This window comes from Populus alba, chromosome 4, assembly GCF_005239225.2.
Source record: "Populus alba chromosome 4, ASM523922v2, whole genome shotgun sequence".
NCBI classification, from domain to species: Eukaryota; Viridiplantae; Streptophyta; class Magnoliopsida; order Malpighiales; family Salicaceae; genus Populus; species Populus alba.
The window spans coordinates 14,380,315-14,452,403 of record NC_133287.1 but is presented as its reverse complement, the minus strand read 5'-3'; the positions used below and the strand labels follow the sequence as shown (position 1 = coordinate 14,452,403).

General features: G+C 32.1%; 6 protein-coding genes across 6 annotated transcripts in view; 2 read left to right on the top strand and 4 right to left on the bottom strand.

Moving 5' to 3' along the window:
- The window catches only part of LOC118050819 (3-oxoacyl-[acyl-carrier-protein] synthase I, chloroplastic), a 5,112-nt gene extending 643 nt beyond the window's left edge, over nucleotides 1–4,469 (bottom strand). The window contains exons 1-5 of the mRNA XM_035061298.2: nucleotides 3,881–4,469; nucleotides 3,024–3,455; nucleotides 2,622–2,795; nucleotides 162–275; nucleotides 1–51 (exon numbers count right to left, since the gene is read on the bottom strand). The exon at nucleotides 1–51 is cut by the window's left edge and continues 51 nt beyond it. Of these exons, the coding sequence (XP_034917189.1) occupies nucleotides 1–51; nucleotides 162–275; nucleotides 2,622–2,795; nucleotides 3,024–3,455; nucleotides 3,881–4,339 (1,230 nt within the window). The 5' untranslated portion in view covers nucleotides 4,340–4,469. The remainder of the gene's footprint in view (nucleotides 52–161; nucleotides 276–2,621; nucleotides 2,796–3,023; nucleotides 3,456–3,880) is intronic.
- Nucleotides 4,470–9,035: 4,566 nt separating this feature from the next.
- Nucleotides 9,036–11,932, top strand: LOC118050860 (high mobility group B protein 14). Its single transcript, XM_035061339.2, has 6 exons — nucleotides 9,036–9,235; nucleotides 9,519–9,689; nucleotides 10,668–10,725; nucleotides 10,840–10,884; nucleotides 11,441–11,521; nucleotides 11,641–11,932. Exons 1-6 carry the CDS (start codon nucleotides 9,141–9,143, stop codon nucleotides 11,689–11,691), a joined length of 501 nt encoding a protein of 166 aa, XP_034917230.1. The 5' UTR covers nucleotides 9,036–9,140; the 3' UTR covers nucleotides 11,692–11,932.
- A 3,216-nt stretch (nucleotides 11,933–15,148) lies between these two features.
- LOC118050821 (cation/H(+) antiporter 15) lies at nucleotides 15,149–18,120 on the top strand. The gene is made up of 3 exons (XM_035061300.1): nucleotides 15,149–15,376; nucleotides 15,603–16,601; nucleotides 16,780–18,120. Exons 1-3 carry the CDS (start codon nucleotides 15,149–15,151, stop codon nucleotides 18,118–18,120), a joined length of 2,568 nt encoding a protein of 855 aa, XP_034917191.1.
- A 5,749-nt stretch (nucleotides 18,121–23,869) lies between these two features.
- LOC118050841 (uncharacterized) lies at nucleotides 23,870–24,392 on the bottom strand. Its single transcript, XM_035061316.2, has one exon. The coding sequence runs from the start codon at nucleotides 24,303–24,305 to the stop codon at nucleotides 24,054–24,056; it is 252 nt and encodes an 83-aa protein (XP_034917207.1). The 5' UTR covers nucleotides 24,306–24,392; the 3' UTR covers nucleotides 23,870–24,053.
- A 15,154-nt stretch (nucleotides 24,393–39,546) lies between these two features.
- On the bottom strand, nucleotides 39,547–40,083 carry LOC118050864 (agamous-like MADS-box protein AGL29). Its single transcript, XM_035061341.1, has one exon. It carries the CDS (start codon nucleotides 40,081–40,083, stop codon nucleotides 39,547–39,549), a length of 537 nt encoding a protein of 178 aa, XP_034917232.1.
- A 3,942-nt stretch (nucleotides 40,084–44,025) lies between these two features.
- Nucleotides 44,026–44,619, bottom strand: LOC118050820 (agamous-like MADS-box protein AGL62). The gene has a single exon (XM_035061299.1). It carries the CDS (start codon nucleotides 44,617–44,619, stop codon nucleotides 44,026–44,028), a length of 594 nt encoding a protein of 197 aa, XP_034917190.1.
- Nucleotides 44,620–72,089: the final 27,470 nt, after the last annotated feature.

Genomic DNA, 72,089 nt, shown 5'->3' with positions numbered 1-72,089 from the left:
TGCAATTGCTTCCAAACCTCCAGCAGCACCGAGGCAATGTCCAATCATAGACTGAAACAAAATGAACAAGCATACAACGTCAACCATCCACTGGAAGAAAACACCATTATAGGCTTCTCCATTCAAAACAATCAAACTTCAAATAGAGGAAGGGAGATTACCTTCGTTGCATTGATTTTGATCCCTGAAGTGTCCTTGAATACCTTCTTTATAGCATTTATCTCAGCAAGGTCGCCAGCAATAGTGGAAGTTGCATGTGCATTTATGTAGTTAACCTGAAAAATTAACGCCCTAGATTAATTTGCTAACAATAGCATCAACCGAAACAACAGCCTTCTTATATTAAAGAACAAAACTTATGATGGCATTAAATAACCCCATTTAAAGACTAAACAAATATATGCTTTCCAGCTATTCAGGACCCCATGAAAAGAAAATTCCAACTCTTCTTTCCTGATTTATGCTTTCAGAACAAAGCAGATTTAGTATGAAATAAATTTACTAAAAGAAACATTTTGCATTATTTTGGTGTGATTTGCCAATTCATTTGCAAAATGATTGAACTTTAAATCATCCAAGTAAATATCCCTAGCTTTTGTCTCGGATTCTAAAGAATTAATATATTGAATTCAACAACAGATTTTTACCATGCATTCACATATTGAAGAAGTACAGAAGAAGGGAAAGATTCCAAACTCAGTGCATGAACTTGAGTTTTATCAACGAGTACCTTATCTCTAATTCTTCTCTAGGTGTCTCAACTATCAAACCATGTCCAATTAAGGCCTAATTTAGAGAGATAATCACACTTTCATCATCCTTCTACTTTTTCATCATTTCCATTTGAATCTTTATACTTCAATTTGTGTTATTTGAGTATTTAAACAACTTAAAAAATCTTAAATTAATTAATTGTTCCACAAATACCCTCACGAAGAATATTCAAATCCATCATCATGTCAATGATCAAAAGGGCATTTGTAGAGGAAAGTGCTAAATTAGAAAACTTTATACAATTTAAAAGCTCAAATAGAAAAAACTAAAATTAAAAAAAAATCAAATAGAAATCTTAAAAAGTTAAAGAACCAAAGTGGCAATATCCCTAAATCACATGTATATTTAATTCCCATTCCTGCTAATGTGAATGACAACATTAAGATGGTAACTTAAAACTAATAGCCATGTAACCTTAGGAGGGGGGGAGGGGGGGGCGCTTCTATCTTCTCCTATGAACTCACAGCTTTCCTCCATTTACATCAGTTGGAACTCCTAATTTCCCTCACATATAAAACCAAACAAATGCAGAAAAAAAGAATTCAAATCTAAAGCTTGAGCTTCACCATCATTTTCCCCTTATCAACTGACAGCATTTCAAAATCTTCGTGGACATCCAAACACCAAAAAGGCCAATTATAAACTGAAGGATAAATTCAAATATAAACAAGTCCCAAGCAGGGTTCCACTTAGGTAGTCATAACCTAACCCTGTCATTGCAATCAAACTAATTTTCTTTTATCTTAATAGCCTTTTACATGTATCAATATGAATTAATAAAATCACAAATGATCAGCAAAAGAAATTCAGAACCAACTACAACACTTTACACACACACAAACTCCAATATCCTTACCCATTGGCGGGGTTTCAACAATTTGAAATGAAACCTCATCCTGAAACGTTTTCCAAAGTGTGCATAGGAAATTACAAAGATAATAAGACATTCTCTTGTGGGCGGGTGCTCCATACAGGAGCACTCAGAAAAGTAGAGAAACAGATATTTAGATTTGAAATTATTTTTAAACAATCCATATCTCAGAGAGAAGAGAGGCATGAGAAACCAACAGAAATCTTGTGTTCTTTTTTCTTCTTCTTTTTTTTTGGTCTAATTGAAGTGGCTAAAATGGCATTTGGTATTGAGGTAGTTTACATGGATGGAACATCAACTACCATGTTCGCAACCACATTTAGGAATGATGGCTGAATGGCACCTAGTTAATGGACGTACAATTTAAAGCATACAGGATGCAATTTTAGGAGTCGTCATATACTACATTGAGCAAACAATAAGTTACTTTGATATAAAAATTACAAGTCCATGTATTAAGGTTGCATTTTTCCTAAAGAATAAAAGTGAGAGTAGCTCCACCACCACAACAAGAAGTTTTGAGATTGACTCTCCACCCCAACCAGCGTCATGCCAACAACAACTAAGAGCCAAATGTGTCCCTGGTAATTGCCTGTGAACATGGAATGGGGGGACTACACTCAACAACTAAGTGGATCTGCAGAGAACTCGAGACTTGTGTATAACTTCTACAAGGAGCTCCTATACTTTGACATTATTGTTTTTAATATTAAAAGAATGTATCTTGGCACTATTTTTTTCACTATGGTGTGCATTGATGCACATCCCATACATAACAAAAGTTACAGATGATGGACTTCTAGAGATAGCAGGCATGTGTATTAAATTAATGTCAGAGGGAACGATTATGCAGTAGTTTAAAAATCACACTGCTAAAATGTAAGACAGCTGCGATATATTCCACCAGAGTACTACCACTACAAAAGAAGAAAAAGAACGCAAAATTAGGATGGTCATCAGAAACAAAGGGAGATACCTCCTCAGGCGACACACCGGCATCTTCAAGACTTCTCTCAATGCATGAAGATACCCCAAGACCATCAGCTCTTGGATCAGTCATGTGATAAGCATCACAGTTAACAGCACCTCCCAAGTACTCAGCAATGATTGGTGCACCTCGTCTCATTGCATGTTCCAAGCTCTCCATTACCTGCCAAACCATACACTCCGTTCATATAACATCTAGATTCCAACTCATAGTGCAATATCTTATTAAATTATGATCATTCAAGTAGAACTCAATTCCATCATTTATGACATGCCGATGCAATGTCAAAAAAAGATATAGTTGACAGGAGAAAAAAATGAGGAAAATAGATGAAGAAGCTTAAAATCTATAGATAATCCATCCTTAGCACAGAAATAGACACGAGCTTACCAGCACTCCTGCACCTTCACCCATAACAAAACCATCTCGGTCTTTGTCCCATGGCCTAGATGCGGTTTTTGGATCATCATTTCTTTGTGATAAGGCCCTGCATGCAACAAAACCTCCCAAACCAATAGGGATAATAGCAGCTTCTGTTCCACCAGCAATCATCATATCTGCCTCACCTCGGCGAATGTGATTGGCAGCAGCATAGAAGCAATAGTTAGAAGTAGCACAAGCAGTTGAAATCGAGTAATTTGGACCCATGAAACCAAGTTCAATTGCAAGCAAGGCAGAACCCATGTTTGTTATAGCATAAGGAATAAAAAATGGGGTAATTTTTCTGTGCCCTTTCTCAATTAAAGATTGAACACCATCAGAAAAGACTGTAAGACCACCCATTCCTGTACCAACAAGCACCCCAGCTTTCTCCTTGTCAATCTGCAAAACATACATTACAACAACAAGCAAGTATGCGGCTTGAGCAAAGGAAAGTTCATATACTTTCTTCAATACCAATGAAACAAACAAACAACGAGCCAAATACCAAATCCAACCTGGCCCGACAAACCATTCAATTCAAAATTACTTAAAAATGTTTTTTCTCTAAAAAAAAAAAAAACAGCATAATGAAGCATTCAAGATTAAATGATTTGGTCCAGCATCCTCACCATTTTCGTGCTTATTATATCAAAATACCAGCTACAATAAATAGAAACAAAATTGCCCCGTGCAAGTTCACTTTTTCTTGAAATTAACAATAAAAACAACCATCAGATCCAAAATAACAAGCAAAATAACAAACCAAGAAAACCCAGAAATAGAAGCATAAAAAAGATTCAAACTAAAAAAAAAATGAAAGAAACCTTAGAAAGATTATCCCCTCCAAGACCCGCATCTTCAAGAGCCTTCTTGCCAGCGACAATGCAATACCTCAAACAATCATCAAGCCTCCTATCATTCTTTCCATCAATATAACCTTGTGCACTAAACCCCCGGATCTGCCCACCGAACCGGGTTGGAAACTTGGAAGCATCAAAGCGGTCAATGGTCCCAATCCCACTTTCACCTGCAAGCAATTTATCATAATATGCATCGACTTCATTACCAAAGACAGAGACCAATCCCATTCCGGTTATAACAATCCTCTTCTTAGGGTCTTTCTCTCGTTTAGGAGCCGAAACGGTGGAATTACTAGTTGATGAGGAGGAGGATGCTTTGATAAATGAGAGTCTTTGAGTTGGGGATTTAGTTGCACTGTGGGGTTTTTGGTGAAGTGGGTTTAAGGGAGATGAACGGAGAGACGTAGATTGCAAGGCTTGCATGGCTGTGTGTGGAGTTTCTGAGAGAGCGATGATAACGATGGTGATAACGATGGTGTATGTTCGTAGCGGGGAAGGAGTGAATGAGGGGAGTTGCAAATTTGCTTGCTCATTAAAACCAGCGGGGTTAGGTTGGTTGCTTCATATATTTTTGTTCAAACATTAAAAAATGTTAAGATAATGTAAATATTCTTAAAAAAAAAAAAATCTTAGTTACCGGTTAATTACTTGAATGAGATGAATAAGTTTGCTTAATATAATAATATTATTAAAAAAAATATTGAACAATAAATAAATAAATAATCAGCAATAATTCAATGTGAAAAATAAATTCTTGTTAATATTATGAAATCATAACCTTATAATATTATTAAAATGTCTCAATGATTTTATTTGTTAACAAAATAAAAAATAAATGAGAACGAGATAATTATAAAAAAAATGAAAAAAAATATCAAATAACATATTAAATAAGGAAATAAAAAAGAACATAATTTAAAAAAAATTGACCCAAGTTTGCCCAAACTAGCACACCAAATTTATAACTTAATGTGGAACCAACATAACCTTGTGGAAAGCATATTGAATAAAATTATTAAAGCTCAATTCTCAAATCAACCTAATATCAAAAGGGCAAAATTAAAAAATAAAACAATGAAAAAAAAAGACTTGAGTCAACCCTATTGAACCTGTTATATCTATGACTCGAGGCATGATATCAGGATAACTTCATAAAAAAAAATTAAAAAAAATAAAAAATATCAATTTTGAATAAACACAATATTGATGAATGAAATTAAAAAAAAAAAACTAAGTTAAAAAAAAAACCTAAAAAGAATAAAAGCCAACCCAATCTAATCTTCAAAGCTCAAATCATGAATCATGAGGTTGGATTACAACAACAAAAAAAAAATTTGAAAAAAAATAATAATATCAAATTTTCAACCAACCAAGATAATTATGGATAATTATTTTTTTAAATCAACAAAAAAGGGATCAAAAAGAAAAAAAATAGATTTAAAAAGAATGAAGATCAAATTTGACACAAAAAATAAAATAAAATCATGAGGGATGAAATTGAAAAATAATTCTAATCAAGAAAAGAATAAGTAAAAAATTTAAACAACAATCAAAAGAATGAGAATCAAACTCGATATAAAAGTTAAAAGTCAAGGATTCAACAAAAGATTCAAGATCAAAGGCATTGAAATTAAAACAATATGGAACTAATTTAATTCAATAAACAAATAACCAAGTTTCTCTGTTTTTTTTTTTTTTTTTTGCAATGCATAACATGTTTTTTTGAAGAGGGGAAAGGAAAAAAATGAGGGGAGGGGGGATGTGCCATCGACGCTCAACCATTGCATGTCTTGTGGCACGTGTCTGACCATCATGATGAGGGTGGTGAGGTGCCTCAAATGCCACCCTAAAAAGCAGTGTTTGGAGTTTTCACAACGTTGTACGTACTGCTAGTCAAGTTTTATTTTAATTATACTTTATCCACATACAAAGACTCAATTACCCCTAGCCAATTACAAAAAACAATTTGACTAAAATGATGAAAATGTCCTAGAATCCAAAGCCAAATAAGTTTTATTCCACGGGACATTTAAATAATTGCACCGTGCAAAAAAAATCTGAAGAGTTAAAAAAACACCTTGATCTATTTTAATTTTTTTTTTCCTTTAAGGGTAATTTAGTAACAACAATATGCAACAAAAATTTTAAAACACCGATTAACCCCGTTAAATTCTGTAATGATAAATGGATCTTATAGAAAAAGATCATCTTACCCTCAAAATCAAGTTAACTAAGTTTGTCCTCAAAGGGTAAAATAATAATTTTATTATGTGGATTCACAATATATGAGTGTGTAATGAAAGACCGAGTCCTTTCAGCTTCTTCTTCTTCTTCTTCTTTTTTTAAATTATAATAAAGTAAAAAGTGGAAAGAGGCTACTCTATTTCTTATCAATGCCATGTTTTTTCTTCTTTTAAGTTGAGTGAGCTCACCCAAATTAGAATCTCACCAGCCTTAATGTCTGTGTTTTGCCATGGGGTTAGACTATTTTTTGTGGAAAAAAAAATGATGTTTAGATTTGTGAGAGTATTTTTTTTAAAAATAAAAATATGTGACTCGAGTTATAGACCTAACTAGGTTAAATAAGCTCACTTTATTTTAATTAGATGAAAAAAATAGAAAACAATAATAGATGGATAAGATTTAAAATAAAAATAATTTGGGGGGGGTGATATGTTTTCAAAAGGGGATAAATGATGTATCTTAATTCATAGCCCATTAAATCTAGAAGAATAAAATGGGATAAAAAAAGACATAAAAAATCAGTCTTGATCAACCCGAGTTAGCATGACAAACATGTAATTCCAGTAATCAAAACTAAGATAACCCGCGATATCTCGTCAAATCCGTGGCTCAGGTCATGAGATCGGAATAACCCGATAAAAAAATAAAGAGAATTATAAATTCCTTTTTAAAAAATATGTTAACTTTTCAAATAAATGACCTAGGTAATTTAACTGAAGCATCTTATATGAAAAAAAAAAATTATAAAGTTCAATTCTCAATCAATCAAATATTAAAGAATGAAATTGAAAAAAAAATTATACAAAAGGATGTAAAAAATACCAACTAAAATTGAAATACAAAATAAATTTTATCTTTGATTGAATGATGATATTTAAAAGAAAAATAATCAAGCAAAGGACCCAAAAAAATCAATAGAATGAGGATCAAGATTGATATAAAAAATAAAAACAAAATTTTGATTGAAGGGTGAAATTGAAAAGAATAATAACTTTTATAAAAAAGGTTAAGAAAAAAAATTAGAAATCAAAATAATAAGGAGCAAATCGGAAAACACAATACCATTAATTTAGATTGAAGGATGAAATTGAAAACCAATAAAAGTTTTACAAAAAGACCAAGAAAAAAAATAGAAATCAAAAGAATAAGAACTAAATTAAAAAAAAATAATATTTTGATATATTGGGATTGAAGGATGAAATTAATAACAAAATGAAACTTCTACAAAAGGGTTAAGAATAAAAACTAGAAATCAAAATAATAAGAATTAAAATTTAAATATGTAAAACAAAAAGGATCAAGATGTAGTTTTCAAGAGAAGAAAGAGAAAACAAAAATGAGAATGTTTTAATTAAAGAGATATATTTTTTATTTTTATTTCAAATCATTTAATTACTTTTTATATTTATTCTAAATGCTTTTAGTTTTTATTAACTAAACAACATAGCCTGATAAGCTATATTTTTAAGGAAATATTTATTCTAAGAAATCACGTGCAGCTCACATGATTGCTATTTTTCTAAGAAAAAAACCCACATTCAAGGAATATATTAAGGAACTCAATTGCTTTTCAAGGATACAAACCGCTGAGAGGGAAAACTATGTTAAAAAAGGGTGGCTATTCGGCAACAACCACTTTCATCAAAGAGAAAACAAAAATATTTTTTAGGGTAAAGTAACTAATAAGGTTTTGGATTTAGTTTTTAGTGATTATAAATTGAAGTTTTTTTAGAGTTATTAAAACTTTATATAATTATTAATTTTAAAAATTATAAAATTAATTAAGATACGTACAAATAAATTCAAATATTTAAATTAATAATAATAAACAAAAAAACATATGAAGAGATTGATGTTGCGCGTTTGTGTCATCATATGCTTTTATAATCGTGGACAAGTTAAAGCCATTAGAGTTTCGTTGACTTTTAATGTTGCTTTAGTTTATTATAAGTTTAAAGGCTGTTTGGCACTGCGGTGCAACATGCTTTTTACAAAATTTTAATTTTTTTTTTTGTTAAAATTAAAGTGCGGTTTGTACTTTCTAGATCGTTTTGATGTGCTGATATCAAAAATGATTTTTAAAAAATGAAAAAAATATTATTGACATACTTTTCGGCACGAAAAGCTATTTAAAAAGCAACCGCTACCACACTCCCGAATACCCTCTAAGTCATTAAAGTGTTGTGATTTAGAACTTTTTGTTTTGGATTAGTTTTAAGTTATATGTGATTGCTTACATCCTTGGATTCATTATGGGAGTTTCATGTGACAAAGAAGAGGGAAAAAGTTTGGGGAATTTATGGTTTTTTCTCTTGAAAATATACCATTTTTTTAACAGCTTTGATTGGTGAGCTAAAACTAACTTAAGTATTTGATTGGCCATTCAAATACACAACGTTGCTGTTCTTTTTTAAAAAATTATTTTTTTATTTTAATTATTTTTTTAATTTTTATGTATTGATATAAAAAATAAATTTTAAAAAATAAAAAAATATTATTTTGATACATTTTAAAACAAAAAACACTATAAAAAACAATCACTACAATAATATCAAACACTATCTTATTGTGTGTTTAATATTATGGTATAAAATACTTTTAAAAAATATTTTTTACTTGAAAATATATTAATATATATTTTTTATATATTTTTAAATAAAAATTATTAAAAAACACTAAAAAAATATTAATATTAATTTTATATTTTTTTAAAGTTTTCTAACACAATTCCAAACACAAACAAATAAGATAAAAAAAAAAAAAAAATAGGTCGGGGACAAGTCGAGACCGCCACAGTAGGTTGGGGACTTTTGCAAGGTTTGCCCGAAATAAAGGGGAAAATCTGGACGAAAACGCAGCGTTTTCATCTACTGAAAGAACGACCAAGTCGTCAAAATAAAAAAAAACCCAAACCTAAAAGAAAGCGAGCATGACGAGAAAGGGCAAGAAAGGAACAGAACCCTGAAAAGAAACGAAGAAAATGGCAAAGAAAGCTTCAAAATCCAAGAAATGTCACTCTTCTTCTTCTTCTTCTTCCTTAGCTTCCTCGACCTCTTCTAAAAGAGTTTCTAAAGAGTAAAACCCACTTTCTCACCTCTCTCTCTCACTGTTTATTTTTTCTCTTTTCTTTTGCATCATTGCTTTGCTTTTACATGTTCTTTGTTTTGTTGCTAATAAAACCCTTGAACTTTTTTATTTAATTTATTGTGGTTTTTGTTGTTTTGGGTCTCTTTTTTCGGAAGCACACTCCTTCCGTGAACAATATATGTATTTATGTTTTACTGTGTCAATGGAGTTATTTGCTTGTTGTAATATTGATGTTTTGTTTTTCCCCCCCCGCTTTTCTTCCTCTTTCTAGGGGAAAAATGGTGTTGAGGATAAGGTCCAATGAGATCACAAAGAGGTCTACACGGCAACAGAGAGTGGTTAGGAGTGAGAACGAGAGGAGACCAAAGTCGAAGACCAAGAAAAAAAAGAAATTCGATGCCAAAAAGCCCAAGAAACCTCCAACTGCTTTCTTTTACTTCTTGTAAGTGAGCCTTTATTTATTAATAATTCTTAACGTTTTTGTTATTTTTCTTGTCATCATCTTTTTAATTAGGCATGGTTAGGAGCTGGCTGCTCAGCAACTATATGAGAATCCTAAAATGTTGGTTGAAGCTGGTTGCCAACATTATTGGAATGAGTTAATTGATGAAAATTTTATTTTATTTTTCTTTTTTGGTAGGATTTTGCTTGGTTCTCTTGATGCTTGTGGTTGTTACAACCCCATCTTTTAGTAGGCTCACAGGCTATGGGGCTATTTCCAAGTCTTTTATTGCGTGGAAAATGAAAGATGCAATTAGACACCAAAATGTTAATGTCTGAATAAGCTCTTGTCTTCTGTTTCATTCTTGCAATTTGAATGGGAGTAATTTTAGATTCAGTACAGATATGGATTACAATAAATTGAATCATATTAACAAGAGGAGATAAGGAACACACATGCCCATATTTGCTTGGTTTTTTATTTCTTCTCCAGTCGGTTACCGCTTAAACTTACTGCTAATATGTGGACTTTCATAGTGATGCTCTTTTGTGTCAATATGTTTAACCATAAGGGTAAATTCCATGCAGAGTGATCCAAGTAACTATGAACATAAGTCCATGATGTTGCTTGTAAATTTATTACTTCATTGTTTTTAGTCTTGCCCAAGCTGGACAGATATTTCAGCAGTATTAATTAATACCAATCCTGCCACTTTGATCTTTGGATTTCATCTCACGTCCATGTGAAATCCTGGAGGTTAATTTGTTATTGTTCACTTTACATCCTATTATTATTACTACTATTTTGGTTTTTAAAGCATGAAAGTCACGTTTTATTTTAAAGTTATGGAAAATGTTCTGTGTTGCCCACTTGAACTTGTTTCTATAAACTTTATAGGATTTGTCTTTGATCTATCTTAAAAATGCCAAAAATTTTCATGTTCCCCCTGGTAATTGAATTTTACTTTGATTCCTAAAGAGAGGATTTCCGCAAGGAATTCCAAGAGCAGAATCCAGATGTCAAGTCAATGCGTGAGGTACATATATATGCTATATAGCTAGTAAATTCAATTGCCTCTCCCTCCCTCCCTCCCGCTTTCTCTGATTAGTAATTAGCATGAAAATGAACTGCATAATCTTTTCCTTTTCAGGTTGGCAAGGCATGTGGAGAAAAGTGGAAAACAATGACCTATGAGGTTTGTTCATCATAGTTCATAGCTTTCCTTCAAGTCCCAGTTTGTAAAAAAAAATGCCTCATTCCATATACAGATAGATTAGCTTCTCAGTAGGAACTATCTTTTGATGTGAATTTTGTGGGTGCTAAGAACTGCTGGTTTATGACATTGACGTTTTGGTACCATTAGTGTCTTGGAAAAATTAAAGTATTGCTGGTTTCATTCAGTGGTTTATTGGTGCTGCTGACCACAACTCCTTTGCATCTTAACATGCTTTTGATGAAATGAAAAACATTTGTATAATCTGAAAACTTCACTTTGATGCATGTCTGCCCACTGTTGTCCTCGTTCCTCTGATCTTCTGTGTACTGCATTCTTCTCTCATTTATCCTAACATCACTCGGAATTAACTCTATGTTCTTTCGTTTCAACTCTGATCCAAATCCAGCTATCAAACCTGAACTTCATCTACAGCATAATCTGATTTTATTCCTAGTTAAAATCTTCAAATATAGAAGATTCATATGAAAATTGGACATCAGAATCACCTTCTAACTTTCTTCCCTACCCGTGACAGGAAAAGGTTAAATATTATGATATAGCCACAGAAAAGAGAGCGGAGTTTGATAGAGTCATGTCAGAATATATCAAGAGAAAGGTGAACTCGTTATTATTTCCTCTGAAATTGCGGAGCTGTTTATTAAATTTAATACCCATTTGTGTTTCAAATGTAATGTGTTTTCATATGGTTTTCCTAAAACAAGTATTTTATTGCAGGAAAGCGGTGAAGATGAAGACCCTGAGGACGCCTCTGAGTTGGATGAGTAGAGTTTAAGGTTGTGTTTGAAAACAGTTGTTTCACTAGGAATACATGAGGGAAGAAATGTATATCTACTTTCAAACCACTTCTGTGTTCTCCTTTCGTCTGAAATTGTCCATTTGTTTATCATTCTCGTGTAAATTACGACCTGGCAATTGCATCTAGGTGATCACAACGCGGATTAGACAGCTGGATCATTATGCATTACTTTGGTCTTTATTGTTTATATGCAAATTTTCTTCCAACCTATATCTACTCCATCTTAAAAGTTAGTTGAAGGGGATATCAAACCCGAGATATTGTTCACATGTCTGTATGATTTATGATGACAGAGGATAGTTCAACCCTTGTGAAGATTGGGCTCATCCAAGCCCAAGCTATTAGATTTTGTTTATCTTTATTATTGGCTTCAATTTGTTATTTTGGTAGATTTTTACTAGTTAATGGGTTTTAAGCTCAAATTTGATTATAATTAGGGTTTTTTTTATTTATATGTAATTTTGTTGATATTAGGGAGAGTTTTGATAAATTAAATAAAATTTGCAAGGTTGCAGACGACTTTTACTCCTACTTTTTCTTTGGCTTCATCTTCTTGCCTTCTTCTTTTATATTTTAATAGGCTTTAAATCACCTTTTGTTCCGCAACAGTAACATCTTTTGTTCTGGATATTTTAATCAAGTTTGTAGTCATAAAATCGTCTTGAACGTTTTAGCAACAACTAAATAGATTGGACAAAAAATGTACCGTTGAATAGAGGATCTTACAGAAGTCTGCAGAGAGGTCAGCACTGAGGGCTTTCTCATCTTTTGATTGCTAGAAGCAATGCCATGTTTTCCCCTCAATTTGATTGGTTGCTCGGCTAGAAAGTAGACTGGGAAGGTGTTCTAAGGTTACTGTTTCTAGAGTCTTAAATCATCTTAGGATGGCACCCTTGCCAATCTGCAGGGGAGGCAATATTGATCACAATAGCAGCTGCTCGCATCACCGGTTCAGGCTATCCAAATTTCAAGGAATTATTGCAAAAACCCGGTCTGACCCAACCAGACCAGACCACGCACATTGGTTGAGTCGCGCGTGGACTGCATTGTTATAAGCAATTGGTTAGATGGGTAAGCTCCACCTTTGCTTATTTTGCAGTGTTCTGGGGCCATGATGATCAATTAACACTTGAAAAATGGGTTTAACAAAGAAAAAACACTTAAAGAATGGCTTGGACGTGGCTATGCTTGAAAAAATTATGCGACATTAATGAACATGCGAGATTTCTACAGTATTTATTATATCTTACCATTATATTTTAATTACTGTTCAATCTTTTCATGGTTGTTAAATAGTGTTATAGGTTTTTCCCTTGAATGTTAACAGTTATTTTATTGCATTTATTAATATTTTTTCCTTCAATCACATACAAGATATAAAAGATAATGAGATACTATCTTCGTATTTTTTTAAATATTGTTTTTGATATCATGATAGATTTTTATTTAAAAAACAATGCTTAAAATAAAATAAATACTTCTGTTCAAGCAACCAAGAGATACATTAGTAAAGAAATGGAGTTTAGGTTGAAGAATTTTTTCTTTATAGTTTTATTTGTTGTATTTCATATAAATATCTATTTTTAATTTATAATTGTTTAATTAAATAAAAAATTAATTTCAAAAAACAAGTTATTAAACATGACAAGCGCTATGACCTAGGTCACGAGGTGAAGAATTAACCCGGTTTGACTCGTGTCCTTCCAATACTTTGTTACAATTTTTTTTATAAAAAAAATTAAATCCACATTGTTTTTATTCAGTAATACAAGCATGTATTTGAGTTTCATCAATATTTGCTACCATCCTACAATTCTGAATGGATACATGCATTTTGTCAGTTCAATGAGTTTTGCAGTATTGAAGAGTTTGTCTTAGTCTAGTCTAAGGTTTAACTCAAGAAACCAGATAGACCTACTTGGAGTATCTAATGGTTAAAAACATCAGATTATGCTCCTTCAATAGTTTAATTTTTTCTATTTCATTATCCAAGCTAATTTCTTTGCACTTTCATCCTCAAAAGTTATTTTGATATTTTTTATGTTATGGTTTTTTTTTTTTTTTTGCTTTGCATGCTATCACATATGCCAAGCTTCTAAGAATATTCTCATAATAAATTAAAAATCAATATTATTAAGTAAAACTTTATGTTAATATTGAAAAAATTAAATGAATAAGGATCAAAATTAACACAAAAAACACCCTTTCATTTTCATTGTTATAAAGGTGTGGAAAACTTCAATTTGGTTCCTAAAATCTTAATTTATTCATATTTGATTCATATTTTTTTTTTTTTAGGATTTTATGTTTTGATTCTAAACTTTGTTTTTATTATGTTTTAGTCATTAAATGTTGAGAGAAGGTAGAGAAAATCATTGAAAAATGAGGAGGGGAGATAATTAAGTTTTAGCTGGCCACATTCTTGCTGTAAGAAAAGATCAATCCCGGAATCACTAAGTTCATCTTAGATAGGATTTCACTTGAAACATGCTGAAAAATAAAAAAGTGTACTTGTGAAGTTTTTTTTTTTTTTTTTTAATTATTGTGCTTGGTATTTATTTTTTATACTCAATTAGAGGTTGTTATAGAGTTAAAAATGTGTTTATTGAGATTTCTAGGATGTTTTTGAGGTATTTTAAAGGAAAAATATGTTAAAATTTTTCCATCAATTAATGATATATTGTCTACCTCAAGTAGATGACAAGTCATTCATTTTGTTAAAAAAATAATAACTAGTGGTTTTCTTTTGAAAAAAAAATATAACAAAACTAGGTACTATATATATATTTTTTAATATTTTGATTATTTTCATTAATATCCCCTCTCATTTTATTTTTAAGATTTTTTGTTTATTTTTTTTTTATAAATAGTAATTAATCTTTTTGATTATTTTTATAATTTAATAATATCTCTAAGAGATTATTATAATTTTGTTTTCTATTGAGTTTTAGATTAATCATTTGTATATGCCTGATACATTTATAACAATGAAAATTATGTATTTAATGATCAAATTTAACCTGTAAGATAAATAAAATTAAACATTTAAATGAAAATAATATTGAGTAAGAAAATAGAATCAATTTGTGGAATGACGGCATTGACAGGATCCTTGCACTAATTATAAGACGATGACAGAGTTGGCATCCCAGAAATAGGGATGCAGCTGAGTTGAACAGCGATGACATGACGAGGTAATTTTCAACAGAATCCAACAATATCACTGACAGAAAATTATAACCTCAAAAAAAGGAGCTAAAAGCTACCTCAGATACACGGGACTACCAACGATTTCTTACTTGTCCATGACGACTTTGTCAAAACTTATCCGTCTCTTTAATTTCTTCTTCTTTAGATAGTTTCCTTCGTCCCTGGCTCAATCATTTGCCTATCAGAAACAAAGAATAATTTATCTAGGAAAGCTAAATGGATCTCAATGAACTGCAAAATTTTTATCATGTACGCAATGCATCAAATAAGCCTTGTTTTGTCGTGAATATCACTGCTGAACATGGAATCTGGCAATCCGAAAATCCCTTGACTCAATCCCTTCCTCTTTTGGCAATGCAACTCGCCGCCACCATCTTCGTCACTCGTGCTGTTTATTACCTCCTGAGACCTTTGGCCGTTCCTCGAATCGTCACAGATTTTCTGGTAAGCAACACACACACACACGACATTAATCGCTAATGCAACTTTATCCTCTACCATTCTTAATTTTCAAACAGTTCCATGCATGAACATTGAAAATTATATCTGGATCGAGTGAACTTGGGAAATGGAAACTGTTCAGAACATGCATCTCAAGATGGATTATAGCTAGGTATTGAATTTCAAACTTATATATCGATCCCTCATGCGGTATAATTATGTATTGTAGGGTGGTGTGCTGATGGGGCCAAGCGCGTTGAGCCTGTTCCCTAAGTTTCGCGATATGTTCCCTTTGAGAAGCATCGTGACAGTTGAAACAGTAGCATACTGGGCATTGTGTTGCCACTTGTTTTTGATTGGTTTAGAGTTTGACATGTCTGTAATTGAAAATTTAACACGAACAAGCAAGAAGGCGATCCATATTGCCATTGCAGGAGTCCTCATTCCTTTCATTATGGGAATTGGCCTTTTCTTCTTCATGAATCAAGTCCCCGGAGGAGAATATAATCCAACCGGATGCGTCTACATCGGTTTGTCACTGGCAGTCACAGGCTACCCTATTGTTGCTCGAGTTTTAAATGATGTCAAGCTACTCCACTCGGATATTGGAAGAATGGCCATGTCGGCTTCTCTTGTCACTGACTTGATTTCTTGGATTCTTGTTATTATCGGGATAGCATTTTCTAACCAAACGAGTGGTGGTGCCTCGGTAGCAGTTCTTTCAACTGTTGGTTTCGCTTTGTTTTGCATTTTCGTAGTCCGCCCGGCTCTGGCCATCATAATCAGCAAAACATCTAAAGAAAACGACTACAGTGAGAATTATCTATGTTTTGTTCTGGTTGCGATTTCTGCATTTGCAGTTGTTACTGATATTCTTGGGACCAACTCCGTTGTTGGAGCTTTTATTTTCGGGTTCATCATGCCGAATAGGATTCTAGCTGCTGCGTTCCTAGACAAATTTGAGGACTTTGTGACGGGGTATTTGTTGCCTCTATTCTTCACGATTTGTGGAATCAGAATAGATATTTGGTCACTTTTTGATAAAAAGGCTCACTTGGCAATAGGGTCGGTGGTTGTGGTACTTTCTTGTTCAGCAAAGATTCTAAGCACTCTCCTTGTTTCTTATTACGAAAACGTGCCAACTAGAGATGGTTTCTCTCTTGGAATAGTTTTGAATACCAAAGGCATCTTGGCAATTTTGATCCTTCAGTTGGGCAATAGCGGAGAAGTAATCTCTCTCTCTCTCTCTCTCTCTCTCTCTCTCTCTCTCTCTCTCTCTCTCACATCCAAGTTTTACATGTTAAGTTACTATCACAAACTTATGCCATGGTTTACAAATGTGGACATTTCATGATCGCTATATTAATAATTGGATCTAATCAATATAAATGCTAATTGTGTTACAGTTCTTGAATAAACGAGATTATACAGTGATGGCGATTGCCATTTTGTTAATGACGGGGGTTGTGGCTCCTGTGACAGCCTCCATTTACCGCCCCGCAAAACATTTATCCAATTACAAGCGAAGGACAATACAGAAAGGAAGACAAGGTGGTGAATTACGAATCCTAGCGTGCTTCCAGAATTTCCGCAATGTATCAGGCATGATTAGCCTCATAGACTCCTCCAATGCTACCAGAGAATCTCCTCTCAATGTCTTCGCACTCCACGTCCTTGAGCTCACTGGCCGTGCCTCTGCTATGCTCATTGTCCACAGCACGGGCGGCAAATCCAGTGGCTACTCTAGACATGGCCGCAAAAACTCCCAATCCGAAAAAATAGTTACTGCACTTGAAACTTACCAGACTCTGAATGACAACGTTAATATCCACGCCCTTACCTCAATGTCCCCACATGCTTCCATGCATGAAGATATTTGCAGTCTTGCTGAGGAAAAACATACAGCTCTTTTGGTCATACCGTTCCACAAGCTACCATCTAAGGACGGGAAATTAGAAGCTGAGGATAACACTTCATTTAGAGGTGTAAACCTCAATGTGTTGGCTAATGCGCCGTGCTCAGTTGGGATTTTTGTTGACAGAGGATTCGGGGTTTCCGATAATGGAGAATCTAGTCTCACCATGCGCCAGATACTCATGTTGTTCGTTGGAGGACCTGATGACCGCGAGGCTCTAGCATATGCATGGAGAATGGGAGGGACAGAAGGGATTAGTTTAACAGTAGTTAGATTTCTTCCAGGAGATCAAGTAGAGGAAATTCAACCAAAAGACCTACTACCAGTTGGCGAGGCACACAAAATGCTAACATCCATTACATATGTCGACAGTAACAGAAAACTAGACGATGAGTATGTGAACGAGTTCAGGCTTAAGACCGCAGGAGAACAATTTGTAAGTTATCAAGAGAGGGTAGTGAACAACGATGAAGAGATAGTCTTAGCATTACAAGAAATGCATCACACATATGACCTCTATGTTGTGGGGAGAGGGGAAGGGATAGTCTCGCCTCTCACAGAAAGCTTGGCAGATTGGTGCGAGTACCCGGAACTGGGCCCTCTTGGGGATTTGCTAATTACATCAAGTTTTGCACAAGGCTCAGTTCTTGTGGTGCAACAATATGTTGGTTCTAAAGATGGGATCAGTATAGCGGATATGTTATCAGCAGACAATTCGACGTCGCATGGAAGCCATCATTTCTCGAGCTGGGAGCACTCATCGCTGGAGGATGGTGGCTTGGAGATGGAGCCATTTGCACACCATAAAGGGAAACAAGATGTAGATGCATAGGGCTTATTAATCAATCAATGATGGTTTCTCTTCTTCTTGTGGCTGTACGTGTCACAATCCAATTGCAGTTTATTTATTATTCAGTTGAAATATGCGTAAAAACGATACACTTAATCATTCATAAATTATCTAGTATTGTAATTCGGGAAAAAGAGCAGTTTAGAAAGGAATTGCTTGTTTGTGTTCATTATATATATATACCGTGTGTGTGTTCCAATGAGATCAAGTCATAGAGAGTTAGCAACGTTTTGCTTTGGAATAAATAGGGGAATTGAATAGTTCTCTTAACTTGTACATGTATAAATATTATTACCAGCTGGTTCTGTATGAAATTAGGAGTATGTTATTTTTATTATTATTTTCCCGGAGGCTTGAGATAAAAAAAAAAAAGAAGAAGCTCTTGAGAAAGATTAGACCTGCAGGAAACTTCCATGATTATTGGAAATGAAAGCACTGTAAATTGAAAAATAAGGAATGAATATGACGCATCCAGTCTTTTTTTATTTTTTTTATTTTATTAATATAGATGTTTGGGTTAGCTTTCGTCTATTTTAATTAATTTTATGGACTATAAAATTAACGACCATATAAATTTTTAATAATTTTAAAATTTATAAAATTTGAATTAGTAATTTCTAAAAAATATCTGGTTAAGTTATACTAAATGTTAATATGTTGTATGTACACTGATACTAAGGTGCTGTCGTCTTTTCATCATTGAAATGATTAATGTTTTGACCACCTCTACCTATAGTCTAATTTCTCTAAATACATAATGAGCGGCAAAGCAGAATGGTTGAACCAACAAATTAAATCTCTTGACCATGTCCATTGTCATTATTAGCTTCTAGATGATAGCTAAAGGCTACTAGTAACAGGGACTTAAATTCAACTAGGAAATTTTGGCATAGGAGATTTTTTTTCTTCCCATTAACACAACAGTCAAAAGTATTTCCCAATCTACGAAGAATAGATAAAAAAAATATTTTCCAGTTTAGCACAACAACATGGCTGTGCATGTATTATACACATGACCTATAAAAACATGCATTTTCACTGTTCCAAATTTCATAGACCTTTTCCCTATTTCTTTTCCCCTCCCCCGACTTCTTTCTTCCCTCCTCCCAATGCCGCCCGAAGCTCAATCCATTTGATCTCTTTCTTTACCGCCAAAAAAACAAAAAAACTACAACTAGAATATTGCATAATATTAAAGAAATATTATATATCGATGAAATCACAGATGATAACTAGTCGTTGAAAAACATATCGTCTATGAATTATATTTTGTTAGTCATTCCACCAGTAATTTAATCATTAATGGATTTATAGATAAAAAAAACATGCCAAATAAAAAATAAATTTGTTGGCATCATTCTGACAATAATTCCATTGATGGGTATGTCATAATATTAATAGAATAGATCGTTGGTAATTCTATCGGTGATCGAATTCATATTACCGATGAACTTAACTCGTTGAAGATTAATATATTGTTTGTGGCAAGTCTTGTAATTTCTCTTGAACTCTGGAACATTTTGAGGGACTTAGTTTGTCGGCAATTCTGTCTGTAATTGTCAGCGGTAAAGTTCTGTAATTTATTTCCAACTCTCTAGAAATTTTTGAGAGACTTATTCCATCGATCATTCTATCTATGATTCAAATTTCATTGGTAATGTTGTCAATATTATATTTAATATTTTTAAAAAATTAAAATAAACAAAACAAAAAAAATTACCAGGTGGGCGACGATGTAGGCTATATGTACCAATGAGTTTTGACAATAGTTCCTCATACAATCGCTTAACTTTGACTATTTTAGATCTAAATTGGACCATCTCAGCATTAAACTGAACCATTTGAGCTTCAACTTGTTCTCATTCAATTGCCAGGATGACTGAAGATTAGGAGTTTGAACCCAATTATGAGAAACCAATGGTTGATACACTATGGCCTGCCATCATATCCTCGATCGTAGTCTTTGAGATACCATAAATTTGATTGTTATCGGGTCCACTTGAGGATCTAGCCTCCTCCAACCATAAATCTGGATCGAGTTTTAGATGGGTTGAAAGATTATCCTCGTATCTCTCCTATAATCGGTTGTTATATGTTTCCTAAAAAAACTAGTCAATAGATTTTAAAAAATAATAACTTAAAAAAATTTAAGAAAAAATAAACCCGAGCCCATTATTCCTAAACTAATCACCACCTTCAATATAAGAAAAAAGCCCCATCATTGTCAAACTCTCTTTATAACAATCCCACTATTAGCCATCAAAGAACCTAAAATCAGAGCCACCAATAACAATTAGCCATTCAACTTTTAGATCACCACTAGCAAGGACAGCCTCCACATAGAAGCTATAACACCCAAACTTTCAATTGAAACTTTTCCAACCATTTTCAGTGCTATCAAACCAAATAACCCATCTCTCTCTCTCTCTCTCTCTCTCTCCATATATATATATATATATATATATATATAAAATAAAAAATGACATCGTCACTCATAAACTCTCTCCTTTGCTATCCACAATTCCATCTCCCCACCCTTTTCCCGATCTTGAACCACCATAAACAACCACCACTAATTGAAAACATCAACTTGTCTTCCTTTTCCATAAAAATACGAAGAATGGCCCTTCGCCTTCCTCTATTTTTTTACACCAGCCATGAGCTCCTTTACCAACCATCACAACCTTACCATCTTCTTTCATTTGAATCCTATCAACCATAAATGTTGTGTCTTTCTTCAATCCTAGAAGCTAGACACTAAGACCCACACAAACCAACCCATCTCCACTAATTTTTCAAGCCAAAATATATTACCCATTAATAGTAACAATGCCAACAATACCCAAGAGACAAGAAGTAGCCAACAATAACTCTCCACCAACCCAGCAACTAGCATCACAAACTTCATTTTTTAACTAACTCGTGGCAGACCCGACAACTCTAGCTTTTGACTTTCTTTTCTCTCTATAAAGCTATAACACCACCGAGACTAACACAAATAGAAGCACAACTCTTTCTTTATATAGTCACCTTACTGTCATTGTGAACTCTTTCCATAACTGCTAGTGCTAATGATAATGTCCATAAAAACTATGCTCGAACAAACAATGACAACAAATCCACCACCGTTGGTCACCACTCAATTTTCAGCACAACCATCACGAGCGCATCCAAACTCGTAGATCGAGAAAGAAACAAAGTTGAAAGAAGAAAGAGAAAACTAGTTAAGAGAGAAGGAAGCCAAAAGTTCAAGTCCTCAAATCTCCTCCCTCCAAAACTAGTGTGCCACACCACTGGTCCAAAAGTGAAGAGGAGGAAAATGAGCTTTAAATCTAGCAGCTCACTATCCTCCTGCAACGGCAACACATGGATACATATGCCATTACTATTTTAGCGATCCTCCAGATTGATTCTATTAGCTTTGAACATGCTAAGCATCTTGAAATGTCAATCTATAAACTCAAATATTTTTTTGTAACAAAATTGCTAAAACATTGTGAAATTTGAGACAATGCTTATTATTATGTATAGTTTTTGGATTGATTGGACATAATTAATTTGGTTTGATGTGTGTTTTTTATTTTGAAATGATATGATTATTTGTGTTTTTTTTTATTATGAGTTTATTTTTTATGTTGTGATTGCTTTTTGGATATTAAATGTTTATGTTTGAGTTTGAGTTGATTCGCTTGAAATAGTATGCGATTTGAATATAATTCGTGAAATTAACAAAATTTGAGGTTTGAATGTTTGTTTTGTTGGATTATTAAGTTGGTGAAATGTGAAAGAATAACTTATTTTGAATTAGTATTTTGCTTGATTTAAAACGTATTTTTGTATTTTTTCGGGACAAGCCCCAAATTGTTTTTAAAATTATGAAAAAAATTAATGATCATTTTAAAATTATTTATGGGTCCCTCACATGTTTTTCTAATAATTTTGTCTAATATCGAGTTGTAAACTTACAATGTAAGATATAAAATCAATATTAAAAATACTAGGTTTTTCTTGAAACTTAAAAAAAAAATTCAAAAGGATTAAAAAGATTTCTCTATTTAAAAAACACAAAAACATGTTTTGTTTTTGTGCATACGATCAAATTTTAAATGTTTTTTAATGCATATTTCTAAGAAACAAAAATTGTGTTCTCATCATATTTTAAAAATGCAAAATGAATATCATAATCAATTTATGATTATCCATTAAAATTTGATCAAAATTTTAAAAATACTTTAAAAATTGATTTGTTTAATTAATATCCGGGGTATGAATTTGACAATGTGATGCATACTCCTGATATAAAATTAAATGAATTAATAACAATAAACCTTATGAATTAGCGGTAGACTTTATTGTTGGAGGGTATAAAATTATATTGTAAAGTATATCCTCAGTTATTAAAGATATAAAATATAAAATAAATACGATACTAAAATTTAAGTTCAAGAACAGTTATGATTTAACTTGATAAGGCAAATACTTCTTCACAAAGAAAGATCTACTTTGAACTTTAGATGAGACTAACATATAAAAACATCATCTAGAAAACAATAAATCAATAATACAATTTACTATAGGTAAAGTATGCTAGGAGTGATGAATCTTCATCTTACATAACTAATACTCTTATCTAAATTTTCACAAACCAACATATTTTTTAATAAATATAGTAATACTAGATGACAACTCTTTCAAATTATAATTTTATAATTAATTCCAAAACACTCTTTAATTTATAAAATAATTCAGCTATTTAACGCCATGCACATTCCGACACAAGCTATGCTTGTTTGGGAAATACTTTTGGCTGTTGTGCTAAAACTCGCTGGCAAAGGGGCTTGGGTCACCTAAAAATTATCATCACTTGGTCTTGAAGCACTCCATTTCTTCTCAGAACTTCCTGTTGACAATTCTGATCCTTCATAGGTGTCTACTGTTGACATTAAGATTATGTCAGGGCAGAATTTTTATTACCTCAAGTTCCTTCCTGGAACTCAATCGGAAAAAAAATTCCCTTCCTGGAACAGTGGTGAGGTCGTAATCAGAAGGATCATGATGTGTCTGAACTCTATAGTTTATTGTGTACCGCAGTCAAATCCCAAGCTGTCTCTTGGCTGTACTTAGTTGGGAAACAAAATTTGCTTCCTTCTCCGGTAAGCAATTACTATTATTTTAAAACAAATTAAGGATGCAAAGTGGACATACCGCCAGATAATTTCTTATCATCTTTGTTCATTCTTTGGTTTATTCTTAAACAATATAATTCATACCAAATCACTCATGGGTGATTAAAATCTTTGCAGGTTTAAATGGTTGCAAAATAAAATAGACTTTGCTGGACAGCAGCAAGAACAATAATTGCAGCATTAAATTCAATACCGACAGGTATATGTGCAAACGTCTTGATTGCCTCTCTAATCGCAAAAGCCTTACCTTGCAAGGCAGAACAGAAACCAAGGGCTCAAATTTAGCTAAAATAAGGCTCAATTTTGCTTTTGGACAAGTCTTCTTCTCTTGTTTCTCTTCACTAACACAAGGAATGCTCAAATAAATAACCCTGTAAAAAGAAAATTTCACTAAAAAATAATAATAATAATAAAAAAAACCTTAACAACAACTGGTCCACATTCCAGAAATCTGTGTCAAATTAGTTTGTCATCTCCAACTCAGAATTCTGACTATATATTCGACTCAATATTACATTCGAGAATTCAATTTAAGCTGTGCCAAATTCCCATCATGAACAACTTGCACTAACAAACGAAAACCGTATAAGTAAATACATACAGTCCCTCCTAATTCTCCCTGTTTTTTTTTTCCTCCAAAGATTTAAGAAACTATACATACCATGAAAAGAAAAAAGAAAACATGGAACAGAAAAGTTTTGAACCAAAATAACATTAAAGAGACTAATGTCAAAAATGGCAGCCACAACAAAGAAAAAAGAAGCACAAGGTAATAACCAAGACAATAGCCTCTAAAACAGAGATGATCTTGAAAAGCAAATCGTCAAGCAAAGAAAGCTGTATGTTAAGCCTTTTCCACTTGAAAGCAGAAACCAAAAACCTCAATCTCCATCTCCAAGATTCCTTCATCTTTAACCTCTTAAAAAGCCACATCTTCCTCTTCTTGCTGCTGCTTCCGCTCCTTCCCATATCCCCTTCCATTCAACTCTCTCTCAAGTATGATTTGTTGATAGGAAGAGGAATGATGGTGGTGGGTTATATGGGATGGGGAGAGGAAAAGTTGGGTTTTTTTTTAATGAAAACGGAACAGAAAGTAGCAGGGGTGTTGTATTCTTTAATGGTAGGGGTGAGCAAAACCGGTTCGGTTCGGTTTTTATCGGACGGTTTTCGGTTTTTCCGGTTTTGGCTCGGTTTGGCTCGGTTTTTTTCCGGTTATTTTTTCGGTTTCGGTTCGGTTCGGTTTTTTTCGGTTTTATAAGCCTAAAACCGATACCGAACCGAACGGTCGGTTTTTTCAAAATTTTAATCGGTTTAATCGGTTTTTTTTTTCAGTTCGGTTTTTTCGGTTATTTTTTTTCGGTTTTTTCGGTTTTTTCGGTTCTCGGTTTTTTTTGCTCACTCCCTATTTAATGGGGTCTGTTGAGGGTAATTTGGTAATATTCCACTGAAGAGTAAAAACTGCTCCGCGTTTTGATTGATTGGATAGGTCAAAACTTATCAAACTCAAATTAAGGTTTTTGGACTCATTATACTTATACCATACTAGCTATTAACAGTTTTCCCCCTCCCCCCGCGCGCTCACACGCGCGCTCGCGCGCGGGGGGAGGCCTGCAAGGAAAATTTTTCTATTCCCTTCCTATAAAATAATGAAAATTTTAATTTTTTTAAATAATTTTTTTTTAATTTGGCCCTTGATTTTTCTTTCTTGCTTTGCCACACATATTACCATAGTGATATATATATGTATATATATTATTTATTAATGTGGGTATCTAGCCCAGCTTGCGTGTACATTAATTAATCTTACGGGTCCTGAAATTAACGATCATATAAATTTCCAGTAACTCTGAGGTTTATGAGACTCGAACTAATGATCTCTATAGAGCAAATTTAAAATCTAATCAGTTGAGCTACACCTCTTAAAATTATCGTAATGATATATTAACATGATGTATTGTTGTAGTGGTCATGTTATCTCTAATTTAGAGGTTTAGTTTTTCTTGTTGAACTAATTTTTGAAGGATAGGGTTAGATGTTTGCATGGAAGAGATGTGTTGAAGTGTTAGAGATAACTGTTTAATCTCACACAACCAACATCTATATCAATGCAATTCAAATCTTTTCTGTCTTGTTTAACATTTTACAAATGGGTAAGGGACAATAATTCTAAGATTCCGTCTCCCATGAGCAATAATAGTATCTTAGTATTTTGTTTTGTTTTTTTTTTTTAAATATTAACAAACAGAAATTTGACCGATCTATGTTTTGCTTTATGTGAAAAAATGTCAGGATACATGCAATGTATTTACGGTAATAAGAATAAGTTCTTTATAATATAAGTTTTTTTTAATAAAGATTCTTCGTTTAAAGAAACTTTATTTTGTCTTCGCAATTTAGCAAGGAGATCAGAAACAAAATGTATATACTAGCTAAGAAAAAGACAGGTGAAATTAAAGGGTGAGTAAAAAAACCGATAAACTGATTAAATCGGAAAAAAACCCGAAAAAAACCGAACCGAAAAAAAAAAATCAAATTAACTGATTAAAAAATCACAAAAATTTCAGTTCGGTTTGGTTTCAGTTTTCAAAGTCTGAAACCGATTGAACCAAACCAGTTTAACCATGCCAGCACTTAAAAAAAAAAAAGCAAGTATAAATATGATGTTTTTTCTAACCCTAAACCTAAAGTAACATTTAGTCACCGCCCCCTTCCCCTTTCTCTGTCTCTCATCATCTTCTCACAACCCCCTTTATTTCTCTTTTTTTTTTTTTTTTCTCTCTGCCTCTTATCTCTCCCGTAGCCCCTCCTTCTTTTCTCTCTATCTCTCATCTCTTTAAGTTCATCCTTCTATCTTATCTTCTTCATCATATTCTTTTCTCTCCCAGTCAAGTGTCAACAAATTCATGAACTTCAATATTTACTTTAATCAAACTACATCACACTGGGCAAATAAAAAAAAAGATGGCTTTTTGATGATTAAGATTCTAACTCCATTTCAAGTTCATCCCTGCATCTTATGGGTTTTTACTTTTTTTTTTTTTTTTATTATTATTATTATGTTATAACTTGCCTTAGTTTGTGGGCATAAATGTTTTTTTGAACAACAAAAACTAAGATTTGCTTGTAGTTTGTGGGGACTGGGCATATCTGTTTTTCTGAACAATATAAACCGAGATTTACTTGTAGTTTGTGGGCATTGGGTACCGAGATTTGCTTTTTGGTTTTACAGGTTTTTGAATAACAAAAATCAAACCGAACTGAACCGAACCAGTCGGTTTGAATTGGTTTTGGTTTGATTTTGATTTTAAATTTTTAAAATTAATAATGTTGGTTTGGTTAATTTTTTTATGTAAAAACCGAACAAAATCGAAAATGATCACTCCTAGGTGAAACTATAAGGTTTTAGAAGATAAAATATATTCGATTCTCTACTTTTTAAACCATTATAAGTGTAGATGATGTACAAGGGACACAATAGACTAAGATGTCTAATTAATTAACAAGATACAAGTAATTTTAAGTTTCAATAATGATGAATCAATGTATTCGATACTAAAACTCATTTACTCAAAAGGCTTATAAATAGAGAGGCTGAGAAAAAAAGGACCATTATAAAAGTTCAACAAAGATCAAAACTCGTTGAAAAGAAGACTGGCAAGTTGCTAGACCCCCCTTCCTTGGGCTTAGCCATACGTTAAGCTCAAACACATGTGGGTTCAGCACGATGTTAGATCCAACTCTTTTAGGGTTGGCCATGTGCCGAGTTTAAACGTTTGTGGGTCTGGTAAGATGACATGTCCAACTCTCTTGGGCCTGGCTACGTGTTAAGTCCAAGTGCTTGTGAGTTTGGCAAGGTGCTAAGTCTTAAGTGTTTATAAGTTTGGTAAGGTGCTAAACCCAACTTCTCTGGGCTCGACTATGCATTAGACCTAAACATTTTTAGACCTAGAGGGACGCTAGGCTCAACATCCCTAGGTATAGGATTGTTCCATATCCTAACATACAATAAGAGAACTTGGGGTTACCATCTCTCTATGTCCTAGTTATGTAAAAAGTCCTTTAAGAGTCGTCTATATGTCAATCAATATTAATGTTGATTATAAGGGTTGATCCTATAGATAATTAATATTACGTATAAAATGATGTAGGTTCATTTTCTATAGGCACATGGTACTCCTACCAACGTTTAATGTTGTGTAAGAATGCACTTACATTAACATTAATGTTGATGTAAGGGACTCCATCCCTACTTGAATATGAATAAGAAAAAGACTTTTGACCCCTTGAATAAAAAGAAGAAATTTCATGGTACAAAGATTGTAAATACTTTCTGAATAACCCATGTAAGAGGTTTATAATCTTCACTATCTTATGATATGTTCTCAACATTCATCATATATGAACTAAGAATGAACATTTTTGTTATTAGAATTTAATGTTCATTTACACTCCTCACTATAAAGTCATTGACTTAACTATCAGAGGGTTCCAAAAATCCCCCTAACAGGGACTGTTTTGTAGGAATCTAGATTTCTACCACCAACCCTCTAAGTCTTTAGTTATGGAGAAGAGAAGATTGACATGAACATGTGATCATCCATTATATAAACACTAAAAAACTCAAGTTCCCTAGCATATTAAATTCTAGAGTATCATCAATTGACATTGTCTATGGGAAACTATTAAAAAAAGCCATCAATTATGCTTTCATAATGAATTTTATACTCCTATAGTTGCTATAAATGATTGATAATCAAGAAACTTTTGGGTTGGGGCATGTTATGGACCTCCTCACGACAGTTGGCACATCTGCCCTCACTTAAGTCATCATAGCATCCCAAGGGCAACACCAAACCACGCCATTCTAGCAGGCCCTAACAAAAAAGGTATCTCTTTGAGGGAAGCTCTTTTTGTCCTAGCCCCATAACTACAGGATGTCATCTATACTAAAAGATAATTGTCTTACCCAAAGGAGACATGGTAAAATGATGTAGAGAACCCTTTAACTGAGTAGCCCATTAGCCCTTCAAAGGATCACTCTCATCGATACGAGACTTTTCAAGAAGCTATTACTCCAAAGATGATCTCTCTAGCTACTACGAGAAAAACACTCAGTTATTGATCTCACCATCCTATGTTAGAGTATTTTAGCTCTCTCAAGCCAGCTAGGCAGAAATTGGGGAGAAGCTTGACTAAGAGATATTTCTATGATATGACATATTGCACCCAAGAGATAAAGGGGTCCCTCTTATCCAAACAGGACTTAAGCACTTATTTCCTCAAGAATTATATCTCCAAAAAGATGACTTTAGACAACTACGATGAACTGGAAAATCCAAGAGAGCACATCCAAAACATACACAACAACCTAGAGTAATCCAAGACAGAGATAGCATGTGCAAGATACTGTCAATGACCTTTAGATGGTCGGCTAGAGCATGATACAACAATTTAGAGCCAGACTCCATCATGGGTTTCAAGGATCTCTATGTGAAACTTGTATTGCATTTCAACATTAACATACCCGCCAAAAAGAGCTTCACATAAATCTATAGCATAACCTAAGTATGAGGAGAAACCACTTGAGCATATCTAAAAAGATTTAACAAAGAGATGCTACAGATGGAAAAAATTGATTAAGCTAGTAGCCTTAGAGGCTTTGATAAATAGAGTAAGAGAATGCTCCCTATGGAGAGACTTATACGCCCTACCTGACAGAAGCCTAATGAGGGTAAAACAGGTCATGAAAAACCACATCTAGGTAGATAAAGCCAGTATTTTATGATACAAACCACCTTATATTTACTAAGAGGTTCAAGAGGTAAAGCCTTCCAAGTGGAGTCATTCCACTCCTAACAAGGAGAATAACTCAAAGCAAAATAAAAAAAAAGGTCGGTGAGAGAACATGTTCATTTCATTAAAAGGAGGCATTCCCTTATATTGAATGTTACTCTCACTAAAGTGTTTATGACTGTTAAAGAGAAGGAATCACGTTTAGTATCTATCCCTTATGACATCATTTCCATATACCCGTACCTTTAGAAAATTTTTTCTTTTCCACAAAGACAAAGGACATGATATTGGAGATTGCTTCACCCTGTGAAATGAAATTGAAAGGTTGATACCTAAGGTATAGTTGAAAAAGTTTATGAAAGGGAATGCCAACATGAACCAAGATAAGGAAGAGCACCATCAACACATCCAAACTCTCACGGAGATCAATATGATCTTAGAAGGGACCTTATCGAGAGGAGACACCTCAACATCAAGAGGAAATATAGGAAGCAAGTCTTTATAGCAACTCGATAATAAAGTCTATGGCATAATCCTATTATTTTCACTCTAGAAGATAGAGAAAGGGGTGACTTATCCTTATGAAAACGCCCTGGTCATCAACATGGTCCTAGCTAACCACAAGGTCCATAGGGTAATAGTGAATGATGGAAGTTCTATCAATATCTTCTCTAGGGATGTGATGACGCTAATAAAAAATCCCTTGATTGTGATCAAAGGGTTAAGGGTACCTGTTAGTTATTTGATTTACGATTGATAAGTAGAGATTCAAAGTATTCTATAGGGCTATGAAGGGTTGTTGAGTTTGGTGGGACTAGTATAAAGGGCACTTGACAACCTTGAATAGATTATTGCGAAGATCTTTAATTAGTAAACAAGCTCCTCTCTTTTTTGAAGTGGAAGATTTTACCAATTATGGATTCCATGCTTGATTGGCTTGTAATTAATTCTATTTTCCTCCATAGATTCATCAGGGAAGGGAAGCGAAGGGAGAATAATCTTTTTGTTTGCTTTTCCTATTTAACCATTTATTTTTTCACATACATTATCCTTTCATAAAATATTTTTCTAGAAGATGATTGTTTTGAAATCCAGTAAATGGTTGAATAACATAATATAAGGTTAAGCCTTGAGGGGTAACTTAACTTATTAGGTTTTGGGTTTGCTCCTCAATGATCACGAGTTCGAGTCTTTTTAAAGCTACTGAAAGCTTACATGGTCGTTAACATCAAGGCTCGTGGAATTAATCAAAATGCATGTAAGCTAGCCCGAATATCCATATTAATAAAAAAATAATTTTTTTTTTTAATAATATAAGGTTGGCTCTGGAGAGAATAATAACATTCAGTTAGTGGTCACGCTGGCTGTAAATGTTTCCAAAATGAATGTATACTATATATTTGGCTAAAAGTTGAAAATAAAAAATAAAATTCAAAGAAATATCAAGATTTTACGGAAACACCATCTGATTTTCATAGACAACATAGACTACAGAAAAATTCAAGTTTTGAGTAAAGTCCATCTTCTAAAATATTATAGTCCAAGACTGTTATACAAAACGTGTTGATCAAAGCGCACACACACACATATGAGATAATGGAGAAGATATGATGAGGTGGCAATCCCTTCTGTCAACAGTTTCAAGAAATAGCTCGACATGTTCCATGACAGCAAGCGCCCAAAAGGCAAAACCATAGATGACATCCAGTCCGGGACCGCGTTAAGGACACCGTGAATTTTTTTTTTTTAAAAATATTTAAAATATTTAATATTTCATCTTAAAATATTAAAAAATATTTTATATGAATATATATTATATATAGTTATTTTACATAAAAAAATTAAAAAAACATTCTATACATGTATGTAATTTATCTATAGTCATCTCATAAAAAAAACTAAGAAAAGGTTATATATATGAAAAAATTCATAAATACTCCATATAAATAGAAGCTATATATATATAAAAAAATTAATAAATATTTCATATAGATATAGATTATAAATATAATAAAGTTAAGAAATATTTTATGGGGATGAATGCTATATAAAAAAAGATAAGGTTAGGTATTTACAAATTAACTTTATATTTTTAAATTTATTAAATAAAAATATATATATATAAAAAATCAAGTCTCACCTAAATTATATCATATCATCCGAGTCTTAGATTGACTCACAAATCATCCAAATTTTACCAGTTAATTACAGCTCAAATTTAAACCATTTAAAACGAGGCAAGGCTTGATATGTATGGTCAAACTACTTCATATTTTGAAGCTCCTTCCGCATGTGGCCTTGTTTGGTCTTTTAAAGCAAGGGACACATATACTTTATAATACTATAACTTTAAAGGTCACAAAAGTTGCAATTTACACTTGGTATCCCAATGCCTCATCATTTCACTCTCCAGCACGCTCCCTCCATTGCCGGAAATTGTGTGTTACTGAGCCCATCATATATAATATTTTTATGATATGGTTTACTTTGGAATCATCTAATTAGTGTCATGCCACCCTTATATGATTATTATACGTTACATTACTTTGGAATCATATTATTCTATATTTTTGTATATTTCTGTAGTCATTAATTATATTATTTCTATTGTGTTTAAATAGAAATAGTAGACTTTGTATAACTTCTATGTTGTTATATATATATATATATATATAACATAAACTTTAGAATTTGCAGATGTATCTTCAATACCTATTATTCTTGAAAAATTATTAATTGAATATGGTTTACTACTTGAGTCTATGATAACTACTAAAAATTAATTTTGAGGAGTGTAACTCAACTAATCAGACTCTAGATTTGCTATTTATAGGTCACCAGTTTGGGTCTTACAAACCTCAAGATCACTGGAGGCTTACATATTCGTTAACTTCATGACCTGTTGGATTAATCGAGGTGCGCGCAAGTTAGCTCGAATATTAACGTTAAAAAAAAAAAAAAAATTAACTACTAAAAATCAATCAATTTGTGATGAAAATTCTGCAACCAAAAAAATTATTAAGTGAACCTGGTTTACTACTTGATTCTATTCATGACCATAACTTGTTAGAAATTGTTTTTCTTTTTGTAATTTTCCATTCATGATTGAATACTCGAAATTCTTCCCTCCTTATTTTTCAAACTTACAACAAACTTTTTTTTGTCTCTGATTTATAATCAATTTACACCTTTCTATAAATACTTTCATCTAGTTCTCTATCTCTTTTCCTATAACATATTTTCTAGCTCTCCTCCTCTCTAACTCTAATTCATTATTTTTTTCTCTAACGCTCACTCAAACACACTCTCTCTTCATCCACCTCTCTCATTCCACCTCATACTTTTTCTCTACCTCTAATTCTAATTCATTTATTTTAGCTTCGACTTATTCTATTTCCTTTTATCTCTTGCATTTTAATCCATTCCTTTCCTCCACACTTTCACTTTAATATATTATCTTTTATTTTACTCTCTTTCACATTCATCTTTCCTATCATTTAATTAGTTCCTCGTAAAAATAAAGTATAAAATTTCTTGTTTTATTATTTAAATCAAAGATGATGATGGTATCAATCTGCAAAAAGAGAAAAAATATTATATTTCTTAACATAAAATAAAACACATTCATGTGTAAGATCAAAATATATTCATATGCAAATTTAAATACGTCCATTGATAAAAGTCAAACGCAAAATCAAACACTACAATATACAAAAATTAAACAATCCAAATAAACAGTCCATATGCAAAAATCAATATATCCATTTGCATAAGTTAAGAGCATCCAAAAAAATTAAACAACCTATACACAAAAATTTAATCTCCTATGCACAAGAAAATTTCATCATATGTGAAATTACTAAAAATAGATTGTCAAAATGGTGACGTGTGAGAATCACTTGTTGGTGTGTTGGTAGGCATTTAGATCGAAGGCCCATATGACTTGCAAGAAAAATAATAAAATAAATCAGGCTCTTTTACATAAAAACAAAAGTAATTTTTGTTTGATTTTTTGATTGATTTCTATTGATTTTAGGGAGAAAGAGGGTTATGATTTGTGTTTGATTCTTGGGTCCATTTTGGATTGATTTCGGTTAGTTAAAGATTGGGTTTTCATGGCTAGAAGAGTGTTTCATGGGGCTATGGGGGGGGGTGTTTGGCTAGAAAATATGGAAATGTGGGGATTGTTTTGGTCTAAAATTGAAGGGAGGGCCCGAGTTTCAACAAGAAAAAAAATAGTGGAGATGTGAGGGACGTTTCAATATGAAATTGAAGAGAGGATAAAAATTATTGGGGTAGATTAAAGGGAAAAAAGGATGGAATATTTGTAATGGATGTTATTTATGATCATTTAGATGATGAAATTTTTTAGCAGTGGTGATGGTGTGTACTATTCAAATATTCAAATCAACATAAAATAATGGTGGACTTTTACAAATCTTAATGTCAAAAACTTTAATTTGAGTAGATGTCTTAGAAAATAATATAAAATTATTTTTGAAATTTCACCTAACAACTTAAACGATCAAATAATCATGAGTTCTAATTTTACAACTTCAATTTGTTTTCTAATTAAAAATTAAATTAACATAAGTTGGTGGTAGGTCATTCTTTGATCAAATGTGTGTGTGTATGCATGTATCAAGTTGTCTCCTTGAACATAACTCTACTGGTAGTTTAGTAGCATACAATATGATGAAAGAGTGAATCAAAAGGATATTTCAAAGGTAACATTCAATTCAAATCTAGATTAATATATAACACGAAAACAATATATATTTTTTAAGCAGACAATTAATTTTTTTTTAATATATTAGAAAACAAAATCTTATACCTAGAGTGACATGATATCAATTAATCATATAAATTTGCAAGTTGTACATAAATCAAGCTTGCAATGTAATAAATCACATCGACATGACCATATTGAAATCAAAATAGTCAACTAGCTTTGAAATGGTCCTAGATATAATAATATCACGATCTTATTTTAATTTCATCCCATGTAAAAAAGGCTAGCCTATTACTACAATCATCATTGACAAATTATTTCTCAAGAGTTTTTTATATAAAAGAAAAAAAATATTATTCAATATGCTTATCATTCCTAACCGCATAATTATTAATAAATGATAGGAAAAAGAATAATTATAAACCCTAAATAATTGTCTCACATGGCATCACAATAACCAAAGTCTTATTTTCTATAGAAAGGGAAAATTATATATATATATATATATATATATATATATATATATTTGCGTTTAGAGAGGAAAAAGATTATATGTTAAAAGAAAGTTGTCACATAGTATTATGCTTACTAGGTAACCTTGACTAATTTATAGATTTTTAAGGTAATGAACTTGTTAAAGTAGAGGAAAAATACTATCATCCTAAAGCATTGTAATTGAGGTAAGCTGCAATGCTATTCTTATCTTCTATTCTTAATATTCTGTTGTACCTAATCTACTAGTATTTTATCTATATGAGTGATAATCAATCTATTGCCATAAGTTAAACCCTGGTTGGTTGGTTGGTTCAAGTTTAACCATTCTAAGATCGGGTTCATCTTTACCCATCTCAATTATTATCTTTTGATAAAAACTAGTGAATTGATATGTTTAAAATTAGTTACTCTTTAATCATGGCCTCTAACTAATAGTCTATCAAGTCATGCTAATAAATAACCAATGACATTATGTTTAGGCTCTTTGAACATAACTCATACCCTAAAACAGCTCCACAAATAATGTTTTATTAAGATTCATCTATCATGTAGTTCCCAATATTCATTTACAATATTTGTTGAATGAATATTGTATGCCATAGTCTTATCCAAATAGTGACCTTTATAAGTTCATCTACTTGGAGGAAGATGTAATGAATTAAAGGTCCTTTGCAAATAAAGTTTTTTAACAATAACCTTTTTGAGATTCATTGTCTTGTAGTGTGCTATTTTAATAATCACCTTTTAATATTCCATTTTATTTAGCTTTTACTTATTCATCTCTAGGCATGCATATATGTGTTTTTTTTTTTATAGGAAAAACCATTACTCCTATTATTTGGTGAATATTGGGTTTAGAGATTCTTAAGCGTATTTTATTACCTAAAAAACAAGAGAAAGGGTGTTGCTCCTTTTAGGGTCTATAAGCTATGGCCCATATAGAGTCCATGTTCCTTGAACACAAAAAGTCAATAACCAATTTTTTTTTTTTTAAAAAAACCCAAGGAAGAGCTATTCCCCTTTAATACCTAAAGTAATGACCCATATAAAGTCTATTTACCATAGATACACAGAGTGAATAACCAAAACAATTTATATATAATTGGAAAACAAAGATTTACTATATTTTTTTGAAAGTTTTAAATATTAGTCCAATGGACCTTTTAGTTGTGGATTAAAAACTAAAGACCCTTGTAAACTTGTTTAAAGATGTAAGATGTATGAGTGAGTGATTTTGATGTTTTTGTTGAAAAACCAAAAGGAATCAACAAAAAATGCCTTGATAGCTTCAAGATTGGGGTCAAAATAGAATGGAATCAAACCATAACAAATGCAAACATGATCAAGGGCATATCAAACATAAGATGAATGCTTGTATGGGTTTTGGCTGAATGTAGTTTTGAAAAAAATATTGGAAAGAAAACTTCTTGCTCCAACTAGACTTAAATACATGGTCTCTTAAAAGATTTAAATTGGTTGGCTTAAGGCTAACTTCTAAAAAAAATATCTTGAGATCGGTAAAATATACATCGTCAATCAACATAAAACAACAAAACATCAATCATAAATGATAAAATAGAAAATAAAAACCAATAAAGAAACCTTTACCAACACCCATAATATTCACATTCTAAGAAATAACAAATAGTTCCAATATGCAACATCTACATCCTCAAATTCTAGTTATACTAAACAACTTATGATAAGTAAGCCGGTGGGCATTATTTAGAAATAAAAATTAGAAACTCAGTCTTTTCTCATATGGCTCACTAGAGGCAATCCTTGTCTTCAACATGTTATCAACATCACAGACAATACACATAAAATACATGTAATGATTTTTCAATCTACATCAATTTCTTATGTCATAATAGTTTAAACAAATCATTAACACACAAAAACTTATAAAACATAAGCACACATCACAAGTTATTTGAACTTGAAAATAGAAGAGAATGAGAAAATAAACATAAATATACCTAAAATAGCAAGGCATAAAGTTGATTAGACTAGGCTGGGTAACTAGAACTCCTAAGGTTGTGGAAGCCTTAACTGAAATCAAAAGGTTTTTACTCCAACACTAAGAACCTAGAAAGAAGATATATAAACCCTCCACCTCTCATTATAGTCTTTAATCGATATAGTTCCTTAAAAAATCACTTCTCTCTATCCCTTGATCTTTTTCTCTTTCTAAGGTTGGCCTATATATAGCTAACAAGTAACCAACTCAATCCCTAGTCTCATAAAAACTAAGCCCTAGGATCAACGGTAGAAAAATCTAGTTGTTTATAGGTTAAAATAAAAATGGTACAAAACCAAAATCTTAGCGGTAAAAATGCAAAGTACACAGACAAACAGAACTCAAGCCAAAGGATATCCTAAAAAAAGACAAGCTACACCCAAGCTAAAAAGGGATGAAACCTAGATCAATTGAGGTGACACCTAAATTAAAAAAAAAATACTTGTGATAAAGCTGGATTCAAGAAAAGACAAGAGGGAGTAGCCGAGTTACAATTTTTTTTGGCTAGGGTTAGTATAAAAGCTCTGAAAGAAGAAAAAGATAAGAAGTGATGTTATAGTTGATCCCAAAATGTGTTTGTGTTTATAATACGATGTACAAGGTATGTTTCAATACGTGTTTGTGTGTGCATGCGAGCAATTAGGTAGGATATTTACAAAAACATTAAAAGGTGTAACTAAATTACTATAGTCATATCCATAAGATGCTATTCACAAAACACTTTTAAATTTATCATTTAAAATTAGATTGTTTTGAAAATTTCACTTCATAATTTTTTTTTTAGATTATATACAAGTCTAATGGATTTTTTTTTTTTTTTTCATTTCAACCTTCAACATCACTTCTATTCAAAGTGGAGCTTTATAATTTTTTTTTTTCCAATTTGGTTTCTATTAATTTATCCTGATTTCATGGCTCAAGCTGTGAGTTTTACAAGTTAATTCAAGTTGGATCAAGTTATCTTTTTAGGATGTTTATTCTAATTGATTTTTTTATGATATCATTTTTCAACACTAATTTGGTTGGAAATTGGGTTTTGTATTTTTTTTTAATTTATTTTTAATAAGGTTATCTCGATCTCATAACCTGGATCATGAGTTTGGCAAGTTGCTTTAGCTTGACTTAGTTTATTTTTTTGGTAATTTTTAATTAATTTTTTTCAATTTCACCCTCTAACAACCCGATATTTTTTTATTTAGCTTTGGTTTTTCAACCTTTAATATTAGGTTGTTTAGGAATTCAACTATATATTATTTTATAGTGTCCTTTTTATAGAGTTATCTATGTCTCATGGATTTAGTTTTTTTCCTCGATTTTAAACTTCAACGTTGAACTTGTTAGAAATGGAAGCTTCAAAATCTTTTTACTTGATTATTATGAAGTTATCATAGTCTTATGACTTAGGTCACGAGTTTAACAAGTTAACCGCAGTTGACTTAGGTTGCTTTTTTTTTTTTAAAAAAAATTTATGCTTCAATATTGGGATTGATTGAAATTTAAGTTTTATAGTTTTTTTTTTATTGCTTTCTATGGGGTTATCTCGATCTCATTACCTGAGTCATGAGTTAGGTAGGTTGACCTGGGTTAACTTACAATGTTTTTTTGTCTTTCTTTTTCAATTTCATCCTTAACAATTGGGTTGGTTAATTAGGAATTAATCTTCATAATTCATTTTTATTTGCTTTAGGATTATTATGGTCTCATAACCCAGGTCACAAATTTGACAAGTTAACTTGATTGATTCAATATGTAATCGTGTCAATATTTAAAAACAAATATAATGTAATATGTCACTATATATATCAATGTTTAAAAATATATAATTTAATATGTATTATATTTTAAGTTAATGATTAATTTTTTTTATTATTAAAAATCACATTCACAATGCTTGAATATTTTTTTATGTAAAAAAAAAATCTAACTCACACCACAACACGAGCCAATATAATCTAGTAAACTCTAAAGTTAGTCATCCTAGGGTTTCCTTTTTAATTTTTCTTCCTTTTTTAAAATTTTTTTTTTAACTTTTTTCTATTATTTTTTTATTTATTTTAAGGGATAAAATTTGGATGATGATAGCAAGATTAAAAGACTCTCGAAAGCAATGATCTCTTGATAAATAATAGAAACAAACATTCTGAGTATTATCAATTTTGTCGCATTTGATGCACTTGTTTTTGTAATATATTTTGGGAATGAAGATATCAAAACATAGTTAAGAAAGGCTTGTGGTGATTTTTGATTATTTTAACAATTAATCAGGTCTTTTCCTTTTACTTCATCATTATATAAAAAATTAATAATTCTCTTTGATCCATATTTTATCATTTTTTTTTCTATATTGGTGCCATAAAATCCACAATAAGATCGAACTTGATTGTCACCATAGAGAAATAAAACCTTTACAAATTCGTTGTAATTGCCAAAGTATATAATTTAGTTTGCTAGGATCACATCAACATACAAGTGCTCTCTTTAAACTCAACCTAAATTTGAAATATTCCTGCATTCATTATGTTTAGTGTTGATTAATGACATTGTTTTTCTTTCGTGGGTAGTGTTGTTAATCTGACAAACAGATTAATGTCATGTAAATTTGATAAAAAATATATAGCAAGGAAAAAAATATTAATACTATGCATAATGGGCCATATCAATATAAAAATAAGAAACAATAAGCGAAAAGATAACTTTTTTTTTCCCCTTAATATTTGAATTTGTTTCATAAAAATAAATATAGGGCATCTTTTTTTTTTTTTTTTTTTAAAAAAAAACTATTGTCATAGTTTTGTTTCTATAATCCTATTCTTTGAGAACTATTTATAACTGCAGTGTCATCTCAATTGTTTTGATTTATTTTTTTATAACACTTATATCTATTTTCTCATTGGTCTTTGCTATTATCCAGGAAAAAAAGGAAATATTTATTTTATCTTGTATTTTCAAGTTTGTAAATGTCATTTTTTGCTGGTATGATTTCATGTCTTGGGCTGCGTATGATATATTTCCTTTAACAATACTAAATAAAGTAATATTGAAAAACAATTAAAAGAAAAGAAAACCAATCACATATTCGCATAACTCTATTTAGGATTTAGGAACATAACCAAACTCTCAAATTACAATTCCTTGAATCTTTAAGAGGAGATGGTGTCAATACTTTTTAAAATTTTAGAAACCTACTGATGTTTCTCTCTACCAGGTTTCTTAGACAGAAGTAGCAGTGAAGAGGACGCCTCCATTTCTGTAACACGCCCTCGCAACTTTTCACGAAGCTCCTCCAGTTCTCCCTTCATCTTCCGAAGTTCATCAAGATTTAGCTCACCAATAAGTTTGGGTTCCGAACCCTTTAATTTCATTGCCTTCTCTAGCAGTTCCCCCCTCTTTCTTTCATAATGAAGTTTCCTGAGAATATCATTGAGTTGACTATTAAGCTTCTCCAATCTGGCCTCCTGTTGAGAATCAACAAGGCTACCAGCCGAAGCTTTTGGTTTCTTATCTTGATTTAGAAACCTCTGAGCCACAAACTCGACATTGGGGTGGCCAAATGAAAATGGTTTCCCCCCGGGAGAGAAGACGATGATGGCGATTTGCACGCCACACAAGGTAGCAAGCTCGTTGGCTTTCTTGAAAACCCCTGTTCGGCGCTTTGAGAAAGTCACTTGCCGAGAGTTGCTATCTTTCACCATCTCCATCTCTATCTTTCGCCTGCCCATTTTTTACTCTTTTCTACTACGAATCTTGCTATAGAGAGATATGAGTTGCTTGTGGTGTGAATGAATATAAATAGTGGAGAACTTAGGCGTGTTGAAAAATGACTTGGACTTGCCTATAAATAGGTTTAGTATTAGTAACATGGGATTTTTTTTCCTTCCAAGAGATTTTTTTCATGGTTTTCTTCTTTCTATTATAGTAATTTCTTAAAAATGATTTCTTATTTTAGCGGCAACTACCATTATGAAGCTTTACCACTTTTGGTTGGCATGTTTTAATTCTTATCCAACCGTATCAGATTTTGAAAATTAAAGAAATTGAACTAATCTTACATAAAAAAAATAATTAGTTCATTTTTATGCTGTATGGTGAAGTTATTATAGATCTCTTTTTTTTTTTTTTTTTCTTTTCTCTCCAAGGAAAATAATATTCATATCATTAAATCATACTGAAATCCATACAAGATATGTCAATAGATTTGTTGTTTCTTTCTCATAATGGTTTATAGTATAATTCTTGATGATAACTTTATTTGGTAATAGGCTCCTATTATGGAATATATATTATATAATTTGTATGATTTATCTTGTAAACAATGTACGTAGATGGTTCAAGTATTATCATATTGCCATATAGTTTCAAATATCAAGAACCTACATGATGTAGTCTTTAGATTGAAGTATAGTTTAATTTTAAAAGATGTTTGGGAAAAAATTGAAAGTTTGAATTTCATTTAAATTGTTAGGAATGAAAAAAGAGAGTCAATAATGTAAAAACAAAAATTAAACATTTAGTTCTATGAAAAAGGAAAAGTGAGCAGAAATTCCAAAATTAATCATTTTTTTTTAATATGAGGACTAATATTTAGTTTTAATAAAGTTATTTATTGTGAGAGAATTCAATTTTCGAGTGGCAAGAACAGGATTTGATGTTTTTAATGAAATTTCATTAAAAATCACGATGCTCAATAATTGTAATGGTATTGGATCCTAGTAATTACCGTAGCAAACTAGATATACGTACCATCAAAATATGGAATGTTGAGACATTTTACTAGTAATTATTATTGCTAAAAAGTTGTTTAGAATTCTTGGAATTTAACTCAATTCTTAGTTTGGAATCTTTTTAAGGAAATTGATTTGAATTCTTAATAGAATTTAATTGCTAAAAAAATGACCAAAAACAATTTAGAGAGGAGACCCTCTTGTATATGCTACGGTAATTCCCATTAAATTGATATTAGAAACAATATTTTAAAAGTACTCTTGAAACCTTATTTTTTGAAGCCCCGGCCGGCAGTCACTTTCCTTCTCTCTCTTTTTTTTCCTGGGAGGAGCAACTTGCAGAAAACATTATCAAATGTGCCGTTGAAGAGTCCATTGTAGCCCTTGCGACAAGCATTTCATTTTTGTTTCACTCACCTTCCAAATTCTTCCATCTTTTCTTCCTTATGGCACATCCCATGTGGGACCTCCACACATGAGATGCAAGAAGCTGCATTTTATGAGTCATTATTACATGATGTATTTGCTGATAGAAAAATCACATTCAACTATACTGTCACAATACTACTTAAGACTTAAGTTAGAATTTTTTTTTTTTCTTATGACTAATGACAATAACAACTTGTTGTTAATCCATGCATTTACATAGGCTATAACCATTGTTAAAAAAAGCTTATTTATTTATTTATTTATTAAATTTGATAGTTGAGTTGAGTTTCATTTAAAAGTATTAATTTTTGTGGTGATGACTTGTTCTCAGCTTTATATTTCACTTTATATTCTCATCATTTATGGTTGTCAAGTGGCTTGGGTTCCAAGATCTTGGTTAGGCTATTAACCCTCTTGGAAACTCTAGTATCATAATAAATATGACAATTGAATTTGGGTTCTATTTAAAAGATCTAATTAAGCATTGCGGTGGGAAGTTCACTCTCAACTATATATATTACTATTCTATTGTTTATTTATTCAATGTGGGAAATGGTCTAACATTCATTACAAATATTACAAGTATTGTCATGAAAGGACATCAAATGATGATATTTGAAAAAAAAAATAGAAGAAAAAAAGTTGTTGCCTAGTATTATAATAATTATGAAACCAAAATAATTCATATGTTCAAAGATCAAGGGTAAGGGGTTGGATATATGAAGAGTACCAGATACAATTACTCAATAGTATCCTATCTAAGATATTTTACATTTCTTACAAGTCAAAACATATATTTTTTGTTGAACTATTTAAGCATGTTGAGTGTTTAAGGGAAAGGATAAGAGGATAAAGTGAAAAAATAAAGGATGTACCCATATATTTTTGAGGTACCTATTATGCATGGATCAAGCATATATGCTTGCAAATGATAATGGTTTATAACTAAGGAAATAATAAACAAGTATCTCAAATAAAATAATAAATGAATAAGATAAATGATTAATGTTTTACAAATATTTGGATTTTTTTTAATAAAAAACTAAAAATAAAAATAGAAACTTGTTCATTTAAGGTGTTAGGAACCTAGCGAAACAAGTACACAACTCAAAAGTGGTGACAGCATGTGAATGCACCATCACTTAATTATCTGTTGGTAAAACCGTCAGTAAAATGCTCTAAGAAATAGAATCTCTCATTTCACAACAGACGAGCTTCTTCTTCTTCTTCTTAGATTTTTTTTAATTAACATACTTTATGAATTTGTTTTTTCTTTTTCTTAACTTCACTTGCAACTGCATTAAGGTAATATTTTTTTTTTTGTGTTTTTTTCATTATATTTGTTTATTTTATTTTATTTTTAAAATTTTAAATTTTTAATAATTGTATGAATGTTGTTGTAAGATTTTTTTTTTTCATATGAGATCAATGTTGTTACTGTTTTATTTTTTTGTGTTATTTATTTGCTGTAAATTTTTTGAATTGATTTTCTTCTTCTTTTTTTCCAAGCAACTCAATTCTGAGTATTATGGAGTATTGATTTATATTAATTTAATTATTTTTGTTAAATAGATTTTTTAAAATATATTTTTAAATAATCATTGATGGAATTACATATGGTATTTTTTTTTATATGACAATTTTTCCAAGGAAAATACTGACGGAATGAAGCGGGAATTATTTTTTTTGGCGCGCATTTTCCTTCTGTAAAACCATCAGTGTTTTAATTTTTTTTACCAACAAAGTTATCGACAAATGATGGAATTACCGATGAATATTATTCCGACGAACATATTCCGCTAGTGAATTAGTTGGTAAAATTTTCACCAACAAAATGGTAATTTCACACCGACGAAAAAATTCTATAGATGAAACTATTATATGTTGTAGTGTTTTAATTAATTTTTTTCATAAAAACAGCAGATGAAATGATCATCATAATAAAACTAAAGGTAACTAAATAGAAAATTTTAAAGGAAAGTATTAGAAATTATCGGTCTCAATAAAACCAAAACCAATCATCACCTTGTCTTCACAGGGATAATACGTATCCATAATTTTTCAACTGTTTTTGGTTTTTTTTTTTCATTTTTGTGACAAAAATATATGTTTGAATAAATTCCATTGGTCAATCACAGTTGTTCATTAATTACTATATGCTCTTTTTTTTTTTTTTTATTACAAAAATGAGATTCGAACTTGAAATATTGTAGAAATAGGAGCAAATTAATTTTGGTACAACTCATTAACATATCTTAAAACATATATAATGAGGTTAATGAAATATATTAAAACATATCACAGTTGTGTCGCGGCCATGAACTTTATGCTTGTTTTTCAAAAGAGAGAGTAGCCATTTTCTTTGTCTTAAACTATTGAGGCAAAAAGAGACATAAAAAGATTAATGGAAAGTTATTTTATGCTCAGAAGCGAACTCTTGAAAGCTAGAATTATTTTATGCCCATAAGCATCCTCAAGAAAAAAATTGAGAAAGAACTAGCCCCATTCGCATTAGAGCTGGCAAAATGGAATATTATTATTAGTTGCATGGCCAGTATGAGCTTGGAAAGATGACGAAGATGCACCTCCATTTCTTCTGAGCTCATTAATTATTTTTTTGTGCAAATTCTTATGAAACTCTTCTAGCATCACACTCATTTGCTTGAGCTCTTGCAGGCTAAGCTCATCAATGGGAGCTTCCCACCAACCTTGGCCTGATTTCCCACTTGTCCCTTCCTTTAGCAGCTTTCCTCGGTCTCTCTCAGCTTCCATCTCACTAAGTAGTTCATTGTGTTGCTGGTTTAGGTCGTTAATTCTCACCTTTCTGTGAGCCTCGACAAGAGGGTGGGTGTTATCATTTGGTGCTATGTTCTGTCCAAGAAAGCGATTTGCAACAGATTCTATGGATGGATGGCCGAAGGAGAAAGCCTTGCCGGCTGGTGAGAGCACTAGCACCGCAACCTCAGCACCGCATAGAGTCACCAACTCGCTTGCCTTTTTGTAGATCCCAGATCGACGTTTCGAGAATGTGATGAGCCTGTCATCTTCGTTTTCTATCCTTTTTATTGCGATCTTTTGCCTGCCTCTGGTTTGCTTGCCTTCCATTAATAAGATAAAAAAAATATAAAAAGTCTTGGAAAAAATAAAAAGAGATATGATGATATTATGATAGTTTTCTTATTGTTGGTATTTGTAAATTTGAGGAGCATTTATAGGAGAAAAAAAATCTCCATTGATTAATTGGTATGGCCATCAAAAAAACCTTTCTAAGTTGGCTTTTTTTTCCATTAAATTATTTTTGGATTGCATCTTAAATCTTTGTTTCATCAGAAAGGAATATTTTGCATCAATCTTGTATCTCACACTATGAATATTATTACTGTTATTTATTTGTCCTGTTTCGTTTTATGATAATCCACCTGACATCGATTGGTCATTGATGCTTTATTCCCACAAATAAAAAATAAATTATTTACTTATATATATATATATATATATATATAATAAGTAAATAATTATATATATATATAATAAGTAAATAATTTATTTTTTATTTGTATACACACACACATGATTACTTTGAATTCATAATAATTTTATTATTATCATCATATCGTAAAAATTAAAAACATTAATATTTTTTAAAAACATTGAATATATAACATATTCAATGTATCACTTGATATTGATACAAACGGTCTCCAAAATGTGATTTTCCCCATTATTTTCTATTGTCTTAACCAAATATAGGAGAAGATTCATGATATATATTCAGGCTAGTTAATTGCATCCAATTAATTACAACTTTCTTTACCTTTTTAAATTCCGTGCAATCAAAGATTAAAAAAAAATGGAAAAAAGAAGTCTTTCCTAATTAAGAAAACGCTTATTCCTTTTACGTTTCAAAACTTCTAATTAAATATTTCTTTCCTTGTGTCCTTCTTATCCCCTCTCTCTTTCAAAATTTCTCCAATGTAGATCAACTTCTCCATGAATTCAATGGCAGATGTCGTAAGAATCTTTTTTTTTTTTTTGAAATCTGAGAAAGAGTTGGAAATCCAAATATAAAAAAATATTGTATGAAATTTAAATTTCTTTAAAGAAACCACCCTAGTAAAAAGACAAGCAACAAAAACAAAAACTCTGAAAAGGAAGGGAACAAATAATCAATTATGATAAAGGTTATTAATTTTGTTTTATTCTGACTAGAATGACCAATATATCTTATATTATTTTTAAAAACAAAATAAGATGGAATAAATTTCATCTTATTTAAGATTATTTTAGAATGTATATATAAAAAATATTATAAGCAGTCTCCAACAAATAAGCCTTCTGCCATCAGAACTCTTCTCTTCCTCTCCCAAATGGACTCTGTTATTGCTGCTACTGATTTCTCCCTCCAAATCGGCATTGCAGACCAGACGGCTGGCCACCCATAAGCTGTTGCCGGTGGTGTCCTTCCACAGCAGCAACCTCTTTCACATGCATGCAAAACACATCAATGATTCTTCTTATCATGTTTTTGTCTCTCCTCTTCATATTATGGGAACACCAACTATAGTTATAGTTACTTTGTCCAACACTCAACAAGTTATTTCATTGAAACTTACGAGCACAAATTATCATTTTTGACAAATGCAGATGAAGTCACATCTTCTTGGTCAAGGTGTTTTTCACTTTCTTGATGGATTCGTGCCATGTCCTCTCTCTCATGTTTCTGACAATTCTACCATTTTCTTTTTGACAATCAACCTTTCTTTTCATCATTGGATGCAACATGATCAACTTATTTTGAGCGGATTACTATCCTCTCTCTCTATGAATGTGTTGCACCTTATGGTCGTTTTTTGTATCTTGCATTATGTTTGGCGCACTCTTGAAAAAGCTATCACATCTCCATCTAACTCTTGCATTATGCATCTCCATAATGCATCGGTTACTATATATATGCAACAAGCAAAATTGTTATTTGACGAATTGGTGTTGTTGGCCCTATTTCTCTTGAAGACTTTAATCTATATGTGTTTCGTGGTCTTCGTGGTAAGTTCAAAGACTTGGTAACTAGCCTTGTAACCAAGGCAAAACTGTTGTCATATGCTGACCTTCACAACCACCTCTTTACCCATGAATTTCTGCATAAGACTTCCCTTCAATCGACGGATGGAAGCTCACCTCTACTGTCGCAGCCACCACTATTGCCAATACCTTATGATCATCTCACCACATCTCAACACAACTCTAATTTTAGTCATAATAGGGGTCGTTCTCGTGGTAACTAGCATCCCAATAGCAACCATTACAATCATTAGAACATTCCTTGCCATATCATATATTGGACATACCACGTTACATTTCTCAAAATGCATTTTTAAATTATCTAATGTTCTTCGTGAGCCTCATATTACCAAACCACTACTTTATGTTCAAAAATTTTGTCGTGATGATAATGTTTATTTTAAATTTCATGCATCTATATTTTATTTCAAGGATCTCATCACCAAGAAAGTGCTCCTTTCCGATCAGAGTAATGATGGTCTATATGTCCTATTTGAGTCTTCTGCCACGTCAATCTTTAAGCCTATTAGTCTCCTTGCATCTCCACGATTGCTAATCTGTGAAATCGTCAATTGGGTTATCCTACTTCCTGCATTTTAAATTTGTTAGTTTCCAAAAATAAAATAATTTGTACTTCTAGAAGCTTTCTTGCTCAATGTCAAACTTGTCCGCTAGGCAAGTCGTTGCATCTATCATTGAGACCTACAAGCCACAAAACTACTCCACCACTTTATTTAATATTTAGTGATATTTGGGACCCTACTTTTATGCTTTCTTCTATTGTTTTTTGTTATTTTGTTATCTTTATTGATGCGCATACCAAACATATATATATATATATATATATATATATGTTATTATCCTTTTTGTTACAAAATCTGATGTGTTTTCTATTTTTCATCGTTTTCAAACACTTATTGAGTGTCAGTTTTCACGTAGAATTAAATTTGTTCAAACTAATTGAGTTGGTGAATATCGTAATGTAAATCAGTTCTTTCAGACTATTGGTATTCATCACATGTTAATTTATCCTTATACCCATGAATAAAATGGCACAATTGAGCATCACCATTGGCACATTGTCGAAACCAACCTTACCCTCTTAGTACAATGTAGGGCACCATTATGATTTTGGAAACTATACATTTGAATCATTGCTATATCTTATTAATCACATGCCTACTCTTGTCCTCTAAAATAAATCTTCATATCTGTTTCATTGTACTCCTGATTATGATTTTCTATGTACTTTTAGGTGTCTTTGTTTTTCATTTTTTGCATCCATATCATGCTCATAAGTTGGATTTTTGTTCATCTCCATATGTGTTCTTAGGATATAGTTTTTCTCATCTTGGTTATCGCTATCTTGATTTAGTATCTCAACATATTTATGTCTCTTGTCATGTCTGTTTTCATAAAGATGTGTTTCCTTTTGCAAATTCTGAACAACTAACACAATAACCATTCACCTCCACACAACCTACACAACTCCCAACCTTGACTCCTTCTCAAAACTTTCAGCCTACTACCCCATAAATTCACTAAACTAACACCCTTGACTTGCCACCTATAGAACCCCTTCCAATCCACCACTTACCCACCAGGTTTGCAACCATTTCATCGCCACCTAGCCTTGCCATATTGTCACCATCTGCTTGTTTTTCTAATGATCATTATGTAGGAACAAGTTCTCCTCCTATAGAAGTTCATGCTTCAAGGTCTGCTACTGTAGAGAAAACTAGTTTTGTAGCAGGCTCTCTAATATCTGTTGTGTGATCCAGCCCCACGACAGGTTCCCCAGCTGATCTGCATCTATGTGTCAATCTCTCCTCGTATCCTCTCTAGTAGCTCACAAGTACAGGTTCTTCTCTCCCTTGACCTGTCACTCATTAGCATCATATGGTACTCCGTCCTCGGCAACCAAAAACAACATTATTAATAGCGTCTGCAACCACCATTAATGCTTCAATATATTGGGCAGTGTCTCATTTTACCTATAAACCCACCATTGCTTTTTCTGATGTTGACAGGTATGAGGCTTGGCATGGTGTTATGTACGAGAAAATTTAGGCCTTGCGCTCTAATGACACTTGGACCTTGGTTCCCTTTCATCATTCGATGAATGTTGTTGGCAATCAGTGGGTGTATAGGATAAAGCATCGGGTTGATGGCAATATTAAGAGGTACAAGGTGCACCTAGTTGCTAGAGGTTTTACTCAGCAAGAAGGTATTGATTACTCTGAAACTTTCATTCTTATTATCAGGCAGGCAACTGTCAGATTAGTCTTTTTTATTGTGGTTTCTCATGATTGGAAGATTCATCAGCTTGATATCAATAATGCATTTTTCAATGGTGTTCTTGATAAAGAGGTTTACATGAAACAACCTTCGGGTTTTGTTGACTTTGTCCTTCCCTTTCATGTGTGTAGATTGCATAAGTCTCTAAATGGTTTAAAACAAGCTTCGCGGGCTTGGTATAGTTGTTTGAGTGACCTTTTGTTTTTTATTGGTTTTTACCTTTGACATCTTTACTTGGGCTGGTATAATCTCTTGCAAACTTGTTGATACTCCTATCTCTACCTCCAAAGTTATCATATTGTTAGATTTTTTTTTTTCTAATCCTATATGATTTTGTCAAATCGTGAGTTCATCAAATCATAGGTGCTATTCAATATTTCACATATACGAGACCAAATATCTATTTTGCTGTTAACAGAGTCTATCAGTTTATGCATGCCCCTACAAATTCTTATTAGGTTGTCGTTAAACGCATTTTATGTTACCTTTAAGGTACGACAACCTCTGGCTTACATATTACTTGTAGTTCTTCTTTTGTGTTACATGGATTTACGAATATAAATTGGGCAGGTAGTATTGATGATTGTATATCTACAGGTGGTTATTTTTTTTTCTTTGGTTAGACACCGATTTGATGGAAGTCAGGTAAGCAATATACAATTGCTCGCTTCTCTACTGAAGCTGAGTATCAAGGATTAGCAGACGACATTATTGAAGTTATTTGGCTTCAATATTTATTGACAAATCTCAAGATCTCTTTTGTTTCTGCTCCTACCATTTTGTATGATAATCTTAGTGCTACTTATTTATCTGTAAATCCTACTTTTCATGCTCGTACAAAACATGTTAAGGTTGATTATCATTTTGTATGAGATAGGGTTCTGAAGAAGGAGATTCAGATTTGTTTCATCTCCTCCTAGGATCAATTTGTAGATGTTTTCACTAAGCTACTTCTTACTGCTTTTTGCTTCAAACTTCAGGTCAATCCTTTACCCTCGGCTTGAGGGGGCATATTATAGAATGATAAAGTGACCCACACTAGTAAACATAGTAGCTTCAGTTCCTATCACCAGATCAGTTAGAGACAAAAGTACACATGTCGTTTAAAAATACATAACTCAATCTACAAAACTTTTACTCACCTCTTATGGATGGAACTCACGTCCGGTTCACCAATTCAACCGAACCGGAAAATACCATTTCATATAAACCGAAACCGAACCAAAAATTGATTCAAACCGAACCGGTTTTGTTCGGTTCGGGTCGGTTTTTTAGCCTTGAAACTAATTAAGTATGAATCACCAATCATTTTGGAATCATATTCAAAAAATCCTTGTGAAAACTTTGAATCCAATGAGATCAATTGAATCAAAATCACTGGTGGGGATAGAGGGACAGCAGCTCGAAAGGTTTTGGGGGGAGAGAGAGTGGGGAGGGAGGGGTTGCTGAGTCCAAGTTTTTGGGAAAGGGAAGAGTGGGCTGGAAAAGTTACGGAAAAGGGAAAGAGGGTGAGTGGGGTGGAAAATGGGGAAGGGAATTTGGGGAAAATTTTATTTTGTTTTAGATTTAATTAAACCGGTTCGGTTTGGTCCGGTTTACATGAAAACCGGATTTTTTTAAAAAATCGGTTTATTCGGTTTTTTTTCGGTTCGTTTTTTCGGTTAATTTTTTCTCGGTTTTCTCGGTTTAATTTGAACACCCCTAGATGGAAATCCCACCAAGTGAAATCCATCCATGCTTACATATTGTAAAGTAATCAATTATGTATTTTGGATTTGAACTACTGTAGTTATTAAATTTTATGGGGATTAACCCACACAAAGAAAAATATTATCTTTTCTTTTTAAGTTGAAGTATTTAAATCAAAAATATTTTTTTTATTTCACATTAGAAAAATACTCTTTTTTTCCTTGTGAACATAGAGTTTATACACTAATAGACTCCCAATTTCATATTAAAAAAATAAAAGTTTCTTCTAATGATTATATAATGAATTTTGATATGACCAACTAGGAAAGATTAATATACTTGTGAGCATAAGGTTAGGCTGAGTAGTAGAAAAACCTCTTATTGCCCCCAAGTGCGTGTGGCAACAACTATGTTTTCACTATTAATTAATTAATTAATTTTTGTTTGTTAAGAAAATGTAATTTTTCATCCAAATGGAAATGTTCATGTCATGGACATGCTATAAAAATATTTGAACCTAGTTGTATATATAAAAGATTAATTTTTTTTTGAATGAGTGAATGTTGCAAAGATGTTGGGAAGTGAAAAAAATAAAAAATTTATTAGGGTCATAAATTGATTAAATTGGTCAAGCAAAATTCACTGGGAGTCGATTAAAATTAATTTCTTTCTTTTTTATTTTTTTTAGTTTCAATTTTAACTTTTTTTCCCCCCCCCCCTTAAATTCATACTCATATTTTTCTTAAAAGTCATCCTGGTTTTCTCTATAATTACCAAGCCAATTGAATCAAGTTAAGACAAATCTCACTTGAGTTAATAAGCAAGGAGTCGATTAAGAAGCGTTTTTTTTTTTTTATCAATATCATCCTTATATTTTTTTTTATTTGTTGGTCATGTTATCTTTAGAAATATCAAATTGCCTAGGTTACATTGAAACAACTCTTCACATGGTTTATTTTAAACTAGGCTAAATAAGAAGTTGGGTGGAGAGGTTTCTTATGTAAATTTCATCATTTGACTTTTCTTTACCGGAACACCTTTAGACAAATCAAGTCAACTGGGTCATGTTGGACAACTTCCACATCATTATTTTTTTACTTGTCGGCCAAGTTATCATTGAACATGCTAAATTGACTAGGTCACATTGAAACAACTTACACACGATTTATTTTTAAACTCAGGCTAAATAAGAAGTTGGGTTGAGAGGTTTCTTATATCAATTTCATCATTTGACTTTTTTTTACTAGGATATCTTTGAACCCATCAAGTTAACTGGGTCGTGTTAGGACAACTTTTACATCATTGAATTTTAAACTCGAGCTAAGTAAGGAGTCGGATTAAAAGGTTTCAAGGTTGACATGTAAGTTATATTTAATAAAAATATCAAATAATTTTATATGGCATGAATATTTTTTATTATGTTCAAGAACTTCTTGATTTGACCACTAGCATAGTGTGTGACTATACATTAGTTTACTACTAAAAAAACTATTGCCTTTGATGGGGATGTTGCTGGATGGTGTAGGTTTTTAAAATTGTAAGGATATTAATGAATTTCAAGTCATGTTGGAGCCGTGTTTCAAGTAGAATAGAGTAGTATCCATGACGAACTCAAAACATGATTTTTGCTTTTAGGTTTTATCCAAATATAATCAAGTTAAATGTTCTCATCCATTCAATGAATTTTCAGTATTCATGGCGCATTTGATATAGGGAAAAAAAATAAGTGTGGGGTCATGGAGAACTTTTGTAGGGTAATAATTGTAAATTTCAAAAAATAAAAATAAAAATTAAAAGGAAAAAAAAAGTCAGTTCACTTTGAATTTGATTTCAAATTAGAACCTGAAAATTGGAGAAGATAGTGACTAGTCAAATAAATAAGAGAATCAAAAGGCAAGCCTCCTTGTTATATTCTTGAAACTATTAGATTCACATTGACCTGACAATTTTTCAGGTGGAAATGATTTTGGCTACCATGGTATACAAAAAAAAAAAAAAAAAAGGTGGAGAATGATAGGTTACCTGGTGCCAAATAGCCAATGGTGCCTTCAAAAGCTGATGATGAGGAAAGGCTGTTCTTCCGGCAGATGAACGCCCAGAATTCAAGCTGTTCCACAGTCGCTCACATGGGCCACCCAATCTCAATCCAACAGAATGTTAGAGGGCTTCAAGTCACAGTGTACGATTAAAACGATTGGAAAGTCAAAACCAGAATGCAAGTCCTCTAGAGCACTTGCAATTGAAACACAAACATTGATTCTCTCATACCTTGACTGATCAACCAGAGGGTCACGTATGATGCTCTTCAAGATTCTGCGTGTATTCCAGAACTAAAACCAGAACGTATGATGCTCTTCAAGCTCCCATTCTGCGTGTATTCAGAACTAAAACCTTCAGTCATACTAAGTTTCAATCCTCTTGTTGTTTTATCTTTTTGGCAATGTTGGAAGTGGAATACGGCTAGAACTAAAACTAACCACTAGTGCAGGGAGGATCAATGCCGTCTTCAAGAATTCTTCTTACTGCAGGACTTCAAAGATTTGGTTCCACACAGAGCAGGATTTCCAACCAAACTAGATGAGCTGATGTTTTTTTGCATAAACCAGACTCAGGAACGCGGCCTTCAAGATGATTGAAAGACAGTTTAAGATGTTTCAAACTCAAAAGATTTCCAAAGCTACAAGGAATTATGCCCTCCAACTGATTTTTAGAAAGGTCCAGGGTGCTTAGATGCTTCAGTTCTGCCAACTTTTCGAGAATCTGACCATTCAAATCATTCCTGGAAAGGTTCGTGAGAGTTAGCATGCTCATTTGAACCAAAGCTTCAGCTGGAATTGAGCCAGAGAGCTTGTTTCCTAAAAGATCAAGAGAGAACAAATTTCTGCAGCCTGCAAGTGTTTTAGGAATGATTCCTGAAAGATTGTTTGTTTGAAAGATCAATAGCCTGTGCTGCTATCCCAAACATTCTAAGAGAGTTGTTGACAAATTTTACGGAAATATTTTGCGGTGCTTTTTTCATCTTTGCCATTCACAAACAGATTCCAGGGATTGACCCCTGTAAGTTGGTTGTTGAGAGAGATCAGGAGCATCTAGTCGATTGAGAATGTCCCTATACTTGTCAGTTGGAATACACCAACGCATTAAAGTACGTTTTTCCGATGGAGATCCAAGAACCGAAAGGCATTTCCAGTTTTTGAGACACGGAAGTAAGTAAATTGATTACCTGCGAACTCTGTGTGAGGCTCCAAAGCCGGAGAACAGTGTTGGACGTGCCAGTTAAAAATTGTTTCATCATGTATTGGACCTTCTAAAGCATTGGATGCTTTCAGAAAATAATGGAAGGATTTCGCTAATATTCGAAAGAGTGCATAAAGCCGCAATGCGATAAGCTCTAACACACTAGAATCCCGTTCAAGTTTGGGTATCGAACAATTTCCTAAAAAAAGATGTTAAGGGGATTGCCGTGTCGGTCATGGTGCGATTTAATTTTCTGTGGAAAAGAGGGGCGGCCCCTCTTCTCTCTCATTCATAAGGGGGCTCGAGACTCGATGGGTTCTCTAGAAAGCTTGGATAGACTCTGGGTGTGAATAATATGGCTGATACTGAAATGAAGCTTATTTCACTACTAGACCAAGGTAACTGAAAAAGAAAAGTTGAGTCAAAATTTTCCAATTTCTGGGTGTTGGATTGGCCTACAAGTGAATTGATTAACCAGCTTCAATATCTTGGAGAGTTGAGTTAGGTTTGCCATGCCCTGTTTAGTATTCCACTAGAAATTGTTCTTCTTTGCCAAACTTGAGATTTTAAGATGGGAAAGAAACTTATAAATGTCTGTTGGTATTTCCCTGCATTGTGATCTTCCGCCTCGACGGAATAGATTTGTTAAGATTATACAAACTGTCGACCCTGGGAAGTTTCCCTCGTTATTCTGTTAAAAGATAAATCTCTATTATCAAAAGTTGGGTGCAAGTGGTGATAGTTGTGGGTACGGATCCCTCTCCAGCGAATGGTTGTGTGGGTAGAAGCTACAGGTTACTTCAGCTTATTAAAGCATCTCCGAATATTCGTAGGAAATCTCTCATAAACAGTGACGAAATTTTATTAAGGATTGTCCCAAAAAGAATACCTAAAATTGTTAAGTTTGTTTGGGAAAGAAGTCTCAACTATATTTGGGGATATTTATTTTTAGCTTGTTGTTCTTATAATTACAAAGAGTCAATGGACATTTGAAATATATATAAAAAAAGAGTTTTAAATTTTTAAATAATCACCAAATCTCTTTGATATTTGTCTAATTTCGAGCTTTCTTCGCGGCATATGGGTTTACGAAATGAAATTGCTTTTCTTCTGACATCCTTTTAATCTCGCTGAGGATTTTTTAGTACCAGTTCTTAATCTAAGCAAATTCAAAAGATTTTTGTGTCATCATAGCAAATTCAATAGTAGGCTGATAGATTATTTAGAAAAATGCATATCATCAGGACCATAACAACCACAAACCAAAGAAAAATTTGATGCAGCTTTACTTTAAGTAAGGCGTTCTAAGAGCGATAATACCTTTTCTTTACATAAAATCCTAACTTTACTTAAATCTCTTAAAGGACAGTTAGAGTTCCTAGATTTACCATTAATACTACTACAAGGCAAACTCGTTTTATCGTAATCATGAAGACCAGTTAGATTTGTTCAATGCGAAGGGTCGTCACGATGTTATGCTCTCGCCGAAATTGGTACAAAAACAGTGATGGTGACTCTATTATAGAGGACCTTCCGATTGGGCTTTTGTTGTTTTTATTTTTTTTATGTGTGTGACAGTTGATGTTTGTTTATTTTTAGTTTAGACATTGTTTAGCATTTACTTAAGAGATGTAACATGCATACTCTTACATCATGTCATGCATTAGTAATATATTGGATTTGATAAGACATTCATCCATCACTAATATTAGTTTGTAGGGAAAATTAGGAAAAATGGAAACATATGATAAAGCTTTAGGTTAATAGGGGAAACTAGTAAGCTATCCTTAATAAAAACTTGAGTTAGGGTTTAGAAGTTTGTGTCAAACCAAAACTCTTCGTTGGAGTGTTATACTCGGCTAATGATGGGTTACATAAATTATTCTATGCCTAATAAGCCCCTTATTACCTTCCACGAGGGTGATCACTTAGAATAATAAGGACCTTTTGATTGCGAAACCCTTGCTGAACACGTGTCACGCTAGATCTTGATCCCGAGGAAAGCGACGAAATAGGTCCTGATCATAGGCGTGCGACACAAATTTGAAAACCTGCCCCCATGGCAACCAACACTATTTGGGGTAATGGATATAGAATGACGCCATTGAAACTAGGTTAATCTCGATAGTCCAGATGCAGTTCGTTCAGAAAGCTGTCAAGAATGTTAAGAATCACTCCACACGTTAACACTAAATAACATATTAAGAATTAAATAATCATCAAAGCTGCCGAAATGTGGGCTTACATTGAGTTTAAATAGTTTCTTGAAAATTTCAACCCTAAATGACCTCTTATGTGGACTTATATGGAGGTTCGCGCTCAAAAACTGCCCCAAAACCCTTAAAACTAAAAAAAGCCCATAAACCTGATCCAAAAGAACCCTTTTGATTCCTAGCTGAAAACAAACTATTAATTAAGCCCAAAAGAAAGAAATAATAAAAAATAAGTAAGCTTGGTCATGTAAATACCACCAGCCCTTCTCTTTCCTTTCTGTAAGCAGCATGGTGATAAGGATCCTTATAAGAAAAGGATCTAAAGCATTAAATGAATCGTTGCCACACTAGCAGATTATTTATTGCAAATCTCATTAAAGTATCCTTGTTGTAACAGGAATTCCTAAAACCAGCTCCCACATCCTTGAGGAAAAAGAATCCTAATCAAATAGGAAGTCACACAAGTTCAATAGAAGTAAATATAAACAAAATTCGTACAGCTCTGATTGGACTCAGTATTGGGGTGCATCTTCGCCGAACTCGATGACTGCAGATTTTACCAAGGTGTAAGATTATGCTGCTGAGGAGTCCGACATAAAAATATTAAGCCCGATTCCAACGAGTCTGGATGGAAATTTGATGTTGCGTATAAACCTGGACTGTTCTGCACTTTTTACACCAAAAGTGTCCGAATCTGGACCTTACTTGGGTCGTATCATAGGGCTGAACCGCGTATCAGACCTTTTTTAGAGACTAAGTACTAAACCTACCATTTGTCTCATATAAAAGAATTGAAACTTGTCTTTAAGGTGTATGCTCCATAATACATGTTTTGCATCAAGCCTATCGATCCTATGAACCATGATAAATGGACGACTCTAGAAAAGAGATTGAGAGCAGTTGAAGCAAATGATTTGTTTAACCTTGTATGAGCAGCTAAAGTATGCTTAGTGCTAAAAATTATAGTGCCAAAGAAATTTAGAGTGCTAGACTTCATTAAGTATACCATACTAGAATGCCGAAACACCCATCTTCGGTCATATTGCAATAAGATGGTTGAAGTTATCCATGATGAAAAATTTATAATCTATTTCTTTCAGGATAGTCTTGTAAGGTCTTCCTTGAGTTGTTATATGAGTTTGGATTATAATAGTATTAAAAAATAGAAAGACTTGGTAGATATCTTTTTAAAGCAGTACAAATTCAATCTAGAAATTACTGCCGACATAACCACCTTAATGACCATGGAAAAGGGAAGTTAATAGTCAGTAAGGGCATATGTGTAAAAATTGTGAGATAAGGCCATACATGTTCAGCCTTCTTTGATAGAAATGAAGATGATAAATCTGTTTGCCTATACCTTCAAATCTCCTTATTATTAACATTTGATTGGTAGCTCGTATAAGCATTTCTACGATGTTATATGTATTGCTGAAAGGACATAGCAAGGGATTAAGTCTAAATGTATAGCCAAGCTAATGGAAAAGAAAGGATTTTTTGGGAAGAAAAAAGAAAATGATATGGACAACTTAGAAGGTGGGTATAAAGGCAAGAAAGAGAACTACCATAGCCCCAAAACATCTACCTCTCAAATTACCAGCATTAACTTTGTCAAGCCCTTTACCCCAAACCAAACCAACCAATTAAATAGCTAATCAAACAACTAGAACAACTACAAAAAAACAAAACACAAAAAACAACTTAGAATAACTACCACCTCTGTATATGCCTTTAAAGGAGTTGTATGCCAAATTCCTAAGTATTAGACATATAGCTCTTATCCTAGTACCACAACTATAACCACTTTTTCTTGTCTGGTACAAACCAGAATTAACTTATGAATACCACATTGGCAATCCTAGCCATGGTATTGAGACTTGTTATGCTTTCAAGAAATGGTTATTGGAACTAATCAAGATGGGATGGGTTACTTTTTAGGATTCTCCCAATGTTAATTTGAATCCTTTTCCTAACCATGTTACAAGTAATAGTGGAGTGAGTGTGGTGGAAGTTGGTAATAAATAAAAGATGTTAAAAATATCTATGAAAAGGTTGTATAACATGTTGGTATAATTAGGATTTTAAAAAAAGGTCACTAAGTGTCACCTGAAAAGAGATGACTATTATGAGTTCCATAAAAGGAAAGGACATCTCATTGATGAATACATTAAGTTCCACCAAATATTTACAAGAATATTAACCTTGAAAGAGTTAAAGATTGATGCCATGGAGGATAGTGATGAGTTAAGGATAATGAAGAGTCAAAAGAAAAAGGTTGGAGGAGTGTAGGGTCCAACCAAGAGTTAATAGGCCACCTAAACTGATTTTGACTAAACCATCATATGCAAGTAAAAAAGATTATAATATAATGCCTTACAATTACGATATACCTATAACATCAAAACTCTCATTTCTTTGTTCTAGATTGAGATAAGTGGGTCGACCCAGAGTGGTCATTGCTTTATGCCTGAAGAGTTAGAGAAGCAAAAAAAAGCTAAAGGCAAATAAATGATAAACTTTATTAGGGAACTTGAGGTTAACAAACTTGTAATTGAGGAAGAGACGAATGAATTTCTAAAGTTAATGAAGTACAATGAATACTGCATAGTGGATCAACTAAAGAAAACCCCCCAACCAAAATCTTTATTATATCTTTTGATACTTAGCTTGAGTTGTACCTAAATGCTTTACAAAAGTGTTGAACAAGACTTCTTTGCCTCAGGATTGTCGCACATGTGTAGTGTTGCGATGATCGTCCACCGTCATGTTTATGTATCTCTATCTACTTGGAAAATATGGGGAGACAAGGAATTCTTGTCTTTTATCAATGGAAAATGGGAATGGGAGTCACCACCTAGTATTTTGGTCGCTAGGAACCCTAACTGGTATAAGAGATTGGGCATAGGGACTGGTTGCATAAAAAAAAGGTATTAACACCCCAAATACACCCTATCTAAGGTAAGCTACATTGTTTTATTGCTTGATGTATGATAAGGCTTCATTGTCTTTCTAATTGTTGGTCCATCTATGGTTTAAGAAAAATCTTCCTCAGTAAAGAGATCCTTATCTTATCGAATAAAACATAATTGTTCTAATGTTAGTAAAAAAACTACACTTTTTTTAATATTGGGAATACGCTTTACGTATAAATTCATAATCCCAGTTGCTAAAAGAAAACAAAATATTTTTTGGTTATTTTTGAAATATTGGCCTAGTTCTCGTGACTTTAATAAACTGGTTATTAAAGCCAAAATGCATATTAACATATATTTTTTGAAATTTTTGTTGAATCAAAATATGAGTTTTTTGAGATACTTAGTCGTATGCATAAAAGCAAGATATTTTTTTATTATTTTTTTGTAATTTTTGCAATGTTTCGGCAAAACAGGTATTTTAATACCGAATTTGTATATTTACAGTATAAAAACACAAAAAAATATTAAGCAAAATTCAATTGAAAAATATGCGGGAAAATCACAAATTTTTCAAAATGTTTTTTTGATTTTTTTTTGGACTGCGTTGGACCCGGCCCACTCATTTTGGGCTGGGCTAGGCTGGACTTGTTTGACCTAGTGAACAGTGGAACACTCCCTATTGTTCACATGCTACGTGAACAGTGGAGACGAGAGGTGGAAGTAGAAGAAGAAGGAAGAGAGGGGTGGGGAATTGACTTATGGTGGCTGTTGTGGAGGCTCACAATGGTGCTCTTTGGTGGCGGTGGCGTTATGGTTGCAAACTGGGGAGCTGAGCGGCAAATCGATATTTCTTCTTCTTCTTCTCTACTTCTCTATTTTATTCTCTTTTTTTCATTCCCTCCTCTTCTCTGATTCTTCTTCTGTTTCTGTGATGGCTACTATTATTGGCAGCACTACTTCCAACGACGAAGAGAGAGAGGTCGGAGAGAGAGATTATGTTCTTCTTTTCTCCTCTATTATCTGGTTTTTTTCCATTCTTTCCCTTTATTCTCTCATCAGCTCGATTCTTCCACTCTCTCTCTCCTTAATTCTGTTGGTGGTTACTCAGAGTGCTGCTAGTGGCAGTGGAAAGGAAGAAACAACGGTGTTGCTCAGGGGTGAGGACCAATTCTTCTTCTTTTCTGTGCAGAGACCCCCAATCTTTGTTCTTCTCTCCCTTACGTCTATTTTCGCTTTCTCTCCTCAATATCTCAAACAAATCTTCCTCTTCTTACTCTCATTCCCCTATGTTTTTGTTTCTCTTCTAAAAAAAATCTCCCCTTCTATATGGTTACTCCCCTGTATTTATAAGAGGTAGGGGAGAGGGGCACCTTACCTCTGTCACGAAGTAGGGTAAATTGGCTACCCTGCCACTATTTTAGCACATGGTAGGGTGGCTAAGCATGGCTGTCCATAGGGCATGGCTCTCCTGGTTTTTCATCATGGTGGTAGGGTATGTGTGGGTATAGGATGTGTCGGGTTTCCTAGGCAAGTGGGGTGGAGAGAGAGGGAGTGGCGTTGTAAGGGAGAGAAACTTCTTCTTCCCCAGCCTCTACATGTCCAAGGGAAGAAGAAGACCCCTAGTGATGTTCAAAACGACATCGTTTTGGCTTTTCTCTGTTTTTTTTTATGAACAGTACATAAAACATCGCTGTTTTGCCTAAAACGCACTGTTTCATTTAAAAGGAAATGGCGCTAAAATGTGTCAATTTCAAATCAGTCTTTTAATTTGTGCGCTTTTTCCATTTTGGTAATTGGTTTTGGATTTCTTCAATCAAGTCCCTAATTGCCCATTCAACTTCAATATTTATACAATTAAGCCACTGATTTGATCCAATCAACTCTTAAAAAATTATAATTTAACTCTAGAACTTTAATTTCTTCCTATTAAAGCCTAAATTGACTAAAAAATATTTTTTCTTGCATTCAAACCCTCCATAAATTCAATTAAACCTTTAATAAAATTTAATTAAGTTTATAAACATATGATTTTGGAGTTTTCTTCCTCAAATTGAATTTTCTTTATCAACAAGGCTCTCATTAATCAACGATATATTGTCAAATTCCAATCTTTGTATTTTTAAACCTCCTTAACCAATTTTTAACCATTTTTTGGGTGCTCTGGCATCATCTTTTCACGACTATTATTTTTTTGATTTATTTTGAATATATGTTTTTGATATATTTTTTTTGTATTTTCTTCTTTTTTGTGAAAAGACCTAAAAATGGGCTACAACAAGGATATTGAGTAGAAATACATGAAACATCTGGTAGGGAGAATTCATGTGACTTATTACTTGTATTTGATGGAAGATGTCAAGGGAACTCGACACAACAAACCCTTGTACATCACTATCAAATATAAGGATTGCCTTATTAGCAAAGTGCTCATTGATAATAGATTGGTTCTTAATGTGTTACAAAGACACATACTAGGATGTCTATCGATGTATCTCATATGAAACTAAGTATCATAATGACAAGAGCATATGATGGCTCACCAAGATAGATAATCAAGACTTTAAAAGTAAAGCTATATATGGGACAACAAGTGTTTCTAATAACACTACAAGTGGATGGGGCAATAACTTCATCATTGCATCAATGCTTGAAGTATATCATGAATGGAATGTTGGTAACAATCAAAGCCGAAGAAACCATTTCCATGATAAAAAAAAAAAATGCAACGATACCCTTCATTGAAGTAGAGAATTAGAGGGATTGAAATATTCATGCTTTTGAGATTATAAATATGGAGTGGGTTCTTGAAAATATTATGCTGGGAAAGGTAAAAATCTTAGAAGCAACAAGGATGGCAACTAAATGTTTCCCAAAACATGGAATTCCATTTCAATATGACCCTAACACTAGAATGTCAAAACGAATCAATATGATAAAGATAAAATATAATGATCAGAGATTCAGAATTGAATATAACCCCAAAAAGGAATATTATAGGCAAGTTATTGGTATGAAAAGAGAAAAGATAATGGCTAAAATTAAAAGAAGAGAGCCTGAAAAAGAAGAAGATCTGGCCATCCCACCAATTAGGATTTCATTCCCAAAAGTTGCATATGTGATGCAACCTAATAAAAGGAATGGTAATCCTTGTTCAGAAACTCTTTACAAATAAACATAAACACCTTAGAGGAAACAAATGGTCAAATACGATTTCAAGTGGTCAAATACGATTTCAAGAAGACAAAGTCTGGAAAGGAAGATGAAGTATTGCCAAAATTGTCCATTCATACCTTGGAAGAAGTCTTCGCCATGACCTTTGTATGAAAGCTAGCTAAAGTTAAGAAGTTTAAAAATTAGGTGACGTAGGAAGATCCAGTGGTTTATAAAATGTAAACCAACATTGCTTGTCTAAAAGTTCTTTTATCTCTGTTTTTATTTGCTTTTTATTGTTTCCTAATTAACAATCAAGGTTTAAGATGTCAATTAGGCTTTATCTTTGTTGTTAAACCAACCTTTTCTAAATAATGAGATCATTCATTTTCTAAAAATTTTCTTTTTATTATACACAGAACACTTCTGCTTTTAGGAGTCTTGAAAGAGAACTTTCTATAACACTATCTACACCTTGCACAAAAAATGAATGACCAAACTTTAATAAATATGTAGTAGTTATGAATGGAGAAGAATGTGATGAAATAAATATAAGGGAAATTACAAAATTAATAGAGTAGAAACAAGCCCGAAAACCCGTTATAGAAAAGCTTGATACCATAAACATGGGTGATGAGCAAGTTAAAAGAAAACTAAAAATAGGAACCTTGATCACCTCTAAAGAAAGAGAAGAAATTATCACTTTGCTATAAGAAAATACAGCTGTTTTTGTCTGATCCTATAAGAATATGCTTAGTTTGGATACATTTATTGTAGTAAACAAGGTACCACTTATAAAAGGATGCAGATCAGTCAAACAAAAGTTGAGAAAAACCCACCAAGATGTCCTGATTAAAGTCAAGGTAAAAATTAAAAAGTAGTGGAACGCTGGCTTTTTAGAAGTAGTTAAATATCTATAATTGGTATCTAATATAGTTATTGTATTGAAAAAGAAGAAGAAAAAGATCAGGGTTTATGTAGACTTTAAGGATTTGCTCAACTTATACTAGTGGGCATATAGTGGCAGGAAAGATACAAAGGGCTAGTTATTTTTTATAACATTAGAAAAAGACTGCATCGACTATGCTAGAAAATGCCATAAGTGTCAAGTGTATAATGACAAAAGCAATGCACTTTCAACTTCTCTATTTAATCTAACATCTTCATGGTCATTTACAATGTAATGAATTGATGTGATTGAGCTTGTTAATCAAAAAGCCAATAATAGGCATGGGTTTATCCTTGTGGATATCGATTACTTTACAAAGTGGGTGAAGGCCAGTTTTTATGCTCATGTGACATAGAAGGTGGTGAATAGGTTTATAAAAAAGAACTTGATATATTGATATAGTTCGCCAAGAAAAATAGTGATTGATAATGCTTAAGACTTCAATAGCAAGATGATAATGGATCTATGTGCCAAATGAAAAATCAAGCATTCAAATTCCTCACCATATGGAAAAAAATGAGTGGTGTTATAAAAGTTGCCAACAAGAATGTCAATAAAATTATTTAGAAAATAGTGGTCACTTACAAAGATTTACATGAGATATTGTCATTTTCCCTTTACACATATCACAATACAGTCAAAATTTTAATAAGAGCTACCCCGTATTCTTTAGTGTATGCAATGGAAGCGATAATACCTTTGGAAATGGAAATCCCATCATTCAGAGTATTGATAAATTTTAAGCTAATAAAGGTCAATTGGGCTAAAATGATATATGAATAGCTAAGCCTAATTAGTGAGAAGAGGATACCTGTAATTTGTCATCACCAATTCTACCAGAAAATAATGGCTAAGACATAAAACAAGAAGGTTCAACCTTGAATATTCCAAGACAGAGATCTCTTACTAAAGAAAATATCACCTTTACTAGGAGAAGACTAGAGCAAATAGGCATCTAACTATGAGAGTCCCTATATAGTGAAGAAAGCTTTCTTGAGAGCAACTCTAATGCTGTCTAGAATGGATGGAGAAAATCTAGCTAGACCTGTGATATTTGATTCTATAAAGAAATATTATGTATGATGTATCTAGCTTCTTCCAAATTAATATAGTAAAGTTTAGCCATGAATTATTGGTATAAAGAACCTTTCTTTATAAATTACATGATCTCAAAGCATTTGAAATTCTTTTTTTTCTAAATCTTGAAAGAATTTGCTTTGTGCATGATTATGAGGAATGAATCATAATATGCTCAAAATGAGATTCAAGCAATTCTAAATTAGAGGGTGACCAAACCAAACAAACCAAAACTAATTATGAGATAAAACCTGTCTTTGAATGACATTTTAAATTGCATGGATAAATTTTTGGCAGTGGCTTGGCAATCATGCTTGAATTATCTTGAAAAATGACAAAGTTTATGAATCTTAACGATGTGTGTTTGAAATGAGAAAATGACATCTTTGTCTATCATCATAAAAAGAGCAAACTACTCAAATGCATACATGGATCTATAAAAGTCAAAACCTAACACTACAGGGTATCATCATGAAAAAAAAAAAAAAAAACAAGTAAAAAGAGGAAGCAAAAAGAAAGAAGTGAAAAACAAAGAAAGGAAATGATGATTTCATGATGCTTTATGACTAAATATCATAAGCAAAGGAAAAGATTCTGAAGCGAGACTCCTTGATAAGAAAAAAAGCATATCCAAATGAAATCTATAAGATGACTTCACAAAAGAAAAGAGGCTGGAGAAAAAGTGATCTTAAGTCTTTAAAACATTAAACATTTTTTTTTTTTTGCTGTAAAACATCCATTTCTTTCATAGGCCAAAACCATAGCCATAGTCTGCATTATGTGCCTTTAGAAATCATTTCTAATCAAGCATACACAACCTAGGTTGATAAATGATGATCCAACCTTTCACATAAAGTGATAAAAAGAGTAGTGACCCACTATTATTCATGCAAGGAAAATGTAAATTCCAACATGAGATAAATTTTGATTCTATATAAATTTTCAAGTAAATGCTTGAAACCTCTTTGAAAACTAGAACAGAAGGTTACCTACAATAAAAGCCTAACCTAAGATAACCCACACTCTGAAATTGATAAAACCTTTAGGAGAATTGTTTGAAACATAGTTTTGATGCATATATTGAAAGTTTTAGTTTTCATGAACTAAACCAAGTCTTTAAAAGATTTCTTCTTGGAAAAAGGATTTCTGTGCTGAAAAAAAAAACTAAAAAACCCTTAAAATAGAAAAGGCAATTAAAGCATTGACAAAAACATGATGGAAAGCAATGTAAAATCACCTATTCAATGGAGCAAGAAAGGGACCCATAAGAAACAAAAACTGAAGGCTTTTTCCCAAAATAAAATGGGTAAAAAACACAACACATGAGCATATTATAGATCAAGAAAATGAAATTTGAGCAAATAAACAAGCTCATACTAGAAAGAGAAGCTCATAGAGAACCAACTAAGAGGGGACTTATATTTTCGAATCAAGTAAGGATACATGCATTTAACCCTAAAGCAACGTTTTATTTTATAAGAAAAATCCTTGGAAATCAAGAAAGGGAAAGTTAACCCTGTAATCAGGAAATAAACTAGCTTTGCAATCAAAATATTTTGGATTCAATCAAAATAATTAAGATTACTTTGGATAGTTCTAGTTAAAGGGAATCGCTGAGAAACAGGATTTTAGATCAACTAAGTTAAAAACAAGAGTCGTTGAGATCATAGGACTTTGCCAGAAAACAATTGCGTAGGAGAATAATTATAAGAATATGGTTCTCCTGATAGCTGTAAAACTAAGATTCTAGTTGAAGAGAATCACTAAGATACAGGATTTCAGGTCAACTGAGTTGAAAACAAGAGTTGATGAGATGACAAGATTCTACCAAAAAAATGGTTGTATTGGAGAAGAGCTGTGAGAACACGGTTCTCCTAGTAACTGTAAAACCAAAGTTCTAGTTGAAGGGAATCGCTAAGCTGCATGATTTCAGGCCAACTAAGTTGGAAACAAGAGTCACTGAGATGACAAAACTCTACCATAAAAATAGTTGCATAAAAGAACATCTATGAGAATATGGTTCTCCTAGTAATTACAAGACCAAAGTTCTAGTTGAAGGGAATCGCTAAAATATATATAGGATTTCAGGTCAAAAGAGTTAGAAACAAAAGTCACTGAGGTGACAGGACTTTTCTAAAAAAATAAAAATGCATAGGAGAATAGTTATGAGAATATGGTTCTTTTAATAGTTGTAACATCATGGTTCTAGTTGAAGGGAATCACTGAGATTCAGAATTTTATGTCAATTAAGCTATAAACAAGGGTTGTTGAGACAACAAAACTCTTTTCTAAACGGGAACAGTTAAAACTAGAGTTCTAGTTTAATTGAATTGCTGAGTTTCAGGATTTCAGGTAAACTGAGCTAAAAACAAAGTTGTTGAGATAATAGAAAAATCATCTCTTGACGAAAATAGTTGAATCATAATTCTAGTTAAAGGAGATCGTCGCAAAGAAATAGTTTCAAGTCAACCGAACTAAAGCTTGAGAAGATCAAGTTTGGAGAACAATTTATTTTTACAAACTTACTACGTAAAGCACTTAACAAATCTTAGCTCTGTAAGTATTGTAAAGATGAGGAATTTATTATTACCAATTTTAAGGCCCTACTTAATTATACAAAAAATTAGAAAAGAAAAAAAAAGTAAATAAAAAAAGAAATAGAAAGAAAGTTAAAAAAATAATATATATATATATATATATATATATAAAAGCGTCTTCAAAACATAAAACAAAACGGACTCTAAGTTATTATTGTAGACAATCTATTGCTAAGTTTGATATCAAAACCGGAGTTGTGGTATATGAACTTGTGAAACAACTAAGTTAATAATTGTGGCGGATCTATGTTATTAATCTTAGGTAGAACATTCAATCAAATCAAACATAGACTACGGACAACTATGTTTTCTTGATTAATTAACTTATCTAGTTCTTAAGGCTGCCATTAAATTAAATTACTAGTGCGGAAACTGTGGTTGTTTGATGGTTAGGGTTAGTTATATAGCGAATCCGTTAACTAACCAATGTTAAGAAGAGATAAATATTCAGAATATAAATTGATGTTTCGTTTCCATGATCAGTTCTGATTTCTGTAGGTGGATGTGTGCTTGCGACCAAGGTTTGTTCGCTTGATAATTTTCTGATTTTATTTAATTTTGCTTGATAGTTTTTTTTCTTTTCTTTTGCTTTAGCCTAGATAACTTCACAACCCCCCCAGTTGCATATCATACATCATAAAAATTTGACTTGAATCTTTCTCGTGGGATCGACTCCTTGCCTGCTCTATAGTGTTGTGTTGAAGCTAGGGTAATTAATTTGTGTGACCGTGACATCGAAATATATAAAGTTGAAAAAATTAGCAGTCCAATAAGAACAAGTGAAGGCCTCTTGAAATGGGAGAAATTGAATTTGGAAAGGAAAAATAAAAATTGGATGTTTACAAACTTCATTGGAATTTTTTAGGGTTTAATTGAATTTATTGAGGGCTTAATTGCAAGAAACATTAGTTTATGAGTTCAATTTTGGTTTTAATTGGAAGAAAAAAAAGTCTAAGGGTTAAGCCATAATTTTGAAAATTTAATTTGATCAAATCAAATGTTTAATTGCATATATATTGAAATTTAATGGGCAATTAGGGACTTGATTAAAGAAATTCAAAACCAACGATCATTTTGTATAAGGCGCAAGACTTCAAAGGCTGGCATTGGTTTAATTAAGGGTCAAATTAAAGAAAATTTAAAGTTTATTGATCGATTAAGGGTTAGAATACACAAATTGATTACCAAGTACCAAATTAGAAAAGTCACTAAACTTTAGGGATTAACACTAGTTTAATCATGGGTAAAATTCCATGAAATTGAAAGTTTAAAGGCAATTACAGGTGTAACTAAAAGAAATCACAAGATTAGGGACTAAATGGAATTTGATCAAATCCTAAACTAAAAACCCTCATTTCTTAGTGGTTAATCTAGATGACATGATATATGGTTCATGTTCAAATGCACTGTTTGGAATATAGGGTAGATGACACGTCGTTTGACCACTATTCATCTTTTTCTTTAATAATTTTATGTTGATCAAGTTAGCATCTTCAAACAAATGAACGTGAAGCTACAAACCTTCAAATTGAGTAAGGTTAGATAAAAAAGAAAGGCATGTTTCCTCTTTACCAACTTTAAGTTGTCTTCAATGACGATGACATCAAAATTACTTTAATAAGGCTTCAAAAATGGTCAATTCAGTTAGCCATGACTTTGTTACCTATTGTACAAAACCACCAATTGTTTTATGTGATCACACTTTGGACTTTTTCAATGGGTTATTACCAAGAGTTGGCCACATTTCTCTTAGGATCATAAAACTAGAAACAACTCTTTGATCTCTAAGTTTAACAAAATCATCAAAATCTCTAAACCCATGTTTATTGCAAAACCAACAAAGTACAAAGCTTCCAACTGTTAAAATCATTCAAAACCCTCATCATTTTGATCAGAGGGTCAAGTATTAATAAATCATCATCAAACATTTATCAAAATCTTAGCTTGAAACCCTATATAAACCCTTGAAAAATCAGAGCATGGAGGAGAAAGAAGAGAGAAAAATATAGATAAGGATATCCTAGTTGTAAAGGTTCATAAACCTAGCATAAAAGTTTCTTTATCTTTGAAAAGGTAGAAATTGTTAGAGGCAAAATTTTGCGAAAGAGAGCAAAAAAGACATCAGTTATTAATTGAAGCTTTAAAGGTATAAACCTTCTCTAAACTAGTAGGGGATATCCATAAGGCACACCTCTAACTCTTTCTTGAATGTTTTAATGATATTTTGAACTTGTTTTGTCATTAATTGAAGCTTTAAAGGTATAAACCTTTTCTAAACTAGTAGGGGATGTCCATAAGGCACACCTCTAACTCTTTCTTGAATGTTTTAATGATATTTTGAACTTGTTTTGTTGTTACAATGTGTTGAGCTTGAATTTTGATTAATTCATAAAACTGTTATTTTTTCTTTGTTTAATCTTAATTTAAGTTTCTTATTGATATTATTGGATGCAAAGAAGATATGTTTATGATTGTTTTGATGGAATGAAATAGTTTTGGAATCTCCTAAAAATAGGACTAGACTTTTAATGTTTGTTTTGATGCATGTTCTTGGTATCTAGGTTTGTGTGAGTCATATTGACTATTAAATGCAAATTTTAAATCCCAAATTATTGAATATGCTTGTTGATTAGGTTTAACACTTTTAGGATTTGAAACCTTATGCATGTTTTTCATGATTTGTTGTTTTTTATTGTTTGCTTTGATTTAAACATATGTAACTATGACAATGTGATTTATAGGAACAAAAATCAAGAGGTTAGAAGGCCTAAAAGATTAGTTTTGGGTTGAATGACATTTCTGCATTTTTAGGCGAATTCTGGGCAATGTTCTTTATAGGAACATTGCTTTGGCTACTTGATTTTGACCATTTTTACTTCGCTTATTTGCACCAACATCTTTACATGAGTTCGTGAATCAATAATTTAGGCTCATTTCGTAATAATAATCATGATTTCTAAGTTGTAATTCTAGAGTTCTGTTTTTGCACTTAAACCTATTTTTATCGAATTGTGATTATTGGTTGATAATCGTTGATGTTTGATGCTTGATTATTGTTCAGTAATTGATTTTCAACATGCCTATATCTTTGGTTAATTCATATCTAGTTTGGATCTTAGTTCATGTTGTTAGGCATGTTCTTGATGTTTTTTGTGTTTTAGTTTTTTTTTCTTGATTTTGATTTGTTTTGATCAAGAATATTTTGGTTTTTGTGTTTGTGGCAAGCTTGATTTGTTTTAAGTTTTGATTTTGATTTTTTTTTTTCAGGTCAAACCATTGCTTTTTGTTTGGTTTATGCTTAAACAAAGATTTTGGGTCAACTTGGTTGGGTTCAATTCGGGTTATTTGATTAAGGTCTTGTTTGGTTTTCAACTTTTTTTATGAAAGATTCTTTTGGCTTCAAGGTGTATTTAGCAAACATGCCTTTAAGCCTATTTTGACTATTTTATTTAAAGAAAAAAATAGGTTTTTGCTAAACAAAACCTTGAAAAAAGAAAAAAATATATATATTCTTAAAAAAATAAATAAAAGGTTTCCTTCAAATGACCAAAAATCCTAAAACAAAATATTAGAGCATGTCTTAAAAATAAGAAAAAATATTAAAAAAATATTTTTGCATTTTCAAAAATACAAAAAGTATTACAGAATCTTACAACTAGTTCATAAAATTCCAAACGATTTTGGTCTATATTTCAAAAATATTAAAAACTTATTTTTGGCAAGAAAATATATTATTAACTTTAATATAAGGATAAAAAACTTATAAAAGGGTTAATATTCAAAATATTATTGGGAGTAATACAACTCATTCACTTCTAATATAAGAATAAAAATTAAAAGTCTTATCTAAAATATTATTAAGAATGACACAAAGATATCCAAAATTCAAGTTTGTTTGAAATAAAACTCCACAATAATTGGGGATATTTCAACATGTCCCATTGTACAAGAGTCATGGACATTTGAAATACATAAGTGAAAAATGAAATTTCAATAATCACTTAATTGGATTTCTAACTTTAGCTCCTTCACAACAATGAGTTGTGAATGAGCTTGTTTTCTTCTAATATCTTTTTAAGTTGGGATCTTTTAGACCAAGTTCTTGATCTAGCAAACCAAGATTTGTTCATTGTAGCAAACCCGCCATAACAGGCTAATAAAATTTAGAAACACTATTAGACCATAGCAATCACAAACAAAGAAAAACAATGTAGATTACCTTGGATAAAACGTATTAGGAGTATTAATACCTTCCATTTATGCTACTAGTTTCTTGTCTAGAATCTCTAAAGATTAGTTAGGACTTCTAGTAACTATAATATTATAAGGTAACTTCTTGTCCTACTAAAGACTTCTTAACACACCTAAAAAGAATCACTGCAAAGTCACACTCTCTCAATGGTACGATAAGCTATAGAAAATTTGCTATTAAATTATATGGTAGATATGTTTGTATAATAGAATCCTACTATTATTTCTATAAAATAGTTACAATTTTTTTTTTTCATGATAAAATATAAAATATTTGGCTAAAGTTATAGATAATTATTTATTTTCCACACTTCAATTTATATTTTTTAAAAAAACTAAATTATATTTAAGTGTCGATGTTATTTATTTACAAATCCTAGAGAGGGGCGGGGGGCTCAACTCAAGAATGTCCGATGCTTTAGAACACCAATTGAAAACATTGAGAGTTTAAGAAAAATGGATTGGTGCTTTTGTACTCTTTGTTCTGTGTCTGAAAAATCTTTCTCCTAGTTTTGTCTTAATATCAACCTTGTAAGTTACATTTTTGTTATTGCTACATCAATTGGTTTCATCACCACCATTAAAAATTGACACGTCTCATGTATTCATACCATGTAATTCTTCACTTATATGCATTTTAGTCCCTAAAATCTCTTGAAATTTTTCTCTTACAAATAAAAAGTTTGTTTCTTCATGTATATATCTATCTTTATAAAGTTCTTGTTATTTTCTTTATTTTTTAATATGTTTTCTTGATTTATAACTAAAAACATCAAAAGAAAAAAAAAAAAGAAAATGCTCATAATAAATATATAATATTATATAAAATAAGAGTTTTGTTAAAAAACAATACATCTTTGATGATATGGGAAAGCTGAAGAAAATCAAATAACTTAATAATAAAATAGATAAATAATTGTTTTCCTTATTTCATTGTTTTTTATTTTCTTAGGTTAACTCTTGCCTAGTTCAACAATTTATTTAAATTATTTGACTAGTTTAGATAAGTTTATAATTTGATAAGTAGAGACTTAACTTGAAAAAAAAAACAATTATGCCATAGAATGTGATGACCGGAGATTTTTAACTAAGAGCGATAGTAAAATTTTAAAAAATATATTTAGAAACTAAAATGTATATT

Bases quoted from the DNA above. Each gene is read 5' to 3' on its own strand.
- LOC118050821 (XM_035061300.1), top strand. From the start codon at position 15,149: ATGGATCTCAATGAACTGCAAAATTTTTATCATGTACGCAATGCATCA. The intron at 15,377-15,602 runs GTAAGCAACACA...TATGTATTGTAG, and splicing joins GAATCGTCACAGATTTTCTG to GGTGGTGTGCTGATGGGGCC. The intron at 16,602-16,779 runs GTAATCTCTCTC...ATTGTGTTACAG, and splicing joins AGTTGGGCAATAGCGGAGAA to TTCTTGAATAAACGAGATTA.
- LOC118050864 (XM_035061341.1), bottom strand. From the start codon at position 40,083: ATGGGCAGGCGAAAGATAGAGATGGAGATGGTGAAAGATAGCAACTCT.
- LOC118050860 (XM_035061339.2), top strand. From the start codon at position 9,141: ATGGCAAAGAAAGCTTCAAAATCCAAGAAATGTCACTCTTCTTCTTCT. The intron at 9,690-10,667 runs GTAAGTGAGCCT...TGATTCCTAAAG, and splicing joins ACTGCTTTCTTTTACTTCTT to AGAGGATTTCCGCAAGGAAT. The intron at 10,885-11,440 runs GTTTGTTCATCA...TACCCGTGACAG, and splicing joins GGAAAACAATGACCTATGAG to GAAAAGGTTAAATATTATGA.
- LOC118050841 (XM_035061316.2), bottom strand. From the start codon at position 24,305: ATGGAAGGGGATATGGGAAGGAGCGGAAGCAGCAGCAAGAAGAGGAAG.
- LOC118050820 (XM_035061299.1), bottom strand. From the start codon at position 44,619: ATGGAAGGCAAGCAAACCAGAGGCAGGCAAAAGATCGCAATAAAAAGG.